The sequence below is a fragment of the Lathyrus oleraceus genome, chromosome 1 (assembly GCF_024323335.1).
Source record: "Lathyrus oleraceus cultivar Zhongwan6 chromosome 1, CAAS_Psat_ZW6_1.0, whole genome shotgun sequence".
Classification (NCBI taxonomy): domain Eukaryota; kingdom Viridiplantae; phylum Streptophyta; class Magnoliopsida; order Fabales; family Fabaceae; genus Lathyrus; species Lathyrus oleraceus.
The window spans coordinates 85,917,494-85,988,465 of NC_066579.1; the positions used below are offsets into that span (position 1 = coordinate 85,917,494).

At 39.1% G+C, this 70,972-nt stretch overlaps 1 protein-coding gene and 1 non-coding gene across 2 annotated transcripts; one reads left to right on the plus strand and one right to left on the minus strand.

Moving 5' to 3' along the window:
* The first annotated feature begins 5,341 nt into the window (after window positions 1–5,341).
* LOC127092806 (uncharacterized) lies at window positions 5,342–5,950 on the plus strand. The gene has a single exon (XM_051031704.1). The coding sequence runs from the start codon at window positions 5,342–5,344 to the stop codon at window positions 5,948–5,950; it is 609 nt and encodes a 202-aa protein (XP_050887661.1).
* Window positions 5,951–43,789: 37,839 nt separating this feature from the next.
* On the minus strand, window positions 43,790–43,896 carry LOC127116065 (small nucleolar RNA R71). The gene has a single exon (XR_007801052.1). It is a non-coding gene; the product is annotated as a small nucleolar RNA R71 (small nucleolar RNA).
* Window positions 43,897–70,972: the final 27,076 nt, after the last annotated feature.

The window sequence follows — 70,972 nt, forward strand, 5'->3', positions numbered from 1 at the left end:
CAGAGTCGAATTCTGAGGAATCAGATCCACTTTCGTCCCAGGTGGCCATCAGTCCCTTTTTGGTTTTGAAGGAACTTTTCTTGAAACTTTCTCTCCTAGAGCTTTCTTTCTTCAGCTTGGGACATTCGTTTCTATAATGACCTGTTTCCTTACATTCATAGCATGTTACATCTTTGTTAGATTTACCTCTGGAAGTTGATTCTCATCGATCTCCCTTGGGTCTTAGTCTTCTGAAGTTATTATTCCTTTTTCTCCAGAGTTGTTTTACTCTTCTGGTTAAAAGGGATAATTCTTCTTCGTCGTCAGAGTCTTCCTTTTCAGAGTCATCAATGTCTTCTTCTTCAGCCTGGAAGGCTTTGTTTCTATCTGGTCTGCATCTTTCGGATCTGGACTTTAGTGCTAAGTTCTATCTCGTGGCTTCTAAGTGAACTGACGAGTTCCTCAAGGCTGATATTGTTCAGATCTTTTGATAGCTTTAAAGTTGTGACCATGGGTCTCCATTTCTCTGGCAAGCTTCTAACAGTCTTTTTGACATGAACCACAGTTGTATATCCTTTATCTAGCACTTTGAGTCCTGTAATTAAAGTTTGAAATCTAGAAAACATTACCTCTACAACTTCATCGTCCTCCATTTTGAAGGCTTCATATTTATGGATTAGAGCTAGAGCCTTTTTTTCTTTGACTTGAGAATTTCCTTCGTGAGTCATCCTCAGGGAGTCAAGTACTTCTTTAGTTGCTCCCCTGTTGGCGATCTTTTCATATTCATTGTAGGAAATAACATTGAGTAGTATCGTTCTGGCTTTGTGATGGTTCTTGAATTCACGCTTCTGATCATCTGACATTTTGCTTCTGGGAATAGCAACTCCAGCGTCTGTCATAGGTGGTATGTAGCTAATTGTGACAATATCCCAGAGATCAGCGTCGTAGCCCAGAAAGAAACTTTCAATTATGTCTTTCCAATAATCAAATTTCTCTCCATCAAAATTGGAGGTTTAGCGTTGTAACTGTCTCTTTCATTGGTGTTGGCCATGGTTTTTCTCACGTTGAATCTCTCTACACTATTAAGTGTTTGATTAGAAAATCAATAACAAAGTCGAAGCTCTGATACCAACTGAAGGTTGAGGAAAACAAGAAAGGGGGGGGGTTGAATTATTTTGGAAATAAATGACTTTTTATGAAATCAAAACACACAGAATTTTATACTGGTTTGCTTGAAATTCAAAGCTACTCTAGTCCACCCGGCCAAGGTGATTTCGCCTTCAAAAAGAACTTAATCCACTAATCTTGAAAGATTACACAACCAATCATCTAAGAGAATAATCTCTTAGCCCTCTCAAGTATTCAGATTGCGCAGAGTCACTTGAGGAAATAGGTTAAGCCAAAGTAAATTGTAATGTAAAGTGCTTCTAACAACAAGCAAGTATTACAGAAAATATGAGAGCAAAAGCTTTTCACGTAAAAGCAACAGCTCGTGAAAAAGAGAGAGAATGAATGATGTTTCTGTGTATCTCAGGTGTCTCTCTCTAAAGAAGTAATCTGTCCTTTATATAGTAGTTGTGAAGGATCGTTGGAGTGATGACAAAATCTTGGTCATTGAAGAATAATTAATGTCATTACTTCTGTTGTTTCTTTCTAAAACCATTTTGTCGGCCTCATTATTCCTTTCTTTAAATACTTCCTTTCCATAGTGAGATTCTTTTCGGTTACGCATTCTGGACTTCTGATTCTACATCAGAGTCTTGATGTACCAGAGTTTGTCTTCAGAGGATGATTTTGTCTGACTTCATCAGAGCTTCTCAGTACTATAGACTTCTTAAGTATCAGAGTCTGAATCCAGTAGTCTTTTGTTGGAGCTTCCGGCTTCTTACTGTCGCGCTGGTATCTGCTTTGATCATAATCAGAACCTTCTGGATGTATTCCTTTCTGAGTGGCATTTGATCATCTAATACTTTATATCTGATGAAATTTTGTATCTGATGTATGCTTAGAATCCTGCGTAAATGTTTAGAGTCCTGCAAACTAAGAGAAAATTTCGTTTGAGTACTATTTTTGGTTTCACCCTTTGTTATCATCAAAATCTTAGAGAGATATTGTAGAACCAACTTTGTTCTTACAAAACCAAGTGAAGACGCAAGTTTGAATGTTGACAACTCTGTTGGTATAGGAAGAATTAACCGAAGTGGTAGGGTGTATTCTCCATAAAATTTCCAAGATAATGTTGATGCCTTGGCAAGGGCCAAGGGTAAACAAGTGGTGAGTGACAATTCAGGGTCCGCACTAGTTAGTGCTCTGAATGTAATACATGCGACTTCTTCGTCCCAAGAGGTTGAAGAGTTATTGAGATTGATCAGGAAAAGTGATTATAAAGTGATAGATCATTTGTGTCAGACGTCGTCCAAGATTTCAATCTTGTCCTTGTTATTATGTTTCGAAGCTCACAGGAATGCCTTGATGAAGTTATTAAGTTCTGCTTTTGTGCCACAAAACATCATTGTCAACCAACTAGAAGGGGTCGTGGCCAGTATTTCCACTAATAACGGCTTGGGTTTTACAGACTTTCATCTTCCTCTAGAAGGACACAATCACAACAAAGCCTTTCACATTTCAATGGAATGCAAAGGAACTAAATTATTCCGCGTGTTGGTAGATACCAGATCATCCTTGAATGTGTTGCCTAAATCTGCCTTGATGAAGATTGATTATGCAGGAGTGGAATTGCACCCTAACAACTTGATAGTTCGGGCCTTTGATGGGTCTCGAAGAGCTGTTTTTGGTGAAGTAGACTTACCTGACAAAATTGGAACCCAAGTCTTCGGTACGACATTCTTCGTTATGGACTTACAACTCGCATATTGTTGTTTGCTTGGTTGTCCGTGGATTCATGGGGCAGGTGCTGTAACATCTACATTACATCAAAAAATGAAATTCCCAAGTATTGGTAGGATTTTTACTGTGTGTGGCGAAGAAGAGTACATGGTGAGTCATTTAACATCTTTCTGAAATGTAGAAGTTGAAGGGGAAGTACATAAAACTCCATTTCAGGCATTTGAAATGGTCCGGATGATCAAAACCCCTCGTTTTGAGGATAAAAGGCCCGTAGTTTCCATGTCTTCATTGAAGAACGCAAGAGCAGTAGTTGAAAGTGGTCACCCTGAAGGTTAGGGTTGTGTTTTAGATCTTCCTTTGAAATTTGACAAATTAGGCCTCGGTTTCAGCACTTCCCAACAAGGTATAGCTCCCGCAAGGCATAGCTCCCGAAGCTCCAAAGATTCTCACTCCGGTGAGATTTACGAGTGCTGGATTTATCAACAATGATCAGGCTAATGATGTTGGTGATGATGATGAAGATACTTATTATGACATCGACAACTGGATCCAGCCAAGTGTTCCAGATGAAGAACTTCGCAATTGGACCGTAAAGGATGTCACCCGAGTCACATTTAATCAAGAGTAATTTTCTTTTGTTTTCTTATCATACAACAATTCCCACGCTCTTCCCAAGGCGTGGTGAATCATGTAGGGCCACCCTGTTTCATTTGCAATTTTTATCATAAAATAAAGGACGTTTTCGCATTCAAAACTTTTGATCCTTGTTTTTCTATTTTATCTTTACCGTTTCTTTAAAAAAATGGAAATGTTTTCCTTTCACCATGCACTTCCTAAAAAGCATAAAAAACATCATTAATGCAGATCCACGTCCGCCTCGAGCCCCATTGATAACGATTCCGTTATCGCTCATTATGACTTTGACAATCTGATCTACCATGCCAAAGAAGAAGGCGACGAAGACTGTGAGCTCCCCGAAGAGTTGGTGAGATTATTAAGACAAGAGGAAAAGGTCATCCAGCCGCACCAAGAAGACATTAAGGTTGTGAATCTTGGAAATGAGGCCGACATAAAAGAGGTCAGAATAGGTTTTTCTTTGGAAGAAAGTGTGAAGACCAGGTTGATCAACATGCTGTGAGAATTTACCGATATATCTTCTTGGTCCTATCAAGACATGCCAGCGTTGGATGCCAATATTGTGTTACATAAGCAACCTTTGAAAGAAGAATCTCCACCAGTTAAGTAGAAGCTTCAGAGAACACGTCCTGATATGTCCATGAATATCAAAGATGACGTGCAGAAACAGTTTGATACGGGTTTTCTGGAAGTTACTTCATATCCTCCGTGGGTAGCCAACATTGTTCCAGTACCTAAGAAGGATGATAAAATACGAATGTATGTTGATTATCATGATTTGAACAGAGCAAGTCCTAAGGATGATTTTCCTCTCCCTCACATTGATGTATTGGTCGACAACACTGCACAGTTCTCAGTTTTTTCTTTCATGGATGGTTTCTCTGGTTATAATCAGATCAAAATGGCTCCTGAGGACATGGAGAAGACCACGTTCATTACACCTTGGGGAACCTTTTGTTACAAGGTTATGCCCTTTGGTCTAAAGAATGTAGGGGCAACTTACCAGCGTGCAATGGTAACCTTATTCCATGACATGATTCATAAAGAAATTGAGTGCTGCGTAGATGATATGATTTCAAAATCCCACACAGAGCAAGAACACTTAATCAACCTACGGAAGTTGTTTGAAAGATTAAGGAAGTTTAGGCTAAGGCTAAATCCCAACAAATGTACTTTTGGAGTAAGGTATGGTAAATTACTTGGCTTTTTGATCAATGAAAGAGGAATCGAGGTCGACCATGCAAAGATAAAAGCGATTCAAGAGATGCCCGAACCAAGAACTGAAAAAGAAGTGTGTGGGTTCTTAGGGAGATTAAATTACATTGTTAGGTTTATCTCCAACCTTATAGCTACCTATGAACCAATGTTTAAATTATTAAGAAAAGATCAGGCAGTGGTGTGGAACAATAATTATCAAAAGACATTCGAAAAGATAAAAGGGTATTTGCAAGAACCTCATATTCTTATGCCTCCAGTAGAGGGTAGACCCTTAATCCTGTATGTTACTGTCCTCGACGGGTCGATGGGGTGTTTATTAGGCCAACATGACGAGTCTGGCTAAAAAGAGCATGCAATATACTACCTGAGTAAAAAGTTTACCAGTTGTGAAGCCAATTATTCACTCCTTGAGAAAACTTATTGTGCTCTAGCGTGGGCTGCTCGCTGGCTAAGACAGTACATGTTGACCCACATTACTCTTTTGATTTCGAAGATGGACCTGATCAAATATATCTTTGAGAAGCCTGCTCTCGCAGGGAGGGTTGCCCATTAGTAGATGATCTTAATAAAATATGATATCCAATATACAACTTAGAAGGCCATCAAGAGTAGTGTAATTGTTGATTACCTAGCTCATCAGCCTGAGGAGGATTACCAGCCGATGAAATTTGATTTTCTTGATGAAGATGTTTTGTTTCTTAATGAATATTACAACCAACCAGACCCAGATGAAGGCCCAGAACCAGGATCACGATGGACGCTCGTGTTGGACGGTGCTTCAAATTCTTTAGGAAACGGTGTGAGAGTTGTCATTACTTCTCCCACGGGTTTTCACATTCCTTTCACTACCAAAATCTATTTTGATTGCACCAACAACATGGCCAAATATGAAGCCTGCATCTATGGGATTGAAGCTGCCATTGATTTAAGGATCAATCATATTGAGGTATTTGGGGATTCTGCCTTGGTCATTAGCCAAGTTAATGGAGATTGGGAGACTCGTCATCCGAATTTAATTCCATACCAAGAACATGTGATGAAATTAATTCCATACTTTGAAGAGATCACATTCAACCATATCCCAAGGGAAGAGAATCATTTAGCAGACGCGCTAGCTATTCTAGCGTCAATGTTCAAAGTCAAATGGGAAAATGAAGCCCATTCGATCAGCATTATGAGATTGGATGAGCCAACTTTTTGCTATAATAGTGACGAAGTTCAGGATGATAAGCCTTGGTTCTATGACATCAAGAGATTCCTGGAGAAATAAGAATACCTGGAGGACGCGACTATCCCTGACAAGAAGACACTAAGGAAATTGCCTGCTCGGTTTTTCTTAAGCGGTGACATGCTGTATAAGAGGAATCATGACTCTGTTCTGCTCAGATGCGTGGATAGACACAAAGCAGAAAGAATTATTGAAAAAGTTCATGAGGGTTCGTTTGGAACATACTCAAGTGGTCATACCATGGCAAAAAGGATTTTGAGAGCAGGCTATTATTGAATGACTATGGAAACTGACTGCCATCTTTACGCCAGGTCATGTCATAAATGCCAAATCTATGCTGATAAAGTGAATGTTCCTCCCGTTCCTTTAAATGTTCTGATGTCTCCATGGCCTTTCTCAATGTGGGGCATCAATATGATCGAAAATATTGAGCCTACAGCTTCAAATGGACATCGCTTCATCCTGGTAGCTATAGATTACTTCACCAAATGAGTAGAAGTTGCCTCCTACGCCAACGTAACTAAGCAGGTGGTTACATGTTTTATGAAACACAATATCATTTATCGTTATGGGATCCCCGAGAAGATCATAATAGATAATGAGTCCAATTTCAACAACAAGATGATGACAGAGTTATGCAAAAGTTTCAAGATTCAGCATCACAATTCCTCTCCTTACCGTCCAAAGATGAATGGGGCAGTAGAATCAGCCAATAAGAACATAAAGAAAATAGTGCAAAAAATGGTGGTGACCTACAAGGACTGGCATGAGATGTTACCATTTTCTCTGCACGGTTACCGAACCTCGGTACGTACCTCAACTGAGGCAACTCCATTCTCATTGGTTTATGGCATGAAGGCAGTTTTACCTATCGAAGTTGAATTCCCTTCCTTAAGGTTAATGAGAGATGTAAAACTCGACGAGGCCGAGTGGGTACAAAACAGATTCGATCAGTTGAACCTCATTGAAGAGAAAAGAATGGCTGCTATATGCCACAGGCATTTATATCAAAAGCGAATGAAGAAAGCGTTCGATCAAAGAGTTCATCCTCAGAGTTACCAAGCAGGTGAACTTGTGTTGAAAATAATTATTCTTCCTTAGTCTGATCTCAGGGGCAAGTGGACTCCGAATTATGAAGTACCATATGTGATAAGGAAGATTTTCTCTGGCGGAGCCATGATGCTCACTATAATGGATGGTGAGGATTTTCCACTCCCGGTAAACGCAGATGTAGTGAAAAAAAATACTTCGCATAAGAAGGACCTACTAAGTCGACGGCTTAGGAAAAAATGGGCATCCCGGTGAACCAAAAAAGTATAATGATAAATAAGAAGGTTCGGGGAAAAATTAGGGACAAAAATAAATAATATCAAGTACACCCGCTAAGTTGAAAACCCGAAAGGGCGGCTTAGGCAAAAAAAAAGAGTATCCCGGTGGATTGAAAACCTGAAAAAGGCAATACATGCAAAAGTTAGGGATTTGAAAATGAACGACTACGTATGGTATTGGATCGGTTGATTTCATCATACTATTACAGTTGGAAACCTGAAAGGCAGGAATCAGTTCGAGTCATCTTTCTTCAGAAAGCAAAGGGATGAGAACGTTGAGGTTATGAGGAATTATAGCAGAATCAGAATCTAATGGGAACCCATTTTTCAAATTGCCATTCCTGTAATAAATAAAAGTTTCTTTTCAGTCAAATGTGTTTTCTTTATTTTTCTTTTACTTGTTTTATTTGCAAAAGCGTCTGAATTATTTTGATAACCATTGCATTTGGAAATCATAGGCTTTACATAATATGATGAAAGACATTTGAATATGCTTTTGATTTTATGCGTGGCTGGGTTGGTAGACAAAGTGGTTATGCAATACTTGGGACATTTTGGTTGTAATTTATGTGGTAGAAGGGATGTTCACTCGCATGTATATGACACACCAGCACGAAAGCAAGAATCAACAAGAATAACTCTTATGTTTGTTGTGGTTCCCCCAACAATTGCAGTAATTAAAGATTGTATAGTCCTAGAGCAATGTTTCATCTTTAATTGAGAATTTCCCTCTTTCCCCAGTAGAGCTGCATTGATGAGACTTCTCATAGAAGGGACACTTTCTTCCCAACGAGAGTCCACCTCATTCCTGGTAAGAGCCTGCTAAGCTTGCAATTTATTTTTGTAGAGCTCCTCTCCACAAAATTCCAGTATTTCAACGATTTATCTTTGATAAATTTGTTTTTATGGTTTTATCTATTCTCATACGAAATCATGCATCCTTACATCACATCCATAAATATTGTGTAGCATTCCCATTTTACATGAAGCATTGCGCCATAGAAAAATTCAAACGTGCATCATAACATAAGCCAATGATGCTTCCCTTATTCCCCCGAAAAAGTTATCCGTCCCTTCGTATATCTCCGATCTCTGTTCATCTTTACAAGTTTCCTCTTAACTCTACCAACTAAAATCTAGTCATATCCTGGTAATCTTTTTTTGTGGTCCAGTTCTTCCCTGGCGCAACATCTTTTGTCCGCAGACATGCCCGTTTAGCATGGTGGTCTTCATGATTGTTAAATCCAGTTCTATCCTGATAATCTTTGTTGGTGATCCAGTTCTTTCCTGGAGAAACATCTTTTGTCTACAAACATACCCGTTTAGCATGGTGGTCTTCATGATTGATAAATCCAGTCCTATCCTGGTGATCTTTGTTGGTGATCCAGTTCTTTCCTGGCGCAACATCTTTTATACGCAAATATACTTGTTTAGCATGGTGGTCTCCGTGATTGATAAATCCAGTCCTATCCTGGTAATCTTTGTTAGTGGTCCAGTTATTTCCTGGTGCAACATCTTTTGTCTGCAGATATACCCGTTTAGCATGGTGGTCTTCGTGATTGATAAGTCCAGTCCTATCCTGGTAATCTTTGTTGGTGATCCAACTCTCTCCTGGCGCAACATTTTTGGTCCACAGATATACCCGTTTAGCATGGTAGTCCCTGTGATTAAACCTTTTGTCCACTTATACAATGAAGTTCAAACTTGCTTACTGACCATTTTTGCCTCCTTTCTAGAATGCAAACTTTTGGGTTCTTTTGGTATTCGATCCTCTACCACCTTGAACATTTGAAAATGCCGCTTCTTTTCAACCTCTCAGGTGCAAGAAGATTGAATAGGGACAACTGTTATACCCCAAAATTTACCCTCTTCTTTTCTGACTATATTGGCTTATGTTTTATCATCATATACATTCATGCATATCATTGGTTTCTATGGTTCTGAGATTAAGGTATCTCTCTTGTGATCTTCTATAAGCTATAGAAGGGAGACCAGTGACAATCAATACAAGGGGGTGGGATATCCTCAACTTCATGATCATTCAAGCTATAAGGGTTTCCTCATGCCCTAAGACCTCTCAAATGGTCCGTTACTTCATCAGTTTAATGAGAATGGCAAGAGTATGGAAACCTATCTTTTGATCCATGAGCTAGAGGTGTTGATATATCAGCATGTGGCATACTCATGGACCAATTTTGGATCATCTTCATTTTATTCTCATACAAGACATCATTATGTCAAAAAAATTCCAAAGAAGAATCAAGGATTTGAAGATGTGCACTCTTATCTTGTCTTTTTGTTTGAAATTAGGGTTTGTGATAAAATCAATTTATTTATGACTTTTTGAGCAAAACTTGATTCCATGATATTCTATGTGTCCCTAAGTGTTTATGAGTAGAGATTGGTCTTTACTTCCATTTTTAAGAGGCTCAATTGGTCAAATGATTGTTGGTTTGATTCAATTGGGGAAAAGTCAACTGAGCAGGTTAAAAAGTCAACTTTTGATCTTTTTGGGCAACATTGTGTCCTTCAAGTCAAATTGGTCCATATGTGAAATTTGATCAAGAAAAGTTAAGAGATTCATCAAAAGTCAATAATTGTGGAAAGTTGCTTAATTTGGAAACTAGGGTTTTGAAACTTAATATTTTTGGTAAGTTTAGCCTTAGTGAACAATTACTTTCATGGCCTTTGTTCTACATGATCAAGACTTCAAACCAAGTTGAACTTACCATGAATTTTGTACTTCTCCATCGAAGCTTCAAGGAGGTGCAAAGATTGATCCATTTGGATCATCATAGCCCAAGATATGGTCATGGAAAGTAGGGTGTTTCAAATCCCTCAATTTGTTCCAAGACTTAGAAATTTTCTAAATACCCAAGTCAGGTTTACCAAGCATTGTTCATGGCAATTTTTCTAGACCTTAAGGGCTTCATTTCAAATGGTTTCCAACATGAAAGTTTAATTATTAGACCCCTCATTTCCATTGCTTCCAAGATCAAATCATTTGGAACACCATAGCTTGAGATATCACTCTCACAAGTTGTGGCTTTAGTTTGTTTGAATGACTTGTATACTTAGTGAATTTTTTTCAAGTTTTCATTCTTTCAAAACCACTTACTTCATGATCATTTTCCACCGGGTTCTAGACCCTATTAGGATTCGACCTCAACATAAAGCTTATTCCTCTCATTCCCATCTTTCCAAAGAGCTCTAATTCAATCCTTTTGGACAAGGGAGCATGGAGTTATGTTGGCTCAATATCACCCGGTTGCAAGCTTTTCAAAACCATTTCTTTGGTCGAATCCATCACACTCCTTTGCAGGAAGGCCATTTTCCACTCAAGTGCACTCCAATCTTTACTCTTTTAGGCCAAGCAACATACTATCCTAGGCATGCATGTCATGCATCCGGTTTGCCAAATGAAGGAGATTTGCTTTTGACCAAGCTTGATTCATGCACACTTCTTCCTAAGCTATCAAGATATGTCCATTTCCTACTGCATCTGAACCTACAAAACGACATAATACTCTATTTTCTCACAAGTCAAAACACAGTTTTGCATCCAAAAGACTCAGTTGCTTTTTGGACCAGTTTTCCCTCCAATGTTTGTATACAAAGGGTAGAGTATAACACTTCATCTTGGGGATATATAAGTGAAGTAATAAACCTAGTAGGGAGAGGGAGGTCAGTGTGGAGAAAAGTTTTAGGAGTTGCATCATTTCACAAGCTCCTTTGTTCACTTCATTTTGGATTCATCTTTGTTATTGATCCAACATCATCCTGGTTTTTGAAGAAAAGGACCAAGCCTCATTGTTTCATTTTCTACAGTTCATTTGGAACCAAGAAACAGTGAACTTTTGTCCACTAGGTAGGTTATATTTTCTTCATATCACATCTGTTTTGAAGCATGTACATACCATAGATGATTAGGAATGTTGATTGAAGTTGTTTCATTGCATTTTTTTCGCCTGCATACTCAAACATGTGATATACTCAGCTTGTTGAAGTTTGTTTATAATGAGTTTTCTCCAACTTTCATGCCACTTTTCTCTTAAACTAGAATTTATTTTTGAATTTGGTTTGAAACGATATTGTAGTGCTCCATGAGTTCTATGTTTTGCCTTTTCATTTCGTGTGTTTTCATGCGTTGTAGAATGAGATATTAGGTTTAGAAGTATTGCTTGTGAAATCAGGTTTAGAGTTCATGTTGCAAGGCCTAAGGTTGGGGACGAAGAGCTGGCTATTTTTAATTGGCTAAGGTGGCGTTTTGTCTTTTACTGACTTAAGGTTGGTGTGACCGAGATCAAGCATTCTGACGTAACTCTTTGAACAATTGATTCTTATCAAGAGTTTGTTGTATATCAAAAAAATTCTTAAATAATTCATACGAAAAAAGACCGTTGGAATCTAGTATTTTGGTGGAACCTCATATGATTGATCCTGAGGCTAAGATCTCGTTCTCATCGAGCATTAGTCATTCACTTAAAAAATATTCAACCGATCAAACTCTTTTTCTCGCCGCCGTGCGATTAATCTTCAAAATCTTTTCATAAATGAAAGACATTTTGTCTTAAGATGATGCAAAGCAATGCTTCATCCATAATTGTTGAGTTGAGATAAGTGACGTTTTTCCGAATGTTGATTTGTAAATCCATTTGATGTGATGTATATGTCCGCTCCTCATCTGTTTTGGGTAAAATAATGTTTCTCGTTGATTAATTTAAGATAGTTTTCGCTAAAATCGACCAACAAACAAAACATTTTCTACCCAAAACTATTTAAGTCTTGAATTCTCTATTGCACCCGGAGATACGTAGGAGCAGGATTGCGAAATCTTGTCAGACTCATTAATAATAAAATTTGGTTTAGTTTCTTTCAAGCCCCATAATAATAAAAACCTTTATTAGGTAATTTCTAATTAATAAAATTTCAAAAACATTTCTCTTCTCTCTCTTTTCCTATCCCAAATAAGTAGATGATTAGAAACTAACATAAGCTAACATTCAAATCAAAACTAACTAAACGCTTCTCGTTGAATACAACGGACGTGAGGGGTACTAATACCTCCCCCTTGCGTAATCGACTCTCGAACCCTGATATTGATTGCGATGACCATATCTTATCCTTTATTTTAGGGGTTTTATCGATATTTTCCCTTTCCCTAATTGGGAAAAAATAAAGTTCGGTGGCGACTCTGTTCAGTCCATCCCGCGAGCGTGTGATTGTGCTTCGCTAGGCCGTGTTCTCATTTTTCGAGCTGCGACGGATGGCGACTCTACTGGGAACAAGAACATCTCCTAAGCGAGTCAACCCTAGTTTAGTTAGGTTTTTGTATGTGGGTTAGCTTTGTTTTATTCTTCTTTGTTATATGTTTTCTTTATATATGCTTTATCGCATTTTTATATCTGTATATATATTCATATGTGGGCTTTGGGATTTTGATATCATGAATAAATATCTACACCCTAGCTTTGGAAAAATAAGAGAGAACACATAAGTTTAGAATTGGAAGTTGTGTAGTGTTAGTCCCCAAGGGCCATTCCTTGTGTGCCTAGCATGAAGACTCCCCTAAAGTAGACATGTTTGTAGATCTTGTTATAAGACAGCTAGCCTGTTGCATGATGCTGATTCATGAAGGGTCCATGACTCTAGGAGCCCCTCTTAGAACCAGTTTCCGCTTTGGTGGTTGCGTAATGTTGAACTCCAATGACCTCTCCTTGTTGCACCCAATATGAAAACCCCGCTCAAAAGAGACCTTTTGTCACTCTTGTCATAAAGCGGCTAGCCTGTTGCATGATGTTGATACGATTATGGTCCATGACTCTGGAAATCTTATAAAAAATGTAGAAACTATCCCATGAGTGGGTTTATGGGTAGAAATCCTAGAACTATCTGTTAACGAGCCTACCTAGTAGGGTGTTCTGAGTTACTCATGTTATCCCAGATCCTAACTACCTGCATTGCATTTTATTTGCATACCAAAATACACACAAAAATGCATCGTATCCATTCATATACCACTGCATAGGCATTCTTCATCACACATTGCATATCATTTTCCGAAATACCAAAAAAACTCATTCATCCTTTGTTAGTGATCAGTAAAGTGATTCTTAACACGCGTTTAGAACAAAGAACCATGTCTCAGGAGATGATAGACGGGCTTAGGAAAAGCCAAGAAGCATTGAAGGAGGAACTCAATCTTTTGAAAAGCCAAATGTGATGAGTCTTGGAAACACTGCAAGCCTTGTTAAAAAAAGAGGGTCACCCCGTATACACTAATGCAACTGAAAGAACTATTGCTCCTCCTCCTTAAAATCACCAAAGTCAGGTTCAGAACAAAAATCAGAACCATAAAAAGGGGAACAAAGATCACAACAACCAGATTTCAGTGCCATATGGCAAGCTCTACCCATAGCTGATCCATAATGCTTTGGTGACTCCTCGAGCTTTCACACCTACGTCACCATATCTGCCATGGTACAATCCAAATGCAACATGTGAATTCAATAAAGGGGCAGTGGGACATGACTTGGATTCTTGCTTAGCGCTGAAAGCCTTGGTACGAGAATTGATTAATAAAAAGAGCTTAGTCTTCAAAGAATATCACCCAAGGGTCAAGTGTGGATACCATACTGGAAAAATGGGGCACTCCATCGAGGAATGCAAGAGTTTTAAGCTCAAGCTGCAAAGATTGATTGACATAAGGTCACCAGCACTCAAGGAGGAAAGCTCAGGTACATACCTCTTGATTTCTGGGCCAAGTAGTGAGAAAGGCAAAGGACCCCAGAAACCCCTCAAGGTTTTGTACCACAAGGAAGAAGTCAGGGAGGTGGCTAACGAGATATCATCGTTTCCCGATAAGAGAATTGAGATATCACCTTGGATTTCTAATGTCACGAACCATGCCAACATAAGCAAAGGATAAATGAGTAATGGATCCAAGAGGGCGACGTCCAATGATGAGATTAAAGGAAAAGAATTTGAAGATCGTCGTGCCAATGTCAAAAAGCTTGTTGATACCAACCTTCAAGAGGGTTAAAATGAGCAGTTAGCAATGCCCAAAGTGCCATACCAGCAACCACTACCTTTTGGTCTTCATTACCAACAACCATGGTTTGCTCCTCATCCAAATCAACGAGCCCAAGGCCCGAGATATCAAAATCAGCGCCAGAATCAACCTAGGCTTCAAAATAACTTGGAAAGAAGAAGTGCTCCTCGTCATCCAATCCTCATGACATATAGCCAACTTCTGCAGCCTCTGATTCAAAAATCGTTGGTGGTTCCCAAGTCTCTCAAGCCGGTTTCACAACCTTACCCACCCGGGTATGACCCAAATGTAGGGGTGGCAAACGGGGATGCCCGCCCTATTTAGGCCCGCTCCGCAAAAGCCCGCAAAAAAACGGGGTGGGGCGGGGTGGTCATAGTTGAGGATGTGGGTCTAAAACTTAGACCCACCCCGCAAAAAAGTGAGGGCGGGGCGGGGAAAGCCCGCGGGCACTGCACTATTTAAGCCTAAAAATGCAAAAATTTATGTAAATACATGTGCCTGCAAAAGCCCGCGAAAAAACAGGGCGGGGAGGGGCGGACACATTTGAGGGTGAGGGCCTAAATCCTTGGCCCGCCCCGCATAAAAGTGCGGGCAAAATGGGCATGCCCGACGGGCCGAGCCCGTTTTTCCACCCCCTACCAAAATGTGCAATGTGGATATCATGCCGGATCATAATGGCATTCAGCTAAAGACTGCAACGCTTTCAAAGCCAAAGTACAATAGTTGATTGACAATAGGTACATAGTCTTTCAAGAAGGAAACTGTGGTGAACGTCAAACTATCGCATGGATAAGTGCGAAGACCTCGAGGGGTGTCCCCGGAAGTTAATGGATCAAGTTTGAAGAAGTCAATTCCCTAAAGCTGGAAATCATTTGGTTGTTTCAGCATTTCTTTTGTAATTTTATTGTATGTTGATTGTTAGTTGCTTTTAAGCATTGTTATTTTCTTTGAATTGTTAAGATTAATGAATTTTTTATGCATACTTTGAATTAACCCATTCGTATTCACTCAATTTTCATTTATGTTAAAAAATAAAATAAAAAATACTTCTCCCATCCACTTTTGTTTATTGTTGTGTTAACAAAGATTGGAAGTAGGAGGATGAAAATGAAACACCTGAAATTGTTGTGGTATGCTTTTGAAGAAAACATTGCCGATGATGTAAGGCATTGTTTCAAATTCCCAAACACTGGAGAGATAAGGAGTTAGTCCGTAGTCAACCACTTTGAGCCTTGAAGTTAGTATTTATTTCGGAACTAAAACCCTTAATCTTAACCAGACGCAAAGTATTTTTTTCAGTTAATTTGACTTTGCATTTAAATTGCAAGAGGAAACATCCCACTTAAAGAGATCAACCATATGTTATCCTTCACACACAGCTCGAAGTGTCGAAGAAGTTGTGAAAAACCTAATATTATAGCGGTTGTTCCTCAATAACCAATAACATGACAGTCACAAAAAAAATCATCAAAAAAGGAAAAGTCCGCTAAGTCGAATACCATAAAATGACTTAGGAAAAAGTTAGGGCATCCCGATGGACCAAAAGCTTCAAAGAAGTGGTCCAGGCAAAATTACGGATAAAGAAAAACAAAAAATGAGGTCCTCAAATCCTCAATAAAACAAAGCAAAATAAGGTGACTTCCATTTCAAAAAAATCATCTTGAATCCTCATCACACCTTCGAACCCTCTTGGAAGTCGAATGTGTATGTCGAATTAACTGAATGTAGGAATTAGAGATCATCAAGAAGGGGTGGGTTAAAATTAAATTTGAGCCTTATATCCTTTTGTTTAAAAAAATGTGAACCAAACCACATTACAACCCTTAAAAGATCTAATTGAGGTAAGATTTATTCTGAAAGCATACTACAACAAGGTTGTGTTAACCTGACTCTAAACTATATTTGTTAATCATTTTATTGCACCACCTTGCACAATGTGAATTACTAGATCATCATTGTATTCTTATCAGTGACCCATTTACTGTATTTCACCTATTCACATCAATAAGTTTTTATTTCAAAATTTTGCATAAGCACTGCATTAAAATTACCATTTTTGAATGAACAATCTTATTTGCAAGTCAGCACTTAGCATTAAAGAAATTCCAATAATATACAATTAAGGAACTTGATAAAGTGAAAGAAATCAAGTCAGGGGAAATCACTTTGAGTATCAGTCAATCCGAGCCAATCACCCCAAGGTTCAGTTATCCAAGAGTAATTTGCTTCAAGACTCAGACTAGGGCAAGCCACCTCAAAAGCTCATTGAGTCCAACTAGCTAAGGACAATCAATCAGAATTCTACCTTTCTAGGTTTTGGTTAGTCAGGGTCAGACCACTATGGTATTCAAACATTGGGGAAAGCCGTCTTGATATCGTCTCATGTCAAGCTGTTTCAAACTCACTTTCAATGTGAACATTTTCAAAGACCCAACAGACTAGGGCAGGATGAGCCACATACGAGCAAACCCCCTTCATGCTTTCAAACTGCTCAAACATATTCTGCCATACGTCAACAACTATTGATTTTAAGACGAGTGCCCGAAAATTATGCTAGCATGATTCATTAATCCTCTAAAAGGATTCCATTGGCTAAGTTGTGACTGTCAAACTTGATAGGATTCTCCTTTGACAACATCTATCACAAAATATTTGGTTGAGTTCTCGGTGTTAAGGAATCATGACCTCCATAAAAATCCTTTACAAACTCTCAGTCCACTCAAGTGTCATCATTTTCATATCATGATCGTTCATATATCATGCATAAAAACAAATTCAAATAATGTATAGCCGAAATGTACTTCGCGCTTATTTTTCATTGACCTAGGTCTTTTTCTTAATCCTATATCCTTTGACCTCTAATTCCAGTTTGTCTTGGGTGACCTTAAACCATCATCCGATTTTCGCAGTCATTTTCAAGTCCAACTCAGTTGGCACTTATCAACTTTTTTGTCCATTAGGTTCAATTCCTTTTTGGATCATCCGATGAATTTTCGGATTACTCCTTTATTTATTGATGTATTTCCATAACTTGTCTATTGTGTTTCCAGATGTTTTCCTACCTATCTGATATATTCTCAAATATTTTTGTCTTGTATTCTGATGTATTTCCAGAATTTCCTCGATGTATTATCGGATGTCTTTGTATTATGATGTATTTCCATAATATCATTTGTAATTCTGATGCATTTCCAAAACTCATTTCTTTTACTCTCCGATGAATTCCCGATCATGTCATTTTTGTTTTGGCGCACTTCCAGAACCCATATGTCATTCCCTAGCATTATTTCAAGGCTCATTGGTGTCTCCTAAAATTCAGTTGTCACTGGCATTATTCCAAGCTCAGTTGTTACTAGAACTCATTTTAAACCTAATTGTTGTTGGCATAATTATCACTCCGTTTGTAAATACAATCGTAATTGGTATCTAAAGTTTGGTTGTCGCCAACATCAATTCAAGTAAAGTTATTGCTGGAAAACTCTGTTGTAGCTGATAATTGTTTTACTAATGACTTCCATCAAGTCCAATTGTTGTTAGCAAAATCCGTTTAAAGCTGGTTGTAATCCATTGCTTACGGTCAAAGTCCAATTATTGTTGGCAAAATCCGTTAAAAGCTGGTTGTAATCCATTGCTTATAGACAAAGTCCAATTGTTGTTGGCTCATACAGAGAGTTTGATCACCCTGTATTTCCTAACGGTTCTGTGAAAGTCATGTATGGCTCATCATCTTGAGGAATTCCCAGAATCTTAGAGGTTTTTCGTGTTAGAAAACTCCAATGATGTTGGTTTTGTTTGATTTCTTTGTAAAGAATCATCGTAGCCTTTTGCGTGGATGATCTACTTATAAGAAGACTCTCATTTATCTTTGTTTTGCATAAAACCCATTGTTGTAGTATGGATGATCTTCTAGTGAGAAGACTCCAGTTTATTCTTGTCTTGGATAACTCCCCTGTTAGGAATCTCCAAAATCTATGATTGGATAAATTTCTTATAAGAAATCTCCAGAACTGACAAATATACTTTAAAGTACTGTCATGTCATGTCTGAACCTGTTGATAAAACTCTCTTTGATTTTTCCCAAGTGTTGTCAGGTCATGCCTGAACCCGCGGGTAGAACTTTCTTTGAATATCATAATGTTGAGGTCATGTATGAACCCATTGGAAATTTTCCTTGATTTTTAAAATTTCAGGTCATGTACGAACCTGTTAATGAAACTTGTTTGGTATGTTTCCCAATATTTCCAGGTCATGTATGAACCTGTTGTTAAAGTTTTCTTTGGGTTTTCTAGTGTTGTCAGGTCACGTCTGAACCTGTTGTTAAAATCTCTATGAAACCTCTATAATTTTCAGGCCATGTATGAACCTGTGGATATACTTTCTTTAAATTTTCCAGTGTCGTTAAGTCATGTATGAACTTGTGGATAAAACTCCTTTTGATTTTTCTCAAGTGTTGGCAGGTAATGTCTGAATCTGCGGGTAAAACTTTCTTTGAATATCCTAATGTTGAGGTCACGTATGGACCTATTGATTAAAATTTCCTTGATTTTCTAGTATTGCCAGGTCATGTCTGAACTTGTTGTTGAAACAATTTGAATTTTCCAATGTTGTCATGTCATGTATGAACTTGTTGATGGAACTTTCTTTGGATGTTTTCTAGTATGGTCGGGTCATGTATGAACCTATTGATGGAATTCTTTGATTTTTTTTCCGGTGTTGTCAAGTCATGTTTGAATATGTTGTTGAAAATTCTTTGAATATTCTGGTGTTGTCAGGTTATGTATAAACCTGTTATTAAAAATCCCTATGCAATTTCCCAGTTTCTTTTCCCCAACAATTTGTTATCCCCAATGAGTTTTCACCCATTTTTATTTTACATTTTTGTGTGGATCACCAATACCATATTTTTATCATTCCCCACATGTCTGCTTATCATCCATAATAAAAAAATCAGGCTAGGGTCCACTTCATTTCACGTCATATCCCTAGCAAACCAAAAATGAAAAAAGAGTTCTTAATGTATTCATAACATCTCATATAATTTCATTTCATCAAGGGACAAAATTTTAGTTCTTTAGTATTTAACTATCTCCCACTAGGATCATATGAAGATTAACATTCTTCATATTCTCCGGACGAAGATACTTAAATAGGGACAATTTTCATACCCCAATTTTGTCCCTAATTTAATAAATTAATGCATTCATTAATACATTTGTATCATCTACATATCATAGCATGCATTTTATCTCGCATAACACATAAAATATCAATCGGAATAATTTTTTGGATTTACAAGCAAACCGGTCAAACTGATTCTCAATTGTATGTGAAATTAGCGGGAGAAAATTTTCAAAATTGAGCTTGTAGACGTCAGTATTATTAATCTATGGTTTGTGTAGATTAATCTGGTGTGCTCATTTTATTTTTCGACAACCTGTTCAGTCGTATTTTGAGCAGTCTGAGCATTTTTAACTTGTCAAATTTTATTTTAAAATTGGATCAAACGCTGTATGTTTCTGAAAAGTTTATTTTGTGTTGATCATTTTAGTGCACTCAGTTTAATTATTCGGGTACTTTTGCACGCGATTTTTATTTATTGTGAGTCCATTTATTTTTATCTTTTTATCAACGTGTTTATAAAAAATAATTAGGATTAAGTGTGGTTTTATTTTGATTTTATTTTGATTAATTTGAAGTGTTGATTTTTATCTTGAAATTATCCAAAACGACAATATTGGTATTTTTAAAATTCTTAAAACCCTACTTTCTCACTATATATACACATGGCCATTGATTAGAGGGAAGACAGAAAAACCAAGAACCATAAAGTGGCGCCCTCTTATCATATTATCTCTCTATCAATTTTGAAGTTGAAAAAAAAAATATTTAGTAAACTAGCATATAAAATCTCTATGTAACTTCTCCTGAGATATACCACTTTTTTTCTTTTTCATTTAAGAACATATTTTCCCTTCATACACCCTACCACACTATTCATCACTTTCTCCTAATTGAATCACACATCAACATTGATACAAATCCTCCTGCAACAATTTCTCCAACATATAGAAAACTCACAATATCAAAACATCTAAAAAACCAACCTCACGAGCAACTTTAAAACATCATCACATAGACCTTCACATACTCATTCTTATCGCTAGCTAACTCTACGCACGACCACCACCGCGACTCACCATCAATAAACACAACAACAACCACTTTACCGACGATGCAACTTCAAAACCACCGTTGGGATAACACATACCAAGCTGCTACTCGCCACTCACCTATGCCATCCGTGAATCATACGCGAGTCTCATTGCTGACACCCGTTTTCTCCGTTTCTGATCACATATCGTTAGTTCCCTTTTCACTCTTTGATTAAAGTTTTCTGAGTTGCATATTTTAAACTAAAAACCAACGGGTGATAAGGTATTTGTGTTTTTGTTTTGAAATTGGGTAAGTTAGGATTTGAGAGGGAGAGATTTGTTTTTTATTCTATTATTTTGAGAGAGAGCATAGTTTACATCCTCTGTTTTTTGGGTTACTAAAAAAGAAAGGAGATTTTCATTTTACTCCTTTATGAGTCTAAGTTTCTTACTAACGTGAGGCCAAGAAGAGGATGGAGATTTTAATTTTTTTTTATTATTATGGTATGCCACATGTCAAAAGATGATAGATTGCTTTGAAAATTCAAAATAAATGGTAGATATTATTTTACTTTCAGCATCGTTGCTTTGAAAATTCAAAATAAATGGTAGACATTGTTTTTACTATTAGCATTATTTTATGTCCTTTTATTTTGTTTTACTATTTTATTATTTATTATTTATTATTTTATTATTTTTTACTTCATGATAAAACAAATAATTTATTTTATAATAGTTCAAGAATTTGAACTCAAACTCAAACGGTTTTTTAAAACATTAAGTTCAAAGAAATTTTGTCATCTATTTAATTATTTATTAATTATTATTTGTATGAGTATGTTGAATACTATATATGTGTAGAGAAACATTCTGGTTTATACTTTCACATGATGAAGTCTGGTGTGGTTATATATTTATATTATAATACACATTGCGTTTTTAGTAGGAATATCACTTTAATCCTATGTTGCATTACACTTTCACTAGAAACTAAAGAATACGTCATTAATTCTTTGTTTTTAATGGTTGGTTAATTATATATAATAAAATCAATCAAAATTAAACTCCTTTTTTTATTTTAATATTTTTTAAATCATTTATACATTCGTAAATCAAACCTCGATCACATCGAGTGACTTTTTATAAATCAAACGTAATATCAAATCTTTTTCAAAACAAACACGAAAGAAGAGGACCGTTGGAATCTAGCATTCCGGTGGGAACCCTCGAATGATCTGTCCCGAGCCATGTGTTTTGGGTTAACCATTCATTCTTTTCTTTCGTTCTTAAAAACACTTATATTAACTTGGACAAAATAAGGGCCGTTGGGATCAAGCATTCTGACGTAACTCTTTGAAAAATTGATTCTTATCAAGTGTTTGTTGTCTATCAAACAATATTCTTAAGTAATTCGAACGAAAAAAGGACCGTTGGAATCTAGCAGTTCGATGGAACCCTAAATGATTGATCCTGAGGCTAAGATCTTGTTCTCATCGAGCATTCGTCATTCACTTAAAAAATATTCAACTGATCAAACTCTTTTTCTCGTCACCGTGCGATTAATCTTCAAAATCTTTTCATAAATGAAAGACATTTTTTCTTAAGATAAATGACATTTTTCCGAATGTTGATTTGTTAATCCATTTGATGTGATGTATATGTCCGCTCCTCATCTGTTTTGGGTAAAACAATGTTTCTCGTTGATTAATATAAGATAGATTTCACTAAAATCTACCATCAAACAAAACATTTTCTATCCAAAACTACGTAAGCCTTGAATTCTCTATTGCAACCTGATATACGTAGGAGCAGGATTGCGAAATCATGTCAGGCCCATTAATAACAAAATTAGGTTTAGTTTCTTTCAAGCCCCCTAATAATAAAAACCTTTTTTAGGTAATTTCTAATTAATAAAATTTCAAAAACATTTCTCTTCTCTCTCTTTTCCTATCCCAAATAAGTAGAAGATTAGAAACTAACATAAGCTAATATTCAAATCAAAACTAACTAAATGGTTCTCGTTGAATACAACGAACGTGAGGGGTGCTTGTAATACCCCAAAATTTACCCTTCATTTTTCCTAAAAAAAAAAAAAAAAAAAAAAAAACGAAAACGAAAAAAAAAAAAAAAAAACGAAAACGAAAAAAAAATATAATAATAATAATAAAAAAAAAAATTAATTAATTAATTAAATAATTAAAATAAATAAATAAAATATAACAAATTATTTTGGACTTGGGTCTCCCTCATTTGAGCCCATTACCCACGAAAATCAGTCTATAAATACTGAGGTTTCAGTAGAGGAAAAGACACTTGGAGTTACACTGGGAGATTCACTTGAGAAAAAGGGAGAGAAGCAAAATACTCTGAGGTTTTCCTTGGAACAAAACACTGGACAAAACCTGAAGGGAAACCTACAAGCTACTCTGCAGCAACCTCCAGGCAACTCTGAAAGGTTCATTCTGACTCACAGACTTTCAGCTCAAGCAAACCCTGCCATTTGATTTTTCTTCTCCAATCAGGTTTGCCCTATATCCATCATCTTTATGCCTTTAATTTGAATGCTCTAAATATATGAGGTATTATGGGTGAATTTGATACCCTTTTGATGCATGTGTTTGACAAGAGGTTTAGGCCTCCTACCTTTGGTTGCTTTTTATGAGCTTTTAGTGAATTGAAAGGGCATGATTTATGTGATTACATTTTGATTTGAGGGCAACTCTTGGTTACCCTATTTTGCTTCACTAACCCTTTTGTTGAGTTTTTGTGAAGGCACCTAACTTTTGCATGGATAACTTGCGTGGTTTCTCACTTTATTTGTGGGATACCCCCTGGAGGTTTCATTCCGATTACCTGTACTGACTCACTTTCTTTAATGGTGTTTAGCTTGGAAGGATCCCTGGGTTTCCCATTCCTTTAATTGCTGTAACTTCGGATCTTTATCCGTGTGGTAATTTTTTCCCTCTCTCATACTTTATCGCTTTCTTAGCTGGAAGACCTCGATAGGAGGCAATGTTTGAGCCCCTTGGTGGCATTTTACTTTGAGATACATGTTTTGTGTTTTGTATTCATATCCCCACATGTAGCGCGGTTCCTTCGTCAAGGACTGCCTTTTGCCCTTGAGCATCCCAAACCCATACCCTTTATTGATTGTTCTTCTCCATAACACACGTTTACTCCTTCTACTACAGGCGAGTAAGTCTCCAAAGGTCGAGCATCCGGTAGATTGCGTAGTGACGTCGTTCGTCCAAAACCCAATCCATAACCCCGTAGTTAGCCGAACTACGTTTTGCTCTAATTCTCATTCCAGATGAGATACGTAGGCATAAGACGCGATGTCTTAGCGAGCACACATCCCCCAACCCATAGGTCAGCCGAGCTACGAAGACTCTGATTCTCATATTCAGATGAGATACGTATGCAGTGGATGCGACATCCGCGCGAGTCATTTTCATTTAACCCTTTTTTTTGGGTAAACAGCACAAGATAAACTCACACCCTTTGGACGAAAACTACAAAAGTGGATCCCGTAGAGTACTACGGATGCGTAGGGGTGCTAATACCTTCCCTTTGCATAACCGACTCCCGAACCCAAGATTTGGTTGTGAGACCCTGTCTTGTCCTTTCCTTCTTTTCAGGTTTACTTCGAGCGTTTCCTTTCCCTCCGTTGGGATGAATAACGCACGGTGGCGACTCTTCTGTCTTTTTCTTTCGCCGGTTGTTTTTTTCGCGCACTGTATTTTTCAGGTTGCGACAGTTGGCGACTCTGCTGGGGAGTTTAAGAAGTTGACCTCTTGCTGGTCCATCTTCCCTAAGCGAGTCCCTCCTAGCTTTTGTAGTTTGTTTGTTTATTGGGTGTTCATGCTTTTGTACAGTTATTTATTTACCTGCTTTACCTTATTGCATTGTGTACATATCATTGTTGTTTCTGTTGGCTGGCTGCTTGGTGATCTTTGTGAGATGAGTTCTATACCCGAACTCGAGTGCACTTAAGATAGGAGAATGGCATAGCCCTGTCAACTTGTGTGGAGTATTCCTTAGCGAGTTGACTTGCAAGCCCATTCACTTGGTGGAGGTCATGTTGAGATCAATAATGTCACATAAGTAAGTTGTGGTTAGACATTACTTGTTCCAATATAGACCTAAGAAGCCAAGGACCTTAGTTTACCTAACCCATCTTGGCCTATTCGTAGGACGTAGTGCGAAAGTCGTTCAAATGTAAGATTTGATACGATTGTTACGCGATACTACACTCATAAGAGTCTCTCTTGAGAATATTGTTGGAATACGAGTAGTCGTTCCTCTGATAATATCCGAAAGATGGGATTATGACTATGGGAACCTTTTGTAGAACATGTTTGGCAGGTTTAAACCTTAGTACACTCCTTTTTGGGTGGTTCTTAACCTAAACTCCATACTCGTGACTTGCAACAAACCCTTGATTCATGGTTAATCCGATCAGGTATCCTTAATATCAATGAAACTCGGGTGTTGATAAGGTGTAAACCATAATCCACCAAAATGGGTGGTTGATATTAAGGATAACATGATCCATCCCATGACCTTTGTTTGGTGTACTCTTAATTTCTCTCCAGACAGTGCAACCTGACAGATGTTCAAGCAGATACAGCAATCCTGATTGACATGCCACTGCATTGCATTCACATCGTTGCATCACATCATTTGCATTCATATCATTTAACACATGTTTATCCATTTCTGTGGGGTTTATATCTTCCACTTGATTCTAGTTGGAATTTTCTTGGTTCTCATCAACGGCTTAGTCTTTTCTTACACTGTTTATCAAATGTGAGACTGGAATCAAGGGGGTAGAATACCTTTGGAATTGATAAACATGTCATTGCATTTGCATATTCATTAGCATGTCTTGCATAACAGGTACTGCCGCAGGGGTGACCATTCCAGCTGCAGCACCACTACAACAACAACAATCACAACGTCAACCAGCTCAGTATCAACAGCAGCAACAACCAGGTAACAGACCCGCTTATCAACAGAGGCAAAGGATGATGGACCGGCGTTTCGACACCCTTCCAATATCGTACGCCCAGTTGCTTTCTAGTCTTCAACAACTACAACTTGTGCAACTGCGCACTCTGGCTCCTCCTGTTGGTAGACTTCTGGTGGGTTACGACGCCAACGCTAGGTGTAGCTTCCACTCTGGGGCACCTGGCCATGATATTGAGAACTGCAAAGTTTTTAAGCACGTAGTTCAAGACCTCATAGATTCAAAGGCCATCGACCTTGCACCGGCTCCGAATGTCGTTAACAATTCCATGCCCCAGCATGGTGGTGCGAACGTTAACATGATAGAGGGAAAAGCCAAGTCCATTAAGGATGTGTTGAAGTTGAAGACTCCATTGTTGGATATCAAAGGATGCTTGCTGAAGGCCGATGTTTTCCCCGATTGTGGGAAGGGTTGTTTGGATTGTGCCACTCAGAGTGGAGGTTGTTTGAAGCTACAGCAGGGTATCCAGGCCTTGCTCGACAAAGGTATCCTCCAGGTTGAAGATTTGTCTGTCCAAGAGTCTATGGAAGGGGTTGAGGGAGAAGTGTTTGAAGACGCTACTGATGAATTCGCAGATGTTGTTCCTGTTAATTTTGTGATTCCCAGTGAGGTCTCTGCAATCAATGAAGAGGGTGGGGATAGTGATTGTGACATCGACAACTGGGTGCGTCCGAGGATCCCGGGTGAAGTCATCAACAATTGGTCTTCTGAAGAGATTATCCAAGTCACTCTTCTTGAAGAGTAACTTTCTTTGTTTATTCATGCATATCCAAGTCTTACGTTCCGCCCAGGGCGTAATGACTCATTGTAGGGCCCATCTATGTGACACTTGCATTTTTTATCATAAATAAAGGACGTCTTTTTGCATTCAAATATTTCGTTCCTTGTCTTTCTATTTTTGCAGTTTTTCAAAATAAAAAAATGGCAATGTTTTGTTTAGTTTTCACTTCTTGTTCACACTCATAAGCACATACCATCACTCATGCAGATGCACATCACCGGATCCTATTAATAACGGTTCTGCTATGGCTCGCTTCGACTTTGAAAATCCAATCTTTCAAGCTGAAGAAGAGGGTGATGAAGACTGTGAACTCCCTGAAGAACTTACCAGGTTATTAAAACAAGAGGAAAGGGTCATTCAACCGCATCAAGAGTCTGTTGAAGTGATTAATCTCGGCACCGAGGACGCCAAGAGAAAAATCAAGATAGGGGCTGTTTTGAGAGATGATGTGAAGAAAGGGCTGATTGAATTGCTACAAGAATACGTTGACATCTTCGCCTGGTCTTATCAGGACATGCCTGGGCTGGACATAGACATCGTGGTACACCGCTTGCCTCTCAAAGAAGGTTGTCCTCCGGTCAAGCAGAAACTCAGAAGAACAAGACCAGAGATGGCTGTCAAGATAAAGGAAGAAGTACAAAAGCAGTTGGATGCAGGGTTTCTAGCAGTCACCAATTATCCGCCATGGGTTGCAAACATCGTCCCAGTACCTAAGAAGGATGGAAAGGTACGGATGTGTGTCGACTACCGGGATCTGAACAGAGCTAGCCCTAAAGATGATTTCCCATTACCTCACATCGACGTTTTGGTGGATAATACAGCTCAGTTCTCGGTATTCTCCTTCATGGATGGCTTTTCTGGCTATAACCAAATCAAGATGGCACCAGAGGACATGGAAAAGACAACTTTCATAACCCCATGGGGCACCTTCTGCTACAAGGTGATGCCGTTTGGTCTGAAAAATGCCGGAGCAACATATCAACGAGCTATGGTAACTGTGTTCCATGATATGATTCATCATGAAATCGAGGTTTATGTGGATGATATGATTGCCAAATCTCAGACAGAAGAAGAACATTTGTTGAATTTGCAGAAACTGTTTGAGCGTTTGAGGAAATTCAAACTGAGACTTAATCCGAACAAGTGCACTTTCGGGGTGAGATCGGGAAAATTGCTGGGTTTTATTGTTAGCGGAAAAGGGATTGAGGTGGATCCCGACAAAGTAAAAGCGATACAGGAAATGCCTGAGCCAAGAACAGAGAAGCAAGTCCGTAGTTTCTTAGGGAGGTTGAACTACATTGCAAGGTTCATCTCTCACCTAACAACCACGTGTGAGCCAATTTTCAAATTGCTGAGGAAAGATCAGGCTATCAGGTGGAATGAAGATTGTCAAAGGGCTTTCGAGAAGATAAAAGAGTATCTACAGAAACCTCCGATCCTTATACCTCCAGTTCCTGGGAGACCTCTGATAATGTACCTATCAGTGACTGAGAACTCGATGGGGTGTGTATTGGGACAGCATGACGAGTCTGGTCGAAAAGAGCATGCCATATACTACCTTAGCAAAAAGTTTACCGACTGTGAAGTCAAATATTCGCAGCTTGAGAAAACTTGTTGTGCTTTGGCCTGGGCTGCTCGCCGACTGAGGCAGTATATGTTGAACCATACTACCTTGTTGATTTCTAAGATGGATCCAGTGAAATACATATTCGAGAAGCCAGCTCTCACCGGAAGGGTCGCTCGTTGGCAGATGATTTTAACAGAGTATGATATTCAGTACACGTCACAGAAGGCCATCAAAGGGAGTATCCTGTCAGACTATCTTGCTCAGCAGCCGATTGATGATTATGAACCGATGAAGTTTGAATTCCCTGATGAAGACATCATGTTCCTCAAGATAAAAGACTGTGAAGAGCCAGTTGTTGAGGAGGGACCTGATCCAAACGAAAAGTGGACTTTGTTGTTTGATGGGGCTGTCAATGCTAGAGGAAGTGGAATTGGCGCTGTTATTACTACTCCGAAAGGTGCCCACATACCTTTCACCGCTCGTTTGACTTTTGAGTGCACAAATAACGAAGCTGAGTACGAGGCCTGTATCTTGGGTATTGAGCAAGCCATTGATCTGAGAATCAAGACTCTGGACATCTTCGGAGATTCAGCTCTGGTGATTAATCAAGTGAATGGTGATTGGAATACTCTCCAACCCACTCTGGTCCCCTACAGAGATTACACGAGAAGACTTTTGACTTTCTTCACAACGGTAAAATTGTATCATATACCTCGTGATGAGAACCAGATGGCAGACGCACTTGCTACTCTATCCTCCATGATCAAGGTAATTCGTTGGAACCATGCTCCCAGGATCGATGTGATGCGCCTTGACAGGGCCGCGTATGTGTTTGCTGCTGAACTGGTAGTCGATGACAAGCCTTGGTATCACGATATCAAGTGCTTTCTGAAGAATCAAGAGTACCCTGCAGGGGCATCCAACAATGACAGAAAGACTTTGAGAATATTGGTAGGCAGCTTCTTCTTGAACAAAGACGATGTGTTGTATAAGAGGAACTTCGACATGGTTTTGCTCAGATGTGTAGACAGACATGAGGGGGACATGTTAATGCAGGAAGTTCATGAAGGTTCCTTCGGTACTCATGCCGGCGGACATGCAATGGCTAAGAAATTGTTGAGAGCGGGTTATTATTGGATGACCATGGAATCAGATTGTTTCAAGTATGCTCGGAAGTGTCATAAATGCCAGATTTATGCTGATAAGGTGCATGTACCGCCGAATCCTCTAAATGTGATGTCTTCGCCGTGGCCGTTTGCCATGTGGGGCATTGATATGATTGGAAAGATTGAGCCGACTGCTTCCAATGGGCATCGCTTCATCCTTGTTGCCATCGACTATTTCACCAAGTGGGTCGAAGCAGCGTCGTTCGCGAATGTCACCAGGCATGTGGTTGCCCGTTTCATCAAGAAAGAAATCATTTGTCGCTATGGGATTCCCGAAAGAATCATTACTGATAATGGTTCTAATCTCAACAACAAAATGATGAAGGAGTTGTGTCAGAACTTCAACATTCAGCATCACAATTCTTCCCCCTATCGTCCTAAGATGAACGGCGCTGTTGAGGCGGCAAATAAAAACATAAAGAAGATTATGCAGAAGATGGTCGTCACGTACAGAGATTGGCATGAGATGCTACCCTTCGCCTTGCATGGGTACCGTACTTCAGTACGTACATCGACCGGGGCAACCCCTTACTCCCTGGTGTATGGTATGGAAGCGGTCCTACCTGTTGAAGTGGAGATTCCTTCTCTAAGAGTCCTGTTGGATGTCAAGTTAGATGAAGCTGAATGGATTCGGACAAGGTTCAATGAGTTGAGTCTTATCGAAGAGAAGCGAATGGCAGCCATTTGTCATGGGCAGTTGTATCAGAGTCGGATGAAGAGAGCTTTTGATCAGAAGGTGCGTCCTCGTTGTTTCCAAGTCGGAGATTTAGTGTTGAAAAGGATCCTTCCTCCTCAGACAGATCACAGGGGCAAGTGGACTCCTAACTATGATGGACCGTATATTGTCACCAAGGTTTTTGATGGTGGGGCTTTAATGCTTGCAACTATGGATGGTGAAAACTTCACTTCCCCTGTGAACTCAGACGCAGTTAAAAAATACTTCACATAAAATAGACCCGCTGGACAGTAAAAAAGAGTAGTCCAGGCAAAAATGGGCGTCCTGACGAACCAAGAAAATGAAAAGGTTCGGGCAAAAATTAGGGACAAAAATAAAAAAAAGATTGTACACCCGGTAAGTTGAAAACCTGAAAAGGCAACTTAGGCAAAAATGGGTATCCCGGTGGATTGAAAACCCGAAAAGGGAGATCCAGGCAAAAGTTAGGGATTAAGCGAATGACTGCGTTCTGAGTAGTTCTGAATCTCATCTCGTGCCAATGACTGGAAATTTTTGAAGGATAGGAAACAGTCCAATCACTCTTTCAGAAAGCTGATCATCTGGAGGATCTTGAAGACGGGCAAGTCATAGCAGAATTGGAACCCAATAGAAATCCATTTCACATTGCCATTAGATTAATTTTTGTTTTTATCTTTTGTGCGATTACCTCTTTCTAGGGATTGCTTCCTGATGTAAATGCCTATTCAGAGGCTGTTCAATCAATAAAATCATGTTATTCAGTATATCTCTGTTTTCATTTTCATTTTACTGTTTTGTTTGCAAAAATGACGTCCGAATTTTTGATAAACATTGCATCATGACACATAAGGGCTTTACAGGTACATGCTTAATAAACATTTAAAATTGCTGTAAATTTTAAGTGCTTTGGATCGTCTATTCAGAACAGATACCCTCGGGGCATTTCCTTAAAATTCCCTGTAGATGATCGTGAATATCTTCCTCAATGAAGTCACCAACAGACAAATTCGGTGTCTTATCCCTGCAGAGCTGATCAGAGTGTTGGATTCTTCAATCCCCAGCAGTTTCTCACCATCGTACTTCCCCAAGCGTTTGTTTCAGGACATACACTCCCCAGTAGAGTTGACAGTGCCAGACTATATATCCCCAGCGGAGTTGACAGTGTCAGACTGTATCTTCCCAGCAGAAGTGGCTGTTCCTTAGAGTTCGATGCCAGATCGATAATCCCAATTCCAGATCCATGGTTTCTTTCCTTGAAGCAGAACCTCGGTACCGTATCAGTGTTTGCTCCCCCTGCTGAGTCATCTCTCGCAAACCGTGGTTGCCAGAATCATTGTAGCTCTCCTCAGCAGCAGGCTTCCAATGTCATTCTTTCCCCGATCAGAGTCTCGGTATGGCCAGAACACCGCATGGCTAGTCATCTCCCCACAGAGTTCATTGTGGTGTGTATCTCCAGCAGCCTGGCCAGGGTCCAGAAGATGGTGATCATTTCCCCAGCAGATCCCCTTGCCTCGGCTTGGCATTCTACCCAGCATTTCGCATCCCTGCATGTAGAATCATATTGCATTGCATCCTTCCAAATCGCATAGCATTTCCATTTTCATGGAGCATTACGCCATTGAAAAATTCAAACATACACATGTAAGCATAAAACATTCTCGGTATCCCAAGTGATAAGCTAGAAGTTGTTTCCAGTACTCAGACTGAAGATTGTTCATGACTTACCTTTGTTATCCCCAGCAAGTGTCATTGGCCCATGCGCCGCCTCTATTATCATTCCCTATTTATGCCAATGCTGACAGGCATGAAGTTTTCCGATATTCAGATCGAAGTGGCATTCAGGCCAATTTTCCGATATTCAGATCGAAGTGGCATTCAGGCCAATTTTCCGATATTCAGATCGAAGTGGCATTCAGGCCAAGTCTTTCCGATGTTCAGATCGAAGAATTTTCCGATATTCAGATCGAAGTGGCATTCAGGCCAATTTTCCGATATTCAGATCGAAGTGGCATTCAGGCCAAGTCTTTCCGATGTTCAGATCGAAGAATTTTCCGATATTCAGATCGAAGTGGCATTCAGGCCAATTTTCCGATATTCAGATCGAAGTGGCATTTAGGCCAATTTTCCGATATTCAGATCGAAGTGGCATTCAGGCCAAGTCTTTCCGATGTTCAGATCGAAGAAGTTTCCGACGTTCAGGTCGATGCGACTTGTGGCATTCAGGCCAAGTCTTTCCGATGTTCAGATCGAAGAAGTTTCCGACGTTCAGGTCGATGCGACTTGTGGCATTTAGGCTAATTTTCCGATGTTCAGATCGAAGAAGTTTCCGACGTTCAGGTCGATGCGACTTGTGGCATTCAGGCCAATTTTCCGATATTCAGATCGAAGAAGTTTCCGACGTTCAGGTCGATGCGACTTGTGGCATTCAGGCCAATTTTCCGATATTCAGATCGAAGTGGCATTCAGGCCAAGTCTTTCCGATGTTCAGATCGAAGAATTTTCCGATATTCAGATCGAAGTGGCATTCAGGCCAATTTTCCGATATTCAGATCGAAGTGGCATTTAGGCCAATTTTCCGATATTCAGATCGAAGTGGCATTCAGGCCAAGTCTTTCCGATGTTCAGATCGAAGAAGTTTCCGACGTTCAGGTCGATGCGACTTGTGGCATTCAGGCCAAGTCTTTCCGATGTTCAGATCGAAGAAGTTTCCGACGTTCAGGTCGATGCGACTTGTGGCATTTAGGCTAATTTTCCGATGTTCAGATCGAAGAAGTTTCCGACGTTCAGGTCGATGCGACTTGTGGCATTCAGGCCAATTTTCCGATATTCAGATCGAAGAAGTTTCCGACGTTCAGGTCGATGCGACTTGTGGCATTCAGGCCAATTTTCCGATGTTCAGATCGAAATCCTTTCCAGTATTCAGACTGCTGAGCGGCATTCAGGCCATGGTTATTTCTGTGTTACCATTTATTTTGGTATCCAGTTTAACATTCTTTTTTCGATATTCAGACTGACTTTCACCGTACCAAACAGATTCTTCTTTCAAGACCACCTCTTTGCCGATTCTGATAGACATTGTTACTTCACTTCACTTCAGTGCAAATTTTTGGGCTTTTATTGTATTCAATCCCTTGATACCTCGAAAGCACGAAAGCAGTTGTCATCTTCCTTCCGGGTCTCCAGTTGATTGAATAGGGGCAGCTGTAATACCCCAAAATTTACCCTTCATTTTTCCTAAAAAAAAAAAAAAAAAAAAAAAAACGAAAACGAAAAAAAAAAAAAAAAAAACGAAAATGAAAAAAAAAAAAAATTAATTAATTAATTAATTAATTAAATAATTAAAATAAATAAATAAAATATAACAAATTATTTTGGACTTGGGTCTCCCTCATTTGAGCCCATTACCCACGAAAATCAGTCTATAAATACTGAGGTTTCAGTAGAGGAAAAGACACTTGGAGTTACACTGGGAGATTCACTTGAGAAAAAGGGAGAGAAGCAAAATACTCTGAGGTTTTCCTTGGAACAAAACACTGGACAAAACCTGAAGGGAAACCTACAAGCTACTCTGCAGCAACCTCCAGGCAACTCTGAAAGGTTCATTCTGACTCACAGACTTTCAGCTCAAGCAAACCCTGCCATTTGATTTTTCTTCTCCAATCAGGTTTCCCTATATCCATCATCTTTATGCCTTTAATTTGAATGCTCTAAATATATGAGGTATTATGGGTGAATTTGATACCCTTTTGATGCATGTGTTTGACAAGAGGTTTAGGCCTCCTACCTTTGGTTGCTTTTTATGAGCTTTTAGTGAATTGAAAGGGCATGATTTATGTGATTACATTTTGATTTGAGGGCAACTCTTGGTTACCCTATTTTACTTCACTAACCCTTTTGTTGAGTTTTTGTGAAGGCACCTAACTTTTGCAGGGATAACTTGCGTGGTTTCCCACTTTATTTGTGGGATACCCCCTGGAGGTTTCATTCCGATTACCTGTACTGACTCACTTTCTTTAATGGTGTTTAGCTTGGAAGGATCCCTGGGTTTCCCATTCCTTTAATTGCTGTAACTTCGGATCTTTATCCGTGTGGTAATTTTTTCCCTCTCTCATACTTTATCGCTTTCTTAGCTGGAAGACCTCGATAGGAGGCAATGTTTGAGCCCCTTGGTGGCATTTTACTTTGAGATACATGTTTTGTGTTTTGTATTCATATCCCCACATGTAGCGCGGTTCCTTCGTCAAGGACTGCCTTTTGCCCTTGAGCATCCCAAACCCATACCCTTTATTGATTGTTCTTCTCCATAACACACGTTTACTCCTTCTACTACAGGCGAGTAAGTCTCCAAAGGTCGAGCATCCGGTAGATTGCGTAGTGACGTCGTTCGTCCAAAACCCAATCCATAACCCCGTAGTTAGCCGAACTACGTTTTGCTCTGATTCTCATTCCAGATGAGATACGTAGGCATAAGACGCGATGTCTTAGCGAGCACACATCCCCCAACCCATAGGTCAGCCGAGCTACGAAGACTCTGATTCTCATATTCAGATGAGATACGTATGCAGTGGATGCGACATCCGCGCGAGTCATTTGCATTTAACCCTTTTTTTTTGGGTAAACAGCACAAGATAAACTCACACCCTTTGGACGAAAACTACAAAAGTGGATCCCGTAGAGTACTACGGATGCGTAGGGGTGTTAATACCTTCCCTTCGCATAACCGACTCCCGAACCCAAGATTTGGTTGCGAGACCCTGTCTTGTCCTTTCCTTCTTTTCAGGTTTACTTCGAGCGTTTCCTTTCCCTCCGTTGGGATGAATAACGCACGGTGGCGACTCTTCTGTCTTTTTCTTTCGCCGGTTGTTTTTTTCGCGCACTGTATTTTTCAGGTTGCGACAGTGCTAATACCTTCCCCTTACATAATCGATTCTCGAACCCTGATATTGGTTGCGATGACCATATCTTATCCTTTATTTTAGGGGATTTATCTATATTTTCCCTTTCCCTAATTGGGAATAAATAAAGTTCGGTGGAGACTCTGTTTAGTCTATCCTGCGATTGTGTGGTTGTGCTTCACTAGGTCGTGTTCTCATTTTTCGAGCTGCGACAACCTGGTTCATTACTCTTAGACCCTATCTTGATTTGATAACTTGTCTTCTATTTCATTTCTCCTGTGATTTGGAATGGATTTCTATTTGCTTTTACTTTCCCCCGTGATATGATATGGATTGCTATTTGCTTTTACTTTCTCCCATGACTTGATATGGATTGCTATTTGCTTTTAATTTCTCCCATGACTTGATATGGATTGCTATTTGCTTTTACTTTCTCCAATGAATTGATATGGATTGCTATTTGCTTTTACTTTCTCCCATGACTTGATATGGATTGTTGTTGCCTAATTTATTCTTCCATGACTTGATATGGGTTGCGATTGTTTACATCCTATTTGTTCCCCCATGACATGATATGAATTGCTACTATTTTTCTTTCTATCATGACTCAATATGATCTTGTGGTGTTTATTGTCCCATGACCTAATATGGATTATCCCTCATTTATCTCTTTTCCTTGTGTGGATAACATGTTCCCCATAGGATTTCTTTGGTTCATTTTTGGTTAAGACTGAACTAAAGTAGACCTTAGGTTTGTTAACCAAGCATGATAACATTAGGTAGTCCCTTTGATCCTTAACCCTAGGAGAGACTTCAAGATTTGGCCTGTGAGGTCGAAGGCTTAGAAAATGGTCCACAAGACCAAACAATAGCTTCAGAAAGTCGGAGGCTTGATTGTATTTATGACAACGAGCCTTTGGGGTTCGAAAAGAACCCATTAAATGAGTCCCAGAAGATGCAAGTGTAAGATCCCCTTGAAGAGATCGATCTGGGAGATGGAATCACAAAAAGACCAACCTACATAAGTACTAAGGTGGGATCAGAAGTGAGGGCGAAACTGGTTGAGGTATTGACCGAATACAGGGACAGTTTTTCCTGGGATTATAACAAAATGTCGGGTTTAAATCAAAGCTTGGTAGAGCATCGACTGCCTATCCAACCTGGGAAAAAGCCAGTGAAGCAACACCCTCGACGATTTGCTCCAGACGTCACCTTGAAAATCAAGAAGGAGATTGAAAGACTCCTCAAAAGTCGTTTGATAAGAATGATGAGGTACGTCGAATAGTTGGCCAACATAGTTCCTGTCATCAAGAAAAATGGAACTCTTAGAATTTATATAGATTTCAGAGATCTAAATAACGCCACACCAAAGGATGAGTACTCGATGCCCGTGGCAGAAATGTTGGTCGATTCAGCCGCAGGTTTCGAATACCTGAGCTTACTTGATAGATACTCTGGCTACAATCAAATTCTTATTGTCGAAGAAGATGTCACGAAGACAAAGTTTCGATGCCCTGGAGCTTTAGGGACGTATAAGTGGGTCGTGATGCCGTTTGATTTAGAAAATGCAGGAGCAACCTACCAAAGGGTTATGAATGCCATATTTCATGACTTCATTGAGAAGTTTATGCAGGTGTATATTGACGACATCGTGATAAAATCGTCATCTCAGGGAGGGCACCTGGATCACCTTCGACGCTCGTTTGATAGAATGAGGAAACATGGATTGAAAATGAATCCATTGAAGCATGCTTTCGGTGTGCACGCATGCGACTTCTTGGGATTTGTGGTACACAAACGAGGTATCGAGATCAATCAGAATAAGACAAAGGCGATCTTAGACCTCAAAATCCCATTGACAAAGAAGCAACTCCAATCTTTGTTAGGGAAGATAAACTTCTTAAGAAGATTCATATCGAATCTAAGTGGTCAAACGAAGGTATTTTCGCCACTGCTCAAAATTAAGAAGGAAAGTGATTTTTACTAGGGCCCGGAGCAACAAGAGGCTTTCGACGCAATCAAGGGTTACCTTACCAAGCCTCTTATTTTATTACCTCATATTAGGAAGAAAAATATGAGTTTAATTATTGTTGCATCTGATACGACTATAGGGAGTATATTGGCCCAAGAGGATATTAGTGGTGTCGAAAGACCCATATATTACCTCAGTAGAGTATTAGTAGATGCTGAAACTAGGTACAGTCTCATAGAAAAACTATGCCTATGCTTGTACTTTACTTGTACGAAATTAAAGCAATATATAAAACCAGTTGATGTTTATGTTTCATCTCATTATGACATTATTAAACATATGTTGTCTAAACCTATTCTGCATAGTAGAATTGGAAAATGGGCACTGACGTTAACGGAGTTTCCTCTAACGTTTAAACCTTTAAAGGCTATGAAAGGCCAGATCGTGGAAGACTTTATAGTGGATTATGCCATGGTCGAATCATCTCTAAACATGGTTGACACTAAACCATTGCATTTGTATTTCAATGGGCGAGTCACAAAGAAGGAGCGGGAGTCAGGGTACTGATATTATCCCCACATGATAGCCCAACGAAGTTTAAGTACAAGATCAACGATAAGTGTTCCAACAATGAAGCCGAGTACGAGACTTTAATAATTGGTCTTTGACTCGTGAAAGGGTTTGGTTGCCATCCGAATCAAAGTGAGGGGAGACTCGGAGTTGGAAGTCAAGCAATTTACACGCGAATACAAGTGCATCAAGGAAAGTTTGTTGAAGTATTTTGTGACTGCGACGCAACTATTAGAACACTTTGAAGTTACGGACATAATACATGTACCGAGAAACGAAAACCAAGAAGCCAACGAGTTGGCCCAAATCGCTTCCGGATATAAGATGTCCAAGTCGAAATTCCAAGATATGATTGAAGTTAGAGAGAAAATGGTGTCGAACACACCACCACTGACGAAAGATATCCTCGACAGGAGTGACTATCGTAATGAAGGGCTCCACGAAGAATGTCAGGAAGCCTGTGGAGTCGAGAAGTCCTAGGGACATGGAGTTTTCACTGCCAATAGTTCATCACCAACATACTGGAGGAAACCGATTGTAGAATATTTGAAGAACCCAGTCGAAGGTGCTGACAGGAAAACCAAATACAAAGCTTTGAGCTATGTGTTGTCAGGAGATGAATTGCTGAAGAAAACACCATAAGGGGTACTACTTAAATGCATAGGAGATACTGAAGCGTATTTGGCCATATATGAGGTACACAATGGAGCTTGTGGCACCCACCAGGCAGGCTATAGGATGGAGTGGTTGTTGTTTCAGTAAGGGGTTTATTGGCCCAGTATGTTGAGAGATTACATAGAGTTCACCAAGGGATGCCAAGAATGCCAAAGACACGCAGGTATTCAACATATGCCAGCAAGTGAGTTGCATGCGATAATCAAGCCATGGCCCTTTAGGGGGTGTGCATTAGACGTCATTGGAGAAATTCAATCAGCCTCGTCGAAGCAACAGAAGTTCATCCTAGTAGGGATAGACTACTTCACCAAGTGGATCGAAGTTGTCCCTCTGGTGAAGGTGATTCAAGAGGCGATAATTGAATTCATCCAAAAACATATTGTATATAGGTTTGGCATCCCAGAGACCATTACCATGGATCAAGGGTCAGTGTTTGTGGGACAAAGGATGCAAGAGTTTGCTGGCGAAACATGTTTTAGATTGGTTACCTCTACGCCTTACTATGCACAAGCAAATGGCCAAGTCGAAGCGACCAACAAAGTGATAATAATTTTGATTAGAAAGCATGTTGCCAAAAAACCAAAGAATTGGCACAAGACTTTGGACCAGATCCTATGGGCCTGTCGAACGTCCCCAAAGGAGGCAACAAATTCGACGCCTTTTCGACTAACGTTTGGGCACGATGCCATATTGCCATTAGACATATGCTTACAATCCTTCATAGTACAACACCGGAACAACCTCCAGTCGGAACATTATTGAGACATGATGTTTGACGAATTGGTCGATTTGGACGAAGAAAGATTGGCCGCGGTGGAAATTCCGGTACGATAGAAGGAACGTGTAGCCAAAGTATACAACAGAAAGGTAAGGGAAAAAACCTTTACTGTTGATGATTATGCTTGGAAAGTAATCTTACATATGGATCGTCGAGATCGAACTCTAGCTAAATGGTCTCCGAAGTGGGAGGGACCATTTCAGGTAATCCAAACATTCGCTAACAATGCATATAAGATCAAAGAGCTTTGTGGGGATCAAAGGGGCTTGAGAGTTAATGGGAAATATTTAAAGAAATATAAACCTATGCTACAAGAGATCCAAATCCTAACATAACAAGATTCATTTATTCTTTAAAGTGGCCCAAATGGGCATTACAAAACATGGTCGACAAACCTTACAGGAGAGATAAAAAAACAAAGGAGAGATCAAATAGGGAATCTAGACTTAAAGTCCTCAAACAAGGTTATCTCATGAATAATCCTGTTGTCCAAAGAGACCTTATTTCCATGCAAGTATTTTATGTCGGCCTCAATCTTGAGGGCTATTTCCCTATGGGATACCCCCTTCAGAACCTCATTGTCGACTATTTCTTGCACAGGAATTCCCTCAACTGTCTCCAAGGAAGCTTTCTGTGCTTCTACCTCAGCAATCTTTTTATTAAGTTCAGTTATCTAGGCTTCTTAGTCGGAGATCTACTGGTCGAAGGCTTCCCACTTATGAAGACGATCCTCCTTCTTGTGTTCAAACTCGTCGGGCTTTCGTTCACAGGCCTCACTAGAGTCCCATTCAAGCTTTGCCTCATTGAGTTTCGTCTTAATTTGAGAGTCATCATTTTATCGGAGGTTAAGGTCCTTGACAAATTGGGTAAAGAAGGCCTCAAACTCGACGAAATACTTGACCATCGAGGCAGGAAGATCATGGAGGGCAAGTGAGTCAAAGAATTCAAAAATATCATGAGCAAGTTCTTCTCCTTTTTCAAGAGCACATAGAAAGTCGCCCTCTAAGAGTGACGCCTTCAGTTGCTGAAGAATGAAAATAACCTCAACATGTAGCTCTGAGGGAGCAACGACGGTCGAAGAGAGGAGTGGCTCATTAGTTGACAGATGGCGAATTTGTTGTTACTTCCTAAGGGCCTCAGCGGGGTTCCTTTGTTTAATAATCCTGATGTATCTCGAAGTTAAAATGTTGGTCGACGCATTTTCATCAACCACGTTCAACGGATTGAGAGTTGGTGGAGAAACGAGACTTTGAGGAACCGCCGGTGAGGCACATTGAAACTCAGCTTGCCGCTGCGGACTCAAGATAACGTCGACTGAAGGATGGTCAGTCTTATCTTCGGCCATAGTCTCAACCTCAATTAGAGAGTCCACAGGTCCCTAAAAAGATGGAATTATTAGACTACACTATGAAAAGAAACCCATAGTCGGAGGAGATAAATGTCGACGAATACCTGAAGATCCATATGGGGTGGAGAAGCAGCGGGGGTCCTCTCTGAATCACGAGGAGTAAAAGCCTCCTCGAGGTCACCTTGGATTGTCGGGGTTGAAGCCGTTGGAGCCATCTTCGACGGAGTTTTCTTGGCCTGAGCCTTTTTCCACCGCATAGGAGTGAGAGGCGTTTTGGGGGGTGCTTTCGATGTAGAAAACATTTGTGGGTGCACATTTCCGTCAGAATCCTCATCGTCCACTACAAGCACTTCTTCAGGTACCTGAATATCGAAATGGGTGAAGAGGTAATACTAAGTTAAAAAAACTTGTTCGTGAAGTGGATAGGTAATACCTGCGAAGGGGGGGTCGAAGGCGCTCATTGCTTTTTCGAGGGCTTCGCTAGAGTCAGCTCAGCAGAGGGGATGACCCTTTTTCGACCCTGATAGCAGAAACTATTAGTGTTGTACAACCCCAAGAAAATAGGAAACTAAGTCAGTGACATGTACCTTTTTGAGGGCTTCGTCGACTTGAGAAGTTTGGATTTTTGGGTCGAGAGCATTAACAGATGAAGGCGGAGGCGGTACTTCACCGATAATGGTGGAAAGAGCATCAACCATGTTTTGGAGAAATTGGTCACTTGGGAAAGAATGACTCTGGTAGGAATTCCACCCTTCGTCAAAGTCAATTGTTGTTAGAAAAGATTGTTGAAACCTGAAGACTGAGAGTTCGTAACGGTTAATGGATTTGCAAAATCAGAGACAAACTTTGTGATCATCAACTATTAATGATCGATCGAACCATACAATATAGGTGTCATAAGATACTAGAGGTTTCAGAACCATCTGGCTTAAGCCAAATTGACGAGCCACCAGATTCAGTTGATAGATCATGAAACCGAACCCCTTCGATCCTGGTTCAATCCTGTAGGATAACAAGGTAGGAGTCAAGAAAGCTCTCCATATCGCGTTCGATTGGGCTGCAGTCTATGGAGAGCCACTTGGAAAAGGATCTTTGAACCACTTATGGCCGAAGGTTCGATCAGCAAATGGCGTCATACTAGGAGAAAATTTATCTACTTTGATAAACATGTTTAAGTATTTCATAAAGAGATGTTTGTTGGGAGTCTCTTGGCAGGTCGTCAAAGCCAGTCTGGCTTCTTCGATTGGTCGATCTTCAGCTAGTCTCACAATATAGTCCGACACGGGGTAACCTAGCTGATACTCAAAAGTAGTATTTAACCAATGTTGCAAAAGCCAAAGTGGACCCGAAAGATTCAAGGCTTTATGAGTGTTGGAGAGAAACTTCAGCTTCAGGGTTGCCAGCCCTAGAGCCTGATATAAGGAGGCTAGTGGCAGTTTGCCTAATGACACCTGTCGACCCTCATGAATCTGGACCGTCGGGGCAATATATCTCTTCACTATCTGCAAGGAACCAGGATAGAACACGTAGTATGAAAGCCATAAATTAAGGAAGGTTATATGCTCCTCGTCGAACACTTCGACAAAATCCTTGTCGTGGTGGTCTTCAATGTAGTTCAAAAGGCTGGTTGATAACACGAAAATACATTGTATATTTGCCTTGATTTACACTCAAAAAATCGTAACACTTTAATTTATATTCCGATTATTCTGCAAGTGTTCGAGTTATTTTTGCAGGTATTTTAATCCCCATGTTAAATGAGCAAAGTATAGAAAAGGAAGGAAAAAAAGAAGAAATGGAAGAGAAAGCAGCAGAAAAACAGAAAACAGAGGACACAAAAATTATGGATGTGACGATCGTCACAAAGCATGTAACGACTGGCACGCCCAGCCTGTGACGACCCTCACAAGCCCATCACGAACGTAACGCGGCCAAAATCAGCGCCTTGAAATAGTCAACAGAAGTGAGGCAACATGCCTAAATTCTCGTTCCACAACCAATTTCCCGTGGATTCCTCACTCAACCAAGTCATCCTTGTTTCTCTCAACTGCCATGACCTAATGGCGGATATAAAAAGACAGAAGTTGGAAACCTACGGAGACGCTTAATTTTTCTCTGCAATTTATTTTCTACAGCAATTCTGCTTTCTAGTATTATTTTTCTTCAGTAACAGTGTTTCCTCTATCGCAATTTAGTTACCGTTCCGTTTAGAGTTTCCATTTTCCCTTTCCCTTTCTGTTTTTCATTTAGCCAAAGTAGTAGTTTCCTACACTGGGGAACTACTGCAATTTATTTAATTTAGTTTAAGCAATTATTTCAAAGAGGCAGCATCCTACCGACCTGTGGAGAACTGCTCAAGTACTTCAAGATTCGACGTATTCTATTAATCCAATTTCCAGGTTTTTATTCAATTGTTATTGCTTTATTATTATTGTAATCATATCTATATTATTGTTGATTTGTTTATGTTTGTTTGTGGTTGCGTTGTTTAACATGTCTGGCTAAACTACCGGTATCGGTATGTAACAATTTAATTAGACGGGATTTAATAATAATCGGTGAAAAAATTCTTGTCTCAAACAATCTTTTTGGCTGTGGTTTTTAATTTAAATTTAATTAACTTTGTCACAAGAGTGAGAAGTTATTTAATACGATTTTGGCACGAGAGTGGGAAATTAACTAAGGTGATAACCGACAATCGCGAGAGCGTGAGGGTCGAACTGGATAGTAAAAACTAGGCATTGATTTTAAAAACAGCGAGAGCAATTTAAAAGCAATTAGAACTTATCTATTTTCAAAAAGTATTTTTAACTTCAAATGGGACAGCGATAGCGTACATTCTGACTTAAAGGTATAGTCTGAATCAACAATCACGAGAGTGTGAGATAAAGCCTTTTAAATAAGTATTTTCTACTGAAAGATATTTGGTACTTAAATTATATACCGATGACTTATCGAATCCCTGACGATTAATGTGTTGCATACTGATATCCTCCTATTAATATTTTCTTAAAACTCAACTTCCCTTAGATTTAATTTTCTTCGACCAAACTTCTAAAAATCATTCCCTTAGTTAAACATAGTAACGTCAGTAGCATTAGTTTGACCATCGGTCCATGTGGGTTCGATATCTTTTAAAACTAAAATGAATGGACTGCGCACTTACAGTAAAGTACCCGATAAACTATATTCTATATACAGTCACAAGATGTATCAAGTTTTTGGCGTCGTTGCCGGGGACCTGATTTAGTCAAATAGTGCGATTCTTTTGTTGCACGGTATAGACTAAGATAAAAAAAACTAATCTCCTTTACCTTATTTCCCCCGATTGTATGCCAAGTACTCGCTCACAAGCTGATAACTTAGCACCGCCAATCGCTGAATTAAAGCGTTTCTTATATATAAGACGCCGAATACTAGAGTACCAACAAAGGTACAATATTCCCGATATCTTCTTTCCTACTGTTAAACCAGTCGAAAAACCAACCATGGTTGCAGTAGGACCACATAATCGTCCTCTTAAGTTTTACGCTACCCCGTCCCAACAAGAACCTCACAGCAGCATTGCTGCCCATGCTATCAATTGAAACGATTTCGAGCTGAAACCCTCATTATTATCAGCCGTCCAACAACATCAATTTGCTGGAAATCCTACGGACGACCCTAATGAACATTTGACCAAGTTTGTGTTGTACGCAGACACTGTGAAGGCGAATGGTGTATCTCAAGATGCGATAAGACTACGTCTCTTTCCTTTCTCACTAAGAGGCAAAGCTTGGGCTTGGTTTCAATCATTGCCATCCAACTCAGTTACAACATGGGAAGAACAGAAGAACGTTTTCTTATCCCGATATTTTCTGCCGAGCAAAACTGCTATGCTAAGAGCTCAAATCAACGGATTTCGACAAAAAGATGTAGAATCTCTCTACGATGCGTGGGAGAGATACACAGACATGATGAGGATATGTCCACATCATGGTCTCGAAGACTGGGTGATCATTCACACATTTTACAATGGGCTTCTGTATAACACAAGACTGACAATAGACGCTGCCGTAGGCAGTGCACTTATGGACAAGCCATACAACGAAGCCTATCAACTCATTGAAAACATGGCCCAAAACCATTGCCAATGGGGAGGTGAAAGAACTCCAGTAGAAAAGTCCCAAACAAAAAGTGGAATATATGAAATCAGTAGCCTTGACCATGTCCATGCTAAGGGAGATGCCCTTGTTCAAAAGTTAGACAACTTGACCATACCACCCGCAGCCACCGTGGCTGCCGTGACTTCAAACTGTGAATTATGTGAAACCCCTGGACACACTGCACCAGAATGTCAGATATTAGCAGGAGTCCCAACCGATCAAGTGAATTACGCACAAGGAAATCCTTATTCGAATACCTATAACCCAAGTTGGAAAAACCATCCTAACTTTTCGTATAAGAATAACAACGCCCTGTATGCACCTGGCCAAGCACCCGCTGTTCCGCCTGGATATCAAAAGCCAGCTAATAACGCTCCTAACATGCCTAGGAATTTAAACCTTGAACTAATGATGGAAAGCTTCATAGCTACCCAAGCTCAGACAAGCAAAGACTTCTTGAACCAAAACATACATACTAGCGAGCAACTTAAACAACTAGCGAGCAAAGTAGACGCCTTAGCCACCCACACCAAAATGCTTGAAATGCAGATTTCGTAAGTGCCTCAACAACAAGCATTTACTGCCACTCCCACTGGAACATTTCCTGGACAACCGCAACCTAATCCAAAAGGACATGCAAATGTCGTTATACTGAGGAGTGGAAAAGAAATAGACGGACCCGTAGATCCAAGACTCCAAAATCCTGCCATGTACCAAAAACCAGACAAAACCACAACTGAGGAGGTAAGTGAACCGAAGGAGAAGGAAGATAATACCCGAGAGGCCGAAGAGAAAGAAAAACCTTATGTGCCTCCACCACCTTATAAACCACCCATTTTGTATCCTCAAAGACTCGCAAGTTCTAAAACTGCACCGTAATTTAGGAAATTTGTTGAACTTCTGAAGCAACTAAACGTTACAATTCCCTTTACAGAAGCCATCACACAAATTCCCTCATATGCCAAATTTCTTAAGGAGATCCTATCCAATAAGAAAAAGATCGAGGATAACGAAACAATTACACTTACTGCTGAGTGTAGCGCAATAATCCAAAATAACATACCTCCCAAACTAGAAGACCCAGGTAGTTTCACCATACCCTGTGTCATTGGAAAATTCGTCATAGACAAAGCTCTATGCGACCTAGGAGCCAACATTAGTGTAATGCCCTTAACCATCTGTAAAAGGCTCAATTGGGAGAACTAAGACCAACCAAGATGTCTGTTCAATTAGCTGACCGCTCAATCAAATATCCTGTCGGTATACTAGAGAATATCCCAATACGTGTAGGACAATTCTACATTCCTACAGACTTCATAATCATGGACATCAAAGAAGATGCCAATACACCTATTATATTAGGAAGGCCATTCTTAGCTACCGCCGGAGCCATAATAGATGTAAAGAGAGGTAATCTAACATTCGAAGTTGGAGAGGAAAAGGTTGAATTCATCTTGACACAATTCTTACAAGTGCCAGTTATAGACGATACCTGTTATCTACTTGATGTCATAGACGAGTGCGTAAGAGAGATGGAGATGCAATAAACCACATACTCTAATATAATGAAAATTCAAATCCCTCCAATCTTTGAAGACGATGATTGGCATGAACCATACCAAAATGACAGTCTAAGCGAATGCTTAGCACTTACGCCCAACCACATGCCATGCCCAAAGAAACCAGACCTAGAATTAAAAACACTACCAAAGAACCTAAGATACGAATTCCTAGACACTAAACTCAAAAGACCAGTAATAGTCAACACTGACTTGGGACAGATGGAAACTAAAAAGTTACTACATGTCTTAAGAAAATATCCAACTGCATTAGGATACAATATCGCCGACCTAAAAGGGATAAGTCCTTCTATTTGTATGCATCGCATTATGCTGGAGGAAGATTGTAAAACCTCTAGAGAACACCAGAGAAGGATCAACTCAATCTTAAGTACGGTAGTCAAGGATGAAGTAAAGAAGTTACTAGATGCTGGAATCATATACCCGATCTCCGATAGTCAATGGGTTATCCCCGTTCATGTAGTACCCAAGAAAGGGGGTGTTACATTTGTTAAGAATGAGAAGGGAGAATCTATAGCACAAAGAGTTGTGACCGGAAGTAAAATGTGCATCGATTATAGAAAACTAAACAAAGCCACTCGGAAGGATCATTTCCTCTGCCTTTCATTGACCAAATGCTTGAACGATTGGCTAAGCATTCCCACTTCTGCTATCTAGACGGTTATTCAGGGTTCTTTCAAATTCCAATCCATCCTGACGACCAAGAGAAAATAACCTTCACGTGCCCTTATGGTACATTCGCTTACCGACGAATGCCATTTGGATTATGCAACGCTCCCGCGACATTCCAAAGATGCATGATGTCAATCTTTGCTGATTTTATAGACGATATTATGGAAGTCTTTATGGACTACTTTTCTGTTTGTGGGCAGAGCTTCGAAGGATGTCTATCAAACCTTGAAATGGTACTTGAAAGATATGTAAAGGTGAATCTCGTTTTGAACTGGGAGAAATGCCATTTCATGGTCCAACAAGGAATCATGTTAGGTCATGTATTATCTAATAAAGGAATTGAAATAGACAATGCTAAGATTGAAAACATAGAGAATCTTCAACCTCCGAAAACCGTACGAGAAATACGAAGCTTTTTAGGACACGCCGGTTTCTACCGATGTTTCATCCAAGATTTCTCGAAAATTACCAAGCCACTTACGGGTCTATTAACGAAAGACGTTGATTTTATCTTTGATGAAAAATGTTTAACAGCGTTCAAGCAATTAAAAACATCTTTAATCACCGCACCTGTCATGCAACCACCTGACTGGAGATTACCTTTCGAAATCATGTGTGATGCGAGTGATTACGCCGTAGGCGCAATACTAAGATAAATAAAGGATAAGAAAATTCATGTTATATACTACGCAAGTAGAACACTAGATCCAGCCCAAATGAACTACGCCACCACTGAAAAGGAACTTTTAGCCGTTGTGTTCGCCTTAGACAAATTCCGTTCCTACTTAGTAGGGGCGAAAATCATTATCTATACTGACCACGCCGCTATTAGATATCTGCTAAGTGAGAAGGATGCCAAACCAAGACTCTTAAGATGGATCCTACTCTTACAAGAATTTGACTTAGAGATAAAAGATAAGAAGGGTACTGAAAACGTAGTAGCAGACCACTTATCACGAATCGAAGGGAATAAACCTGAACAAATTCAAATCAATGATGATTTCCCTTACGAACGACTTATAGCCAAATGGAAAGCAACATGTCTGAACTAACAATAAATGACGCCAAAATAGAAGAATTTGTGGAAGAAATTCATGTGAATACAACTCTGCCATGGTATGCTGATTTTGTCAACTACCTAGCTGTTGGAGTACTTCCACCGGACCTATCTTACCAACAAAAGAAGAAATTCTTTCATGATCTAAAAAAATACTACTGGGATGAACCTCTGCTTTTCAAAAGAGGTACCGACGGTATTTTCCGTCGATGTGTTCCTGAGGATGAAATAGACGATATAATCTCTCATTGTCATTCCGCTCCCTATGGTGGGAACGCAAGTACTTCAAAAACCTATACTAAGATCTTACAATCAGGCCTCTTTTGGCCTACTTTATGGAAAGATGTCCATAATACGGTTATAAATTGTGACCTGTGCCAACGCACTGGTAACGTCTCAAGACGCGATGAAATGCCACAAACATGAACCTTAGAAGTGGAAGTCTTCGATGTGTGGGGGATTGACTTCATGGGACCATTCCCATCTTCTTTTGGTAATAAGTACATACTCGTTGCTGTCGATTATGTTTCAAAATGGATCGAGGTCGTAGCTTCTCCGATAAATGACACACGAGTAGTGATTAAGTTGTTCAAGAACATCGTCTTTCCTAGATTCAGTGTGCCAAAACTAGTTGTTAGTGACGGTGGCTCCCATTTCATATCAAATACTTTGGAAAACTTCTTCTGAAGTATGGAGTCCGACATCGTGTAGCAACACCTTATCACCCACAAACCGGTGGGAAAGACAAAGTTTCGAATCGAGAGATCATACAGATTCTAGAAAAGACTGTCGGAATATCCAAAAAAGACTGGTCATCTAAACTAAACGAAGCTCTATGGGCCTACAAGACAGCTTACAAAACCTCAATAGGGACCACACCCTTTTAATTAGTCTACGATAAATCATGTCATCTCCCTGTGGAATTAGAACACAAAGCTTACTGGGCAATTAAGACCCTAAATATAAATTATACTTCCGCAGGTGAGAAACGAATTTTGGACATTGACGAATTGGAAGAACTTCGACTAGACGCCTATGAGAATGCCAGGATATATAAAGAGCGAACCAAAAAATGGCATGACAAACGTATATCTAAGAAAGAGTTTAATTTCAACGACATAGTACTACTATTTAATTCAAGACTTAAGCTTTTTCCGAAAAAACTTAAATCTAGGTGGTCAAACCCTTTCGAAATCACAAAAATCCTTAAAAGCGGTGCGATAGAAATCAAAGGTCGGAATAGTGAACCATTTATGGTAAACGGGTAATGATTGAAACATTACCATAATATTGACAACAGAGATTATTCAAACAGTCTATGACATATAGAGTTGTCTGCTCAACCCCAAAACTAGTACATCACAACGTTACTATTGAACTTACGACGTTAAACAAAGTGCTTAGTGGGAGACAACCCGTCTTTTCTTTTATTTGTTATCTTTGTTATTAAGTATTTTCCTTCTTTGACTTTCATCTGTATTTTTGCTCCCTTTCCTTGACTCTATGCAGTAATACTTGTTGCTTCTAGTTACTAACTTAGAAACATTGGATACTGATTAACAGGCGAATTTATAACTAGTTAGTAACTAACTTTCATCATGCAACCAGTAGATACAGTTTTCAGAGGCAGAGTTCAGAGAAGGCGCTATGTTTATTTAGCTCAGAAGGATATGGCTTTATCCATATATTATGATGGACCTACCATGGATAGGTTAGGTATCCGAGACAACATCTTGTTTATGTTTAACCAGCTAGGATGGGAGAATGCTGCTATTAAGAGAAGGTTTGTCACTTACCGTGAACTCACCCTAGAATTCCTTAGCTCCCTAGTTTACAACCCCGAGCATGGTTACGGACTCAACAAAGGGTTGATTTGCTTTAGGTTGTTTAGTATGGACTTCACTTATAACCATAGAGACCTTGCTGACCTCCTAGGGTTTCCTAGTGGCCCATTTGTTTTCACTACCCGCCAGGAGGAATTAATCGATGACATCGACCTAGATTACTTTTGGGGTAGTTTAACTGGAGACTACCACCCTAACCCAAACGAGATGCACTTCCAAATGATCCACAACCCTGCTATCCGCTACTTCCATAAAATACTAGCCCACACCCTGTTTGGAAAGGAAGCGGACAACACCATAGTGTCACGAGATGAACTTTTCATCTTACTTTGTGTCGACCAAGGTCGACATGTCAATGTTGTGACATTTATGATGGAGAGATTCATTCACCTTACAAAGAACAATCGCACCCCAATCATAATAGGCGGCCTAGTAACCATGATAGCTGATGCCATTGGACTTAGACGCCCACTTTACGAGCATGTACCGTTTGGATACATCCGACCCATGGACGTTGAATTTTGCTTTGACCGTAGAATCATAGGAAACCTTGGGGGTGGTACTTTTGATTACCTAATTAATAACGAAGTTGTCCAACTGTTTACCCTACCTAACCATGAGAGAACAAGTGTTCATAACCGAAATAACTGGATTTATGATTTAAATGAACACCCAATTGAGCCACCTTCACGTCCTGAGACACCGCCTATATATGAGTATTTAGATGACCTTATCCCTGTTCATGAATCTGACCCTGAAACCCCTCCAAACTACTATAACATAGATGAACCGGAACTTCCATCCTATGCAGAAAATCTTGCCATACTCCTTACCCGTCTGGATGATTTTCATACTGACATTACCATTGTGAAAGAAGAAATAAAGAGCACGCGCCTTGATGTATTAGGCCTAATGGATGTCGCCGTCGAACAATTTGATCACTTGAACCAGGCTGTAGCTGCATTGGGACATAACCGTGGCTGATTTCATTGACCGCTGACCTCTCCTACTCACATTAAGCAATGAGGACACTGCTATATTTTGGTGTGGGGAGGGAGCATTTTTATTGCTTTTATTTATTGCTCTTATTTAGCACTTTTATCGTTATTATTTCTTTTAATTACATTTAACTTTAATATTTTAATTTGATTTAAATAACATTGCTATTTATTTATGCTTCTACAATAAATTCAATTTTCCAGTCATTTTATTATACTGCTGCTACATTTACTTTAAAATTTTGTGAACATGCATGTGACGACAATGACATGTAGTGTGACGACCATCACATGTAGTGTGACGCCCACCACACAGGCGTGACGCCCGTCAGGGATGCACCACGCCCGTCACACATCATGCAGATGACCGTTACACATAGATGACCGTTGCAGACGACAGTTACACAAGCGTTATGCGTGACAACCGTAACCCCCATGTGACGACCGTCACGGATTCAGAGGGCACGCCTATAAAAACATGCGCACTTCCTCTCTTCTTCCTCATTAAATCATCCTACTTTCCCACTCACACCACTCTTTTCTCCATTAACCATTTCTTTACATCCTTTTAAGCGAGAAACGTGTGAGTACCTTATAACTCACGAAATCCATCTCTCCCACCAACACCTATATTTTCATAAACCACACTAATGGCCCGCCAAGAGAGAGCTGCTCCCGACCTCTCAACTATCATATTCAGAAATGGAGAAGTCGGCGAGCGACAGAGAGACAACTACCTTAAATTCTATTAACGTTCAGTCTAAGCTACGAGGTATATTGATAACGAATGTCTGACGGAGCTGGGACTTTCAGATGGCGTGGGTTGGATACTGACCAACTCCATATTGACACAGCTTTGCACCACACCACAACCAACTTACGAGGCGCTGACCTTGGAATTCCTGAGTTCTTTCTCCTACATTACCCCTCCTGGCGCAACTCAGTTCACCACCGGAGTCGCCACATTCAGAATGTTCAGTATCAAGTATTCCCTGAACCAAACTCAAATAGCGCGAATGCTTGGCTTCCGACATGGAGAGGGAGTTCACTGTTGTATCCCTGACGGATGGTCAGAAATAGCATTTGGAGTGTGGCATAGCCTTACCAACATAAACGCCACAAGCTGGGATACGCTCAACGCAACTTACATCCACAACCCATCTATAAGATATTTCCACCGAGTCCTAGGGCAAACGATTTTCGGAAGAGTCAACAATCACAAGGTAAACTCTAAGGAACTCTTCTTTCTTCACTGTGTGTTCACCCCGACCGCGTTCAATGTCACCCCATTCCTATTGGCCAACATACAGGCTGCATGCATGAGAGGAAGCCAAGCGTTCTGTTTTGGAGGAATCATCACCTCTATAGCACTAGGCCTGAATCTAGGGGATAGGCTCTCCGACTTGCCAGCTATGTCAGCCGAGTCCCTCAACATCGACTATTGTTGTTCTTCATACCTCATCAAGGTCAGAGACGACGGGAAGTATCATCCTGTGGTTAGAAACAAGATAGTTTGAAGCATCATCATTCCCAATAGGAACCGTATAGATCCGCAGAATATGGCAAATTGGATTTTTGATCTGAACGCCCCTGAGGCAAATGAAGGAGATCCTAATAATGGAGCAAATGAAGTCGAGGAGGAACTTGACCGAGAAATGCCACAACCACCTCTTGAGTACGCTGTGGAGACATCTTCTCGAGGCCAGCAAAGAAATGAACCATGATCCGCCACCATGAAAGACATCTACGCTGAGATGTTGCAACACAACCAGAGGATGGAGGAGCGCCAGACAAAAATGATGCAAACAATCCAGCAAATACAAAGGGATCAGCACGACTATGCAAACTGGCACGACCAGGGGATGGCGGAGCTTTCCGAAGAGATGAGTGCCCTGACACATCGTGTTGATGCCATCCAGGAGTACACTCAGCATGTGGGGTTGGATCCTACCCAGCAAGGAAGAAGTGAGGGTGCACGAGCAAGAGCCAGAGCGCGCAGAGGCCAACGTCGTGACGACGAGTAGTGATCTTCGTGTTTCTTCCCTTTTTCTTTATATTGTCGCATTAAGGACAATGCTTTGTTTAAATGTGGGAGGAAATCCTTATCTTTCCTTTACTTGTTTCTATTTTTAGCCATAATAAAAAAAAATTTGTCTTTATTTAATCGTTACCATCATTCATTCATTTATACCTAATTTGACATAACAAATTTTTTGTTCTTAAGATTAAATGCATACCCTACGAGTATATAGGTTGTGTTACAGAGGTTCTGTTAGGAAATTGAGAAAAATCTAACAAGATTGATACCGTCCCGACACCTTAGATCCCTCACTTCTGTGATATCAGTTTGAATACCCATTATACTGATACCTTAAGTCTCCGTTCTAGATTAATCCCTAGTAGTTTATACTAGCAGTCAACACTGTCTTAAGCACAAACCATGTGAAGAGCCGATGAATATAAGTGATTGATGCCTACGAATTAAGAAGATCCTTCATACTTTTTCTATCGAGAAATTGATAAATGAACCATACAAACGGTTGCAAGATATACAAAAGGAAGGAACAAAAAAACCCGGCTGGTTGGTTCAGAGGTACCTGGTACTGGACTCGGTAGGGAGAACTACGGTTCGATCCCCCACAACCTTCAAAGGGGATACATAAAGGGGTACCACACTAGTGTACCAGACCCCGTGCTAAGAAAAGGATCAAAGTCACTAACCGACTACTTCACTAAGTGTGTGTGAAGGCATAGGGCTTAATGTGATTGCGCTAGAATGAAATCGGGTGAAATAGGAACGAGAAACACTAGGTTGAGCTATAATAGCATGATTCGAACTGGCTTGTACAAAGGAGAGATCTACGTTAATGCTTATTGCTTGTGTCGTCACTGTATCTTTAGTGTTTTACTTGAGTATCTTCCATCTTAACAAAGTACCTAACAACCACGTACAAATTGGAAATGTATACGCGTTTAACTAGTGTTTTCAAGTTTTATTTGCTTGAGGACAAGCAAAGATTCAAGTTTAGGGGAGTTTGATAACGCGAAAGTACATCGTATATTTGCCTTGATTTACACTCAAAAAATCGTAAAACTTTCATTTATACTCCGATTATTCCGCAAGTGTTTGAGTTATTTTTGCAGGTATTTCAATCCCCATCTTAAATGAGCAAAGTATAGAAAAGGAAGGAAAAGAAGAAGAAACAGAAGAGAAAGCAGCAGAAAAATAGAAAAACAGGGGACACAAAAATTATGGATGTGACGACCATCACAAAGCATGTAACGACCGACACGCCCAACCTGTGACGACCGTCACAGGCCCATCACGAACGTCACGCGGCCAAAATCAGCGCCTTGAAACAGTCAACAGAAGTGAGCCAACATGCCTAAATTCTCGTTCCACAACCACTTTCCCGTGGATTCCTCACTCAACTAAGTCATCCTTGTTTCTGTTAACTGCCATGACCTAATGGCGGATATAAAAAGACAGAAGTTGGAAACCTACGGAGACGCTTAATTTTTCTCTGCAATTTATTTTCAATAGCAATTCTGCTTTCTAGTATTATTTTTCTTCAGCAACATTGTTTCCTCTACCGCAATTTAGTTACTGTTCCATTTAGAGTTTCCATTTTCCCTTTCTCTTTCCGTTTTTCATTTAGCCAAAGTAGTAGTTTCCTACACTGGGGAACTACTGCAATTTATTTAATTTAGTTTAAGCAATTATTTCGAAGAGGCAGCATCCTACCGACCTGTGGAGGATTGCTCAAGTACTTCAAGATTCGGCGTATTCTATTAATCTAATTTCCAGGTTTTTATTCAATTGTTATTGCTTTATTATTATTGTAATCATGTCTATATTATTGTTGATATGTTTATGTTCGTCTGTGATTGCGTTGTTTAACATGTCTGACTAAACTATCGGTATCGGTATGTAACAATTTAATTAGACGGGATTTAATAATAATCAGTGAAAAAATTCTTGTCTCAAACAATCTTTTTGGCTGTGGTTTTTAATTTAAATTTAATTAACTTTGTCACAAGAGTGAGAGGCTATTTAATACGATTTTGCCACGAGAGTGGGAAATTAACTAAGGTGAGAACCGACAATCGCGAGAGCGTGAGGGTCGAACTGGATAGTAAAAACTAGGCATTGATTTTAAAAACAGCGAGAGCACTTTAAAAGCAATTAGAACTTATCTATTTTCAAAAAGTATTTTTAACTTCAAATGGGACAGCGAGAGCGTACATTCTGACTTAAAGGTATAGTCCGAATCAACAATCACGAGAGTGTGAGATAAAGCCTTTTAAATAAGTATTTTCTACTGAAAGATATTTGGTACTTAAATTATATACCGATGACTTATCGAATCCCTGACGATTAATGTGTTGCATACTGATATCCTCATATTAATATTTTCTTAAAACTCAACTTCCCTTAGATTTAATTTTCTTCAACCAAACTTCTAAAAATCATTCCCTTAGCTAAACATAGTAACGTCAGTAGCATTAGTTTGACCATCGCTCCTTGTGGGTTCGATATCTTTTAAAACTAAAACGACTGGACTGTGCACTTGCAGTCAAGTACTCGATAGACTATATTCTATATACAGTCACGAGATGTATCACTGGCCCAACAAAATGAGAAGGTGTTCTCCGTCTAAAGGGTGGGATCGAAGATCTCCCCCAAAGGAGAAAGGCCGGTGGGATTGTTGCCAGTAGCATAGGTAGTGATTTATTTGACATGAGAAGAAGAAGCCATTGTGAGATGAAGCAAATGGTTTAAGTTTTAAGATTCTGGCTGACAAGTTACAATGCAGAGGCTGTTTGAAGATATGAGAAAGAAAAATACTTGGGTATGGAAGCAGAAAAGCGTTTAAGGAAGAAGAGAGAACTAATTATAGGATGGCAAGGTGAACAGTCGAGCATTAAGTGATTGACAAATGGATGGCTAGGAAGTAGTAAGAAGAAGTTAGTGGGTTAGGTTTGAATCCCACGACCTAGGGATAACTGTTAATGATGGTGGAATGTCTAGGGAATTGCACGGCCGAAAAATACATCATCACGTGCTAGGTCATAAGTAATGATAAGATGGCTAGCCGAAATTTGGGGGAATCAAAAGGCAAGTTCCTCGATCAACGAGCTCATGTCGAAACCATCCTTTTCAGGGGGCAATTTGTTAGCTGACCAATTTCGGCAAAAGAAGAAAATCAATTCAACTAAGGAACCCGTCAGAGCAGCATCGACAAGAAGGTGAACACATTCATGGGTCAATATTTGTAGGTTTGGTTGAAGTAGAAATACTTGAATGGTGAAGGCAGTCATGGGCAACCAAAGAACATGGATAGTTATTTACAAACATGGGGGAAGTGGACCGACATGTGTCATCATGAGATGGTTTGGTAACCCCTGGCGGTTACTTTTGATTAGTATTTAAACAAGTGTTAGAGGAGATTCTAGAGGTGGTATTTTGAACATTTCCAGTAGGAGTAAAACTTGAAGTACCAAAGCGTTTACGAGAAAAGAGTTAATCTCCCTACAAAAAATGTACTTTGCCTCCATTTTACATTTGTAAGTCATTTAATCTTACCAAATTTACCTTTGATTTCTTGCTTTACTTTCAATACATTCCCATTTGTCTTACTTTTTACCACATCCCTAACTCATCAAGAGTTACATTTACGCTTTTTAAACCTTTCAAAGACATTGCTTACCAAAAAACCATACGCTCAAACACTAAGTACATGACTTTGTAGCCGGTCCTGCAAGTAACCCTCTCATAGGAAGGCTATAGATTGTTGACGAAATAACAGGTGTATAAATGATGTAGAAGTTAATATGATCGTATTGATGAATGCATTGGTTTATTGAATGAAGGGAAAAATTGAGGTATAACAGTTTCCCATATTTAAGTATCTTCGATTAGAGAATATGAAGAATGTTAATCTTCATATGATTGCTATGGAAGATAGTTAAATACTAAAAAGACCCTAGTTTTGTCCCTGAATGCAGATCATGTGAAATGCTATGAATGCATGAAGGACTTATTTTTTTATTTTGATTTGCTAGGGATATGATATGAGATGAACCCTAACTGGATATTTTGTGATGGATGAAGAATGAAAAATGGACATGTAGGGAATTATGGACACATGTTGTAACAGTGACCCACATGAAACAAAAATGAGGGTGAAAACCCATTGGGGATGACAATCCTGCTGGAGAACACACTGAGGAATATATAAAGAGATTTTATGAACAGGTTCATACATGACTTATTGATACTAGAAATGTTCAGAGAAAGTTTCTATAACAGGTTCATACATGATCTGATGATACTAGAAATGTTTAGAGAAAGTTTATATAACAGGTTCATACATGACCTGATGACAACTTGGATATTTAGAGAAAGTTTCCATTACAGGTTCATACATGACCTGATGATACTAGAAATGTTCAAAGAAAGTTTCCATAACAGGTTCAGACACAACCTGACAATACTAGAAATGTTCAAGGAAAGTTTCCATAACGGGTTCAGATGTGACCTGACAATACTAGAAATATTCAAAGAAAGTTTCCATAACAAATTCATACATGATCTGATGGCAACTTGAATATTTAAAGAAAGTTTCAGCTACATGTTCATACATGACCTAACAATATTTGGAAAACATACAATGCAAATTTTATCAACACGTTCATACATGACCTGACGACATTTGAATATTCAAAAACTTCCATCAACAAGTTCATATATGACCTAAAAACATTGGAAAACATAAAGATAAATGTCCAACAATAAATATATACATGACCTCAACATTGGAACATTCAAAGAAAAGTTACAACCATAGGTTTAGACATTACTTGATAACACTTGGGAAATTCAAAGAAAAGTTCCATTAATAGGTTCAAACATAACCTGACAACACTGGTAAACAAATAAAGAAAGTTTCAGCAACAAGTTCATACATGACCTGACAATGTTGGGGAATATCAAAACGTTCTAACAATAGGTTCAAACATGACCTGATAATATTATAAAATTCAAAGGGAGTATAACAACATGTTCATAAACAACCTGACAATATTTTAGAATGTTCTTGACAATTCTGGATATCTCTCACTAGAAAATCATCCGATAAAATATTTTGGAAGTTCCTGATAACGAAATAGTCGAACCGACAACTTTTTAGGAAACATCGAGAAAAACAAAACACACTCAGAATGTGCCACACAAAGACTGGACTTTGAAAATGCCCACAAAAATGGACTTATCACAGAGTACTAGTGACAAAATGATTTGTAAAGGTGTCAGTAACGAACGAACTTGGGGTCAAGGGATGTAGAATCAACAACAAGACCCGTGTCAATGCAAAATGAGCACAAAGTATACTTCAGGCTATGCATGATTTGAATTTGCTTTTATGCATGATGTATTAATGATCATGATATGCAAATGCTGACATTCATTAAATGACATGAACTGAGGCTTGGTATGATGGCTTTATTGGTGAATGGAAATGCAAGGTGAGATCAATGGGGAGAGAAATGGTCAACTACTCTGACTGCTTGCATGTATTTTGAGAATAACCCTCTAAAGAAGTTCCATCAGTGAAGACTACTCTCGAGGTTCCTTGGGGAAGATTCAAAAGAAAACTCACTAGGGAGTTTACTGTCGAGAGTCACTAGGAGATACCCACTACCGAGGTTTTGTTAAGAAAGTACCTACTGTCGAGGTCTACTGAGAAATCTTCTACCGAGATCAACCAGGGAATCTACTACCGAGATTTAATGAGAGAGAGATACCTACTGTCAAGGTCTACTAGGGAATCTACTGTCGAGATTATCCAGGGAATCTATTATTGAGATTCTATGGGGAAACACCTTCTACCGAGGTTTGCTGGGAAATCTACTGTCATGATTAACCAGCGAATCTTCTGTCGAGATTCAATGAGAAAATAAACCTGTTGCCGAGGTTTAACTGGAAATTTTCTGCCAAGATCAACACAGGAATCTACTTCCGAGATTCAATCATAAAAATACTTGTTGTCGAGGTTTAACTGGAAATCCTTTACTGAGATCAATATGAGAATCTTCTGCCGAGATTCTGCTGACAAGCATAGAGTAGTTGACTGTAGTAATAATGATTGTCTTCATATGTGGATGAGGCATGGTTCACTTTATGTTATGATTGATCATTCTTTAATGTGAATTTCTATTGCTGCATGTAATGTTATGGTTTCTCAATGTAATGCTCCATACTTGTGGGTATACCACACATGTAATGATGCATGAAATGCAACAATTGACAAATGCATGTAAGTGTGCCAATAAAAATTGGACTTCGAGAGGTGCCAAGCAAGGTTGGAATTATATTTCAGATGTTTGACTTTCAAGGTTTCATGCTATGGGAATATTCCAAATGAATGCGAAGATATACATGGCTTGCAGTAAGCGAAACGACACGATTAATGCATGAGAATGATCTATGCAAAGACTCGAAGGTTTCCAAAGATGCCCATGTGGTGGGTATTGGACAAAAGGTCCTTTTGCAACAAAGCTTCTTTGACAAATGGAAAAATGTTATTTGACAGGGTGATAACATGATTTCCCAACACTCATTTCGAACTCAACGGTTGTTGATGCATTGCAGGATTTCCGCTTGAGTAGCCTAAAAGTCTATAGAGGACTTGCCCTTTATGGCACTCTTGCCCTGGTATGTTGGTTCTTTGAAGACATTCTCCTCATAAGGAGTTTGGAAGCAACTAGCCATAATATGACCATGAGATGTCTTGCCCCAAGGTTTTAATCTTGTAGTGGTTGTTGACTAACTAAACCTTGGAATGGTAAACTTCTGATTGACCGTCCTTTGGAGAGTTGGACTCAACTGAGCTCTTTAGGTGGCTTTCCCCTGATTGAGTCTTATAAAGATTTGTTCTTTGACTAAACGGCTTTTGGGGTGATCGACTCGGATTGACCGAATCTTGAAGTGATTTACCCCTGACTGGACTTCTTTCACATGATCAAGTTCCTCAACTGACTGACTGTACACTATTGGGATTCCTTTGATGCTAAGTGCTAACTTGCAAATTAAATTGTTCATTCAAATGGTAATTTTAATGCAGTGCTTATGTAAAATTTTGAAATCAAATTTATTAATATAAACAAGGTGAAATACAATGAATGGTTCAATGATCAAAACATAATGTCGATCTAGCCATTCATAGTATGCAAGGTGGTGTGATCAACATAAATGGTTAACAAAGATCTTGTGGCGCCAGGTTAACGCAACCTTGTTGTAGTATGCTTTCAAAATAAAGCATGCCTCAATTAGGTCTTTTAAGGGTTGTAATATGTTTTAGTTCACGGTTTTTTGAACAAAAGGATATGAGGCTCAAAAATAAATTTTAACCCACCCCTTCTTCTTGATGACTTAATTCTACGTTTAGATAAATTGACACACATATTCAACTTCCAAAAGGGTTCGAAGGTGTGAGGATTAGGATTCAAGATGATATTTCCTTGAAATAAGGGTCACTTTATTTTGTTTTTCTTTGATTTTGTTGAGGATCTAAAGACCTCTCTTGATTTATTTTTTATCCTTAATTTTGCCTGGACCATTTCTTTGAAGCTTTCGATCCACTGGGATGCCCTAAGTTTTACCTAAGTCATCTTTTATGGTATTCCACCTAGCGGGCTTTTTATTTTTTTATTAGTTTTTTTTTGAAAGATTATGACTGCCATGTTATTGGTTAAGTGAGGAACAACCATTACAAACTTTAGCTTTTCTCAACTTCTTCGACACTTCAAGATGTGCACGAAAAGTAGCATGTGGTTGAACCTTTTTGGAGGATGTGTAGAGATGGACAAATTCTCTTGAAGATCGAATGCATGGTCAAACTATCTGAACATGACTACCCTGCCCCTGGTTAAGATTAAGGGTTTTAGTTAGAAATAAATACCAACTTCAAGGCTCAAAGTGGTTGACTAGAGACTAACTCTTTATCTCTTTGATTTTCGGGGATTTGAAACAATGCCTTACACCATCGACAAAGTTTTCTTTGAAAGCACACCACATTAATTATGGGTAATTGGTTTTCATCATCCTCCCTCAAATATTTGCTAAAATAAGCAGTTTGAAAAAAGAAAATGGATGGGAGAAATATATATATATATATATATATATATATATATATATATATATATATATATATATATATATATATATATATATATATATATATATATATATATATTTATGTCTTTTTTCTTTTTGTTGATATAAATGAAGGAAAGAAAAAAAAACAAGAGTGAATACAAATGGATTAATTCAAAATGCATGATTACTTCATTAATATTACCATTAAAAACAAAATAGCTTAAAAGAAAACAACGTTTAACATGCAAAGAAAGTATAAATGAAATGCTATAAATAGAAAAATGATTGTCAGCATTGAGGATGAACTCCTTTGTCTTGATTTGCTGACTCTGAGAAGTGTTTCCTAAAGTTTCCAAACTCATGAGGGTAATGGACCATTCACCAAATTAGGGTCATCGAAAGTTAGTTTCCCTTTATTGATCATACATTTCACTTCTTCTTGGAAAACATTACACTCTTCAATTTAGTGCCCCACTACTTCATCATGAAACTCACATTGGACATCAGGGTTGTACCAATGAGGGAATGGGAACTTCATGGACCTGGTCTCTCTAGGAGCTATTGACGAGCTTTGGACCAACTGAGATAATAATAGACTATACGTCATCAGGATCGGGTCAATATGGAGAATCTCTCTTTCCTGTTGAGTTGGAGGTCTACATTGATTCTGACGCTGATATTGAATCTTTGGATTTTGAGCCTTATGATTCTGGCGTTGATGCTGACATGGAACTTGAGTTGGCTGATTCAGAGGACCTTGCCACGATTGCTGGTATCGAGGACTGGGAGGTAATGGTTGCTGGAATTGAACAACCGTTACATATGGATGCTGATAATAGGGCACCAGAGACGAAGCTTGCGGAGCTTGGTGAGTTTCTGAGGTTGAATCAATTTCATACTCCTCTTCCTCTTGGGAACCGCTAAGGGGTTCACTCTTAATATTCTGCACACTCGATACACCTTGGAGTTTTCCACTTTTAAGACCGCTCTCGATGTGTTCTCCAACTTTCACCAGGTTAGATAAACTTGCTGATGCAATACCTACCATCCTTTCAAAGTATGGGCTCTGTAGGGTATCCAAAAACATATCAACCAATTCTTTACCTGAGAGTGAAAGTTGAACACGAGCAGCAAACTCTCTCCATCTTTGGACGTACTCTCTGAATGACTCATCACTCTTTTGAGATAGATCTTTTAATTGAAAACGACTGGGAGCTGTGTCCAAATTATATTGGTACTACTTTAGAAAAGCGTTAGCTAGGTCCGACCATAACTGAATATGACTTATTTCTAATTCCACGTATCAACTCAAAGATGCCCCACTCAAACTGTCTTGAAAATAGTGTATCATTAGCTTATCATCGAGGGCATAAGAGGTCATTTTTTGGAAGAACATCACCAAAGGGTGCTTTGGACAACAATCCCCTTTGTACTTCTGAAAGTCGGGTACTTTAAATTTCGGGGGTATAACCAGGCCAGACACTAAACACATGTTTAAAGCATCCATATCAAAATCATCACACTCATCTATAGCTTTAAGTATTTCATTCAACATATAGTACTTTTCAGCAATCTCAATAGCCTCTGGTCTCTTAGTCTTCCTCACCGGGATTTCCCCTTGGGAATTTGGCTATGAGAATGCAAAACTATGATACTCAATTGCATCATAAAGTGAGGAATGACCATCTCGGATAATGGGATGCTCTTGTATAGCAGGGTTCTCAATAGGGATCCGAACATGATGAGGTTGAGCTTGATCGTTCACTTGAGGTGGAGTGACATTTTCAGTGAAGATAATCCGTTGAATGTTGTCCTTTCTATTTTCCAAAACTATCATAGTCTCCATGGGTTGGTTCAACTGGTTTCTTATCACGTCAATATATTTTCTTGACACAACCTGGTTTTTCCCTTCAAGATCTATGATCTTTCAAAAGCTACTTCGAGTCTGATGTGGGTGTCAAGAAATCAGTTGCGGGTTATGGACAAAGGATGGGTAAGGTTTTTGGTATTTTGGATTGATGTGCAATGCATGCTGATGAATGCAAATGAGATGGTATGTGAATGGATGAAATGTGATGCTATATATGTAAGAACAAAATTAGTTCTACAATAGAATTCCAGGATTTTGATGATAACAAAGGATGAAACCAAAAATGGCACGCTAATGAAAATTCTCTAAGTGTGCAGGACTCTGAACAGCAACAAAGGAATCTGATCGCTTTATCAGATACAAACTATGATCAGATATAAAGCACTAGAAGATCAGAAGCATCTAAGGAAGAAGTGCGCTTAAGAAGTTCTGACTCTGAGCAAAGCAAGACAGTAAGAAGAACCAGAAGCTCTAAACATCCACGGGTCTTAGTTCTGATGATCTGAAAGACCAGTACTCTAAGAAGCTCTGATGTAACCTCAACGTTATCTCCTTCTGATGCAGAACTCCGAGATAACAAAGACTCAGATGAAGATTCACTAAATCCAGAAAGAGTAACGGAAAGAATTTCTTCAAATGGAAAGGAAGTATTTTTAGAAAGAAATCATTCAGGGAGACAAATTGGTTATGGTAAGAAACACAGAAGTAATGACATTGAATGCTCATCAAAGACAAATATTCTGTCATCACTCCAACGGTCCTTCTCACTACTATATAAAGGACATCATACCTCATTGAGAGACACAACAATGCACAGAAAAATTCTTTACATTCTCTCTCAGTTTTTCACGAGCTGCTGCTCATACGTGAAAACACCTGTTTAAATATTCTGTTGTAATATTTGCTTACTCTTAGAAGCACTCTCTATTACAAATTTATTTTGCTGAATTATTTGTGTTCCTCAAGTGACTTTGCGAAGTCTGTATACTTGGGAGGACTAAGAGATCTTTCTCTTAGACGTTTGGTTGTATTAATCTTTCAAGATTAGTGGATTAAGTCCTTTTTGAAGGCGAAATCACCTTGGCCGTGTGGACTGGAGTAGCTTTGTGTTATAAGCGAACCAGTATAAAATTCTGTGTGTTCTTACTTTTGAAAAAGCTTTTAATTTCTAAAACAATTCAAACCCCCCCTTTCTTATTTTTCTCACCTTCAGTTGGTATCAGAGCTTCGGCTCTGTTATTGATTTTCTAATCAAACACTTCACAGTGTAGAGAGATCCAGAACGAGAAAAACTATGACCAACACCAATGAAAGAGATAGTTACAACGCTAAGCCTCCAGTCTTTGATGGAGAGAAATTTGATTACTGGAAAGATAGAATTGAAAGTTTCTTTCTGGGCTATGACGCTGATCTCTGGGACATTGTCACAGTTGGATACAAACCTCCTGTAATAGATGTTGGAGTTACCGTTCCCAGAAGCAAAATGATAGATGATCAGAAGCGCGAATTCAAGAATCATCACAAAGCCAGAACGATACTTCTCAATGCCATATCCTACAATGAGTATGAAAAAATCACCAACAGGGAAACAGCTAAAGATATACTCGACTCCCTGAGGATGACTCATGAAGGAAACTCTCACGTCAAAGAAACAAAGGCTCTGGCTCTAATCCAGAAATGTGAAGCCTTCAAAATGGAGGATGATGAAGCTGTAGAGGTAATGTTTTCTAGATTCCAAACTCTAATTGCAGGTCTCAAAGTGCCAGACAAAGGATACACAACTGCGGACCATGTCAAAAAGATAGTCAGAAGCTTGCCAAAGAAGTGGAGACCCATGGTCACAGCCTTAAAGCTATCAAAGGATCTGAACAACATCATCCTTGAAGAGCTTGTCAACTCACTCAGAAGTCATGAGATAGAACTAGAGGAAGATGAGCCTCAGAAGAAGATCAAGTCTGTAGCATTAAAGTATAAATCTGAAAGGCACAAGTCTGATAGAAACAAAGCCTTCCAGACTGAAACAGAAGACGCTGATGACTCTAAACAGGAAGATTTTGACGATGAGGAAGAATTATCCCTTCTGACCAGAAGAGTAAAACAACTCTGGAGAAAAAGGAATAATAACTTCAGAGAACCAAGACCCAGAGGGGACCGATCAGAATCAACCTCAAAAGGTAAATCTAACAAAGATGTTACGTGTTATGAATGTAAAGAAACAGGTCACTACAGAAATGAATGTCCCAAGTTAAAGAAAGACAATTCCAGAAAAGAGAACTTCAGGAAAAATTCCCTCATAACCAAAAAGGGACTGATGGCTACCTGGGACGATAGTGAATCTGACTCATCAGAATCAGACTCTGATGAACATGCTAATGTGGCACTCATGGGTACCACATCCAAGAATACTTCAGATGAAGAATCTGAATCAGAAGAGGTATTTTCTAAACTTTCTCGATCTGACCTAGAATCATGTCTGTCTGAAACTCTAAACTCATATCAGAAACTCAAACAAAAATTTAAAGCTATAAAAGGTGTTCTTGAAGAAACATTAGAAGAATGTGGCAAACTTGAGATAACAATTTTAGAACTAAGAGATGAAAACAGAACTTTGACATTAGAAAGAGATGCAACAAAGAAAAATTGTTCAAAACTTGAAGAAGCGTTATCTCAAGCACCACAAACTTCAAACACAATAATTTATAAATATGAAAAATCTTTTCAAAAGTTTCTGAAAATGGGATAGAGAGGAGCAGAATGGCATCCATGATTTATGGGGTCAGTCAGAACAATAGAAGAGGAATTGGATATGATCCTAGTGAAGATAAAACTTCTACTAATGACCAACCTAAATCTCCATTTTCATATCACTATACACATATACAAGCACAACAATTTAATAATGCTAGAAAACCCAAAGTTTTAAGAAACTCTGGGAAAACTAATCACAAAGGACCCAAAAGACTCTGGGTACCAAAGGATAAGATTGTTTATGTTGCAGATATCTTATGCAGCAGAGTTAAAACACCAGTCATGGTACATGGACTCTGGATGCTCGCGACACATGACGGGAAGAAAGTATATGTTCCAAAGCCTGGAACTTAAAGACGTTGGATTAGTAAGCTTCTGAGGAGATCAGAAAGGAAGGATCAGAGGCTCCGGAACTATTGTAACACCCCTTTTTCTACCCCAAATTATTTAGCATATAATCAGAGTAAATAAGCACGCATATAAACAAAAGGGCGTCACATCGACGTTTTCAAAATTTTAAACTTTCAAAAACCAACAATACACCTGGTCATTTAAAATAACACATTTCACTCATCATGAATATTCAAGCAATATGCGTTCGCAGCGGAAAATAAAGAATACTCATGTATTTCATAATATGATCCATGTCCCATACCATGGTCATCTCTCAATAATCACTTCAAATAAAATAAAACAATTAATGACATAAAGCATATCAAAATAAGATATGAGTTCAATACCACTAATCTACCCAGTGTTACATGACCAGAGCATTGACCCATTACCTAATTTCAAACTAAATACGGAAACTCTCCAGTTAATCTTGAGCGAGCTACCGTCCACCTACTCCAGCAATACTACTCTGTAGTATCTGCACGATACCCATGTAAAGGTAACATTCAAACAGAAAGGGTGAGAATTCAAATCATCATGAAATAGCATAATAAGGCACAATGAATTAAAACACAATTTAAGAATTCATCACACTTGGTATAATATTAACCAACAATCATCTCACATATTTCAAACGTACATCGCATCCACATCAATACATGCATTCAATGATCACATAACTATAGACGACTCAATGCAAAACAATGTGACTCTATGCATGTGGTACCTTAATGTGAACTCAAAGTTTCACCGCTTTCCGATTCAATATCTAGAATCCAAGCCACGCTTCCGATCCGGAAAAGACCAAAGCCCTACGTCTGTTTCCAATGAAGGATCACCGCTTAATACTACGCCTAATCCCAATTAGGATTAACGTCTGCTCATGTGAACCCACAGTTTCACCACTTCCACAATGAAGTCAACCATGCTATGAATGAATGCACACATACCAACACATATGCAATTAAGACCATCTATACCGTCTTAACATTCCACATATCACCATAACTCACAATTGGCACATATACACATCCATCACCACACATCATTCATGATTACATATACACATCCATTACCATAAATTATTCACAATTCAATAATGGGATACATACACATTCATCCAATATATTATTCACCAATATAGGCCAATCATCAAATATGTACACATAGATTTCATTCCAAAACGCACACAACATTTAAATATCAATTTTCCGCTTTTCAAACAGTGTTAACCGGTTAACGCCCTGGGTTAATCGGTTAACGCAAAACAGAATGCGCTTCTTGGCAATTTTTAACAGTGTTAACCGGTTAACGCCCTGGGTTAACCGGTTAATGTAAGACAGAATGTAATTTTTTTAATATCATAACAGTGTTAACCGGTTAACGCCCTGGGTTAACCGGTTAACGCAAAACAGAATGTTGTTCCTGCGCTAACACGAAACAGAATGTAGATTTCCCCGCATTTTTCATCGTTGGAGGACTTCCGGACCTCCGATTTCGATTCCGTAAAAAGCTACACGTTCAGAAAATTATGACTCATCCAAATATATATTCATTCACAGTTTTAGCATAATTTAATTATCACAATTCAAGAGTATTTATCAAGACCTAATAATTTCAAACCATGCCAATTAAGGATTTCAACCTAAAACATGTTCCTACCCATTGACCCAATCATACTAACCCACAATGATAAGGATTTCCCCCCTTACCTTGTCAATTTGATGGAAACCCTGACTCCTCTCGTTTTTCCTCTCCTCTGTCTCTATTGCTTTCAGTGCTCAAGTGAATTCTAATTCTCACTCCCTTCACTCTTACTATTTATAATAGTATTCTAGTTGGGCTTAAATCATCTAATTTAATCACTAGGTCCAATAATACCTAATATTTAAATACCTCTATTTAAATTTAAATAATTAACCACTCACTATGCAACCAAGTTAATTAATTAATTCAATTATTTAATTATTTCTCATATCCACTAGATAATGAATTAATACACCAATTAATTAATTAATAATCCACATAATTAAATTAAAATATCATGATAATAGTATAATAAATAAATACTTAAAATTTGGGCTGTTACAACTCTCTCCCACTTAAAAGATTTTCGTCCTCGAAAATTTACCTCAAACGACCAACTCCGGATATGATTCCCTCATCTTATCCTCGAGTTCCCACGTAATATTTCCATTGGTGACTCCACCCCATATCACCTTTACCAAAGCAATCTCCTTACCACAAAGCTTCTTCACTTCTCGATCTTCAATCCGCATAGGTGATGTATCAACCGTCAAATTATCCCGTACTTGCACATCATCTAATGGAACAACATGCGATGGATCTGTAATGTACTTCCTCAATTGAGACACATGGAATACATCATGAAGATTAGAAAGTGATGGTGGTAATGCAATCTGATATGCCACTTCACCTATCCTCTTGGAAATCTGATAAGAACCAATGAAACGCGGCGTCAACTTACGCGACTTCAAAGCTCTACCAACACCCGTTATTGGCGTAACTCGAAGAAACACATGCTCGTCTTTCTCAAACTCAAGAGCTTTCCTCCTCTTATCATGATAACTCTTTTGACGACTCTGAGAAGCCTTCATCTTCCCTTGAATCATCTTAATCTTATCTGTAGTCTCTTGAATCAACTCGGGTCCAACCACAACACTCTCTCCCGATTCGTACCAACATAAAGGAGTTCTACACCTTCTGCCATAAAGGGCCTCAAACGGTGCCATTCCAATACTCGAATGGAAACTGTTATTATATGTAAACTCGATTAAAGGCAAGAAACTATCCCAATTTCCTCCTTGTTCCAAAACACAAGACCTCAAAAGATCTTCAAGTGACTGAATAGTCCTCTCCGTTTGACCATCAGTTTGCGGATGATATGCTGAACTCGAACGCAACTTCGTACCCAAAGCACTTTGCAAACCTTCCCAAAATCTCGAAGTGAACCTCGGATCTCTATCTGAAACAATACTCGACGGTATACCATGCAAACACACAATTCTCTCGACGTACAACTTAGCAAGTCTCTCCATCGAATAATCCATTCTCATCGGAATAAAATGAGCACACTTCGTCAGTCTGTCCACAACGACCCAAATCGCCTCACAATTACTCGATGTTCTTGGTAAGCCCGAAACAAAATCCATAGAGATACTATCCCACTTCCACTCGGGAATAGGTAACGATTGCATCAAACCAGACAGCTTTTGATGTTCAATCTTTGACTTTTGACAAGTCAAACATGATTGCACAAATTCCGCTACATCCTTCTTCATACCTTGCCACCAAAACATCTTCCTCAAGTCTTGATACATCTTAGTAGCACCAGGATGAATACTCAGGCCACTTCTATGCCCTTCCTCAAGAATCCTCTTTCTCAAATCCATACCATCCGGAACACACACTCGATCACGACACCTCATGATACCATTCTCATCGATCCGAAATTCACCACCTTTATCTTGGTTAATCAATGTCATAACATCGACTAACTTCAAATCTGACCTCTAACCTTCTCCAATCTCGTCAAGAATGTCACACGTAAGCTTCAACATCCCAAGCTTAACACACGAAGGCGTCGCTTCACAAACCAAACTCAAATCCCTAAATTGCTCCAACAATTCAAAATCTCGCATCATCAACATAGACATATGCAATGACTTCCTACTCAATGCATCAGCTACAACATTCGCCTTCCAAGGATGATAATTCAAACCAAAATCATAATCCTTCAAGAATTCCAACCATCTCCTTTGCCTCATATTCAATTCTTTCTGATCGAACAAGTACTTCAAACTCTTGTGATCACTAAACACATCAAACCTCGATCCAAACAAGTAATGCCTCCAAAGCTTCAACACAAACACAACGGCGGCAAACTCTAAATCATGCTGTCATACCCCAAAATTTACCCATCATTTTTCCTGGAAAAAAAAAAAAAAAAAAAAACGAAAAAAAAAAAACGAAAAAAAGAAAAAAAAAAAATTAATTAATTAATTAATTAATTAATTAATTAATTAAATAATTAAAATAAATAAATAAATAAAATATAACAAATTATTTTGGACTTGGGTCTCCCTCATTCCAAGCCCATTACCCACAAAATTAGTCTATAAATACTGAAGTTTCAGTAGAGGAAAAGGATTGGGAGTTAGACTTGGAGTTTACACTGGGAGATTCACTGGAGAAAGAAGGAAGAGAAGCAAAACACTCTGAGGTTTCCTTGGAACAAAACCTTGAGGAAAAAGAAAGAGAGAGAACAGAGAAGGACGGATAGAAACTTTGGCATAGGAACCCTGCCAACCCGGAGAATTCAGAATAAAGAAACCCTGAAGGCAGCTCATCCGCCCCGAAGCCATCGCCGCCCAATTCCCGCCGCCTAACTCATTCCGATACCACAAGTGGTCAATCCCTTCAACCTTGAATTGGCAAACAGGTTTGCGTATCTCTATTGTTTATACTTTCAATTGGCCATATCTACACATATAATGCATCATGATTAAATGTTGATATATAATTTGCTTTTGTATGTGAATTTAAATATGCCTGAATACCCTGAATGTTTGACCATGCTGTTCCTGTGATAAAATGCCATAAAGTTCAAGGTTCCTAACATGGGGCTGTTTTTCTCAAAATTCAAAATCCGTGGCCGTTCGCCTGGCCTTCGCTAGGCGAGGCAGAGGCGAACGAGACAGTACCTGATTTTTCTAGTCTGTTTTTTTTTATGTTTTTATCATAGCCATGCATTATTCATCCTATCCTATTTACTGTTGCGATATTTTTCCGGTGTAATCTTCGATTGCACCCTGATTTGGTATTCTGACATGTTTCTTTTTGAGCTTCGAAAAGGTTCACATATCCCAGGAAAAGGTTATTGGCTAGGTATTCCACTTTATTTGTGGGATACCCTTGTGGAGTTTTCACCCTAAATTACCTAATTAATTTTGATGTATTAATTTTAATGTATTAATTTTAATGTATTAATTTTAATGTATTAATTTTAATGTATTAATTTTAATGTATTATTTTAATGTGGGAGAATTCCTCCTAATCACCTAATTAATTGTAAAACTTTGCCTTTGAATAAGTGATCTTGGACCTCTCTTTGTTGTCTTACGATTACGATATTACGGTCATGTCCCGCGAATGTGGGGATACCCTTAGCAAAGACCCTTCGGTTAAATCATCATAAAATAAATTATAGTCCCTCGGATGTTGCCTTCGAATATACAACTTTGTCCCTCGATGACCCTCCGATGTTGCCTACGATTAAATGATGATAGTCCCTTCGAATGCTAAGGTATCCTCATAACTGTTGCCTTCAATGACCAATCGATGACCCTACGATGACCCTTTTACATCCAAAGGATAAAACTACTTATTTCTCAATAATAAGGACAGTTTTACCCTCATAAGGATAGGAAATGCCCGTAAAGACCTTGGGTCGGTATAACTCTTAATTGCTGGCTCACAACTTAAAACACTTTTTCGCACCTCACACCTTTCAAAATACCTTTAGAAAATCACCACTTGGTATACATTCATACTAGAATCATTACCGAGTTA

Coding starts and splice junctions, on each gene's coding strand:
- LOC127092806 (XM_051031704.1), top strand. CDS start 5,342: ATGAAATTTGATTTTCTTGATGAAGATGTTTTGTTTCTTAATGAATAT.